This window comes from Caretta caretta, chromosome 2 (genome assembly GCF_965140235.1).
Source record: "Caretta caretta isolate rCarCar2 chromosome 2, rCarCar1.hap1, whole genome shotgun sequence".
Lineage (NCBI taxonomy): Eukaryota > Metazoa > Chordata > Testudines > Cheloniidae > Caretta > Caretta caretta.
Genome location: NC_134207.1, coordinates 54,346,259 through 54,418,347, shown reverse-complemented (window position 1 = coordinate 54,418,347; position 72,089 = coordinate 54,346,259). Strand labels below are relative to the sequence as shown.

The following is a 72,089-nucleotide window of genomic DNA, read 5'->3' as shown; positions in this document are numbered from 1 at the left end:
CAGAGAATTCTTTCCCAGGTCTCTGGTTGGTAGGTCTTGCCAAAATGCTCAGGGTCTAACTGATCGCCATATTTGGGATTGGTAAGGAATTTTCCCCCAGGTCAGATTGGCATAGACCTTGGGGCTTTTTTACCTTGCTCTGCAGCATGGGGCACCGGTCACTTGCAACCAGGGCTGGCTCCAGGCACCAGCTTTCCAAGCAGGTGCTTGGGGCGGCATTCCGAATGGAGTGGCAGTTCGTGTCCCGCGGCAGCAATTCGGCAGCAGCTCTGGCGGGATTGCGGCAGCAGAAATTTGGCAGCAACTGCTTGCGGCTGCAAACTTGGTAGAGCCGCCCCTGCTTGCAACTTTAAACTAGTATAAATGGTGGATTCTCTGTAATGTGAAATCTTTAAATCATGATTTGAGGACTTCAGTAACTCAGCCAGAGGTTAGGAATCTATTTCAGGAGTGGGTGGGTCAGGTTTCTGTGGCCTGCAATGTGCAGGAGGTCAGACTAGATGATCATGATGGTCGCTTCTGGCCTTAAAGTCAATGAGTCTATATGACTATACTTTTTTTATCAGTGGACTCAGTTTCACTAGCATATACAGTACTTGCTATATGTGTACAATAATGAAAAACCATTTAGAATGTTACAAATGCAAATCTAAGACTGTAGAACATTTTATATAATATGATGCTTTGTCTGAGGAACACGCACTCACACAATCATATATTACATATATTCTTAGTATGTGACCACGTCGTTAAAGACTATCATAATACATATGCACAAGGGCAGGGTTCAGGTTGTATGTGTTTTGTCACACTTAAGTGCTTAACCATGCAACCATAATGTTCTTGTAACTTATTTTTGTTCCTCTTGCTATGTGATGATTTACTACTCTGTACCCACTTCTGCATCCCTTGAAATCAATGAATATTTACCTAATGACTTCAGAGGAACAGCCGTGTTAGTCTGTATTCGCAAAAAGAAAAGGAGTACTTGTGGCACCTTAGAGACTAACCAATTTATTTGAGCATGAGCTTTCGTGAGCTACAGCTCACTTCATCAGATGTATACCGTGGAAACTGCAGCAGACTTTATATACACACAGAGAATATGAAACAATACCTCCTCCCACCCCACTGTCCTGCTGGTAATAGCTTATCTAAAGTGATCAACAGGTGGGCCATTTCCAGCACAAATCCAGGTTTTCTCACCCTCCACCCCCCCACACAAATTCACTCTCCTGCTGGTGCTAGCCCATCCAAAGTGACAACTCTTTACATAATCAAGTCGGGCTATTTCCTGCATAGATCCAGGTTTTCTCACATCCCCCCCACCCCCATACACACACAAACTCACTCTCCTGCTGGTAATAGCTCATCTAAACTGACCACTCTCCAAGTTTAAATCCAAGTTAAACCAGAACATCGGGGGGGGGGGGGTAGGAAAAAACAAGAGGAAACAGGCTACCTTGCATAATGACTTAGCCACTCCCAGTCTCTATTTAAGCCTAAATTAATAGTATCCAATTTGCAAATGAATTCCAATTCAGCAGTTTCTCGCTGGAGTCTGGATTTGAAGTTTTTTTGTTTTAAGATAGCGACCTTCATGTCTGTGACTGCGTGACCAGAGAGATTGAAGTGTTCTCCGACTGGTTTATGAATGTTATAATTCTTGACATCTGATTTGTGTCCATTTATTCTTTTACGTAGAGACTGTCCAGTTTGACCAATGTACATGGCAGAGGGGCATTGCTGGCACATGATGGCATATATCACATTGGTGGATGTGCAGGTGAACGAGCCTCTGATAGTGTGGCTGATGGTATTAGGCCCTGTGATGGTGTCCCCTGAATAGATATGTGGGCACAATTGGCAACGGGCTTTGTTGCAAGGATAAGTTCCTGGGTTAGTGGTTCTGTTGTGTGGTATGTGGTTGTTGGTGAGTATTTGCTTCAGGTTGCGGGGCTGTCTGTAGGCAAGGACTGGCCTGTCTCCCAAGACTTGTGAGAGAGTTGGGTCATCCTTTAGGATAGGTTGTAGATCCTTAATAATGCGTTGGAGGGGTTTTAGTTGGGGGCTGAAGGTGACCGCTAGTGGCGTTCTGTTATTTTCTTTGTTAGGCCTGTCCTGTAGTAGGTAACTTCTGGGAACTCTTCTGGCTCTATCAATCTGTTTCTTTACTTCTGCAGGTGGGTATTGTAGTTGTAAGAAAGCTTGACAGAGATCTTGTAGGTGTTTGTCTCTGTCTGAGGGGTTGGAGCAAATGCGGTTGTATCGCAGAGCTTGGCTGTAGACGATGGATCGTGTGGTGTGGTCAGGGTGAAAGCTGGAGGCATGCAGGTAGGAATAGCGGTCAGTAGGTTTCCGGTATAGGGTGGTGTTTATGGTGTCTTGGGAGACAGACCAGTCCTTGCCTACAGACAGCCCCGCAACCTGAAGCAAATACTCACCAACAACCACATACCACACAACAGAACCACTAACCCAGGAACTTATCCTTGCAACAAAGCCCGTTGCCAATTGTGCCCACATATCTATTCAGGGGACACCATCACAGGGCCTAATACCATCAGCCACACTATCAGAGGCTCGTTCACCTGCACATCCACCAATGTGATATATGCCATCATGTGCCAGCAATGCCCCTCTGCCATGTACATTGGTCAAACTGGACAGTCTCTACGTAAAAGAATAAATGGACACAAATCAGATGTCAAGAATTATAACATTCATAAACCAGTCGGAGAACACTTCAATCTCTCTGGTCACGCAATCACAGACATGAAGGTCGCTATCTTAAAACAAAAAAACTTCAAATCCAGACTCCAGCGAGAAACTGCTGAATTGGAATTCATTTGCAAATTGGATACTATTAATTTAGGCTTAAATAGAGACTGGGAGTGGCTAAGTCATTATGCAAGGTAGCCTGTTTCCTCTTGTTTTTTCCTACCCCCCCCCCCCCCGATGTTCTGGTTTAACTTGGATTTAAACTTGGAGAGTGGTCAGTTTAGATGAGCTATTACCAGCAGGAGAGTGAGTTTGTGTGTGTATGGGGGTGGGGGGGATGTGAGAAAACCTGGATCTATGCAGGAAATAGCCCGACTTGATTATGTAAAGAGTTGTCACTTTGGATGGGCTAGCACCAGCAGGAGAGTGAATTTGTGTGGGGGGGTGGAGGGTGAGAAAACCTGGATTTGTGCTGGAAATGGCCCACCTGTTGATCACTTTAGATAAGCTATTACCAGCAGGACAGTGGGGTGGGAGGAGGTATTGTTTCATATTCTCTGTGTGTATATAAAGTCTGCTGCAGTTTCCACGGTATACATCTGATGAAGTGAGCTGTAGCTCACGAAAGCTCATGCTCAAATAAATTGGTTAGTCTCTAAGGTGCCACAAGTACTCCTTTTCTTTTTGCTAATGACTTCAGTGGAAGCAAGATCAGAAGTAGTTTGTCACTTCACCTGAGAAGTGTTAAATATGCCACCTTCTTTTTCATTGTTCCAAGAAGAAAATTAGTTCCTGAGAAACCAGAAATAAACTGCATGTATGTTAAGACTGATTTGTATATGACAGAAGTCCAGAGAAGTGTTAGTCTCTCAACACACAACACACACTCTTAACTGATTAGCGGCTGCTAAACTTCATAGCCAGAGAAGCCGAGAAATTAGAACAGTCCTACAAATTTGTTTCCCCGACTGAGCCAAAAATCGATATTCCTCCCACAAAAATAAAATTCAAATACGTCTCTAATGATGGAAAAACCTCACAGGAAAAATAAAAAAGTGAGGAACAGAAGATACCGCTGATGAACAAAGATGTGAGAGTAACAAACACCAGCACATATAGTAATAAACGAGTAATAAATGAGACCGTGCACATGTAGTGATAAATATAAGCAGACCAATTCCTTTCCCTCTACGTGTTCAACTGACAATTTAAAATCCAAATCCAAATCTGAATGAAAGGAATCCAAAACATATGCATCTCCTGGAATCATATGACTTGAAATAGCCAGGAAAAAAAAAGAGCTACATAACATAAAAGACAAGAGACTTGTACACCAATATAGCATCCACATTTCACTTATGGGTAAACTGAGACACTGAACATTTATTTACAAGCTAGACTGTGGCTTTCAATCCATGGCCTGGTTTATGAGGGACCCTGCTGCAACAGGATTCCCTAGAGAATTTGTGGTTCAATTCCAATTCTGCAATGCCTATTCTCCACACATCCACTGTTGCTTGCTCCGAGTAGAAGTGAAAAACTCTCTTTGACCCTGATTCACAAATGTACTTAGACACTTAATTAACATTAAAATGAATGGGAGCTAAGTGTCTAAATACTTTTGTGAATCTGGACCTTTGTTTTTTCTTACACACTCTCTCTCTCTTTCTAGTGCACCTGCAAAGGGCAAGCCATGAGTTGGTCCCAACTTGCTAACAGAGAATCAGAAGTCTTGACTCCAAGTTCCATAACTTCAGTGCTGAACAAATCTATCAAAAGAGTTTAAATTAAATATCTTAATAAATGTAAAGTACGTCTTGCTATGATACAATCCCATTCACCACAAAAGATATTTCTCTTCACAATGAGAGTTATATATTAGTTAAATTAAGTGATATGCAACCACCTCTGTAGGAGAGCATACCAATTATTTAACAGTACAGAGCAACTCTTCATAACGGTTTAGGATAAGTAATGAAGAAGAATACTATACCCAACTGAAATTGCAACAGGGAAGTAAGGGGTGATGTCATGTATTTAACCAGGCAGAATGTAATTGCCCAGTAAGAATTTGGCCAAATTTAAAATACTTGATGATTAAGTGGTAGTAGTAAACAAACATTTGTTTATATTTACAGGACCTTTGGGGTCCTTGTCCACTAAGTTAAGGTAGAATTTCACTAATATACATAGCAGTTTCAACCACAATATGCCATTTTTAATTTTATGTTTTATTAACCCCAAAAATGAAAAAGGGATTTGTAAACTCCAAAACATATGAAATTAAAAAATAGTTTAATCTAAATTGTTGCTGAGAAATTTTTACCTTTAAAATGTTAAGAATTAAGAAAATTAAAATTAAGAAACTCTAATTTTAGTTTTATTTTTTTTAAATAACTGCCATAGTCTATGTTGAAACTGTTTATAACTCTTCATCCACACCAATGCGAAGGGAAAGGGCTAGCACAGGAAACACCTGATTATAAGAGAAGTTTGGACCTGTTATACAAAGGTAAATATCCTCCTTGCGTTTTAGCTGCTTTTATCCAATCAGAGGCCAGGATTTTGTGAGCTCAAGTTATAATTATTATTTAAGTATGACAACCCCAGATTTTTTGCTTCCTTGCACTAAATTCTCCTTGGATCTTGTGATATAGCAGCTCCTGTATGTGGGTCATTATTGATTGTTATACTATATAATACCACAGAAGGATTAAGATGATATTAGCAAATGCATTACAAAGCCACAAGTAATCAAGTTTAAAGTAGAGTGAGATTTGAAAGCAGAAAGTATTCAGGCTAAGATGTGTGTTGTGGAAATGGTTTAATCTCTGGCTGTAAATAGCTAATATATGCTGAATTTTAACATCCATGTGCAACTCTGATTAGCATCTCCTAAATACATAATCCCCATAGCAATCCCACTAAAAAATGGGGACTTAATTGTCTCCTTAAAGTCTAGTACCTTTCACCTCCACATAATGCTACTATGATGGCTTTTCAATACAGCAAGAAGGAGAAGAAGAAAGAAGAGAGAAGAAAACCAACCAGAAGAATTTGTCGGCGAAACATTTTAACATTCATTTCAAAAGTCATAGATTACAATTTAAAATGGAAGTCCCCTTTTGAACAAAGAAGGAAAGGTTATGAGAAAATACAGTTTGAAATTATTGATATACAAAGCCAGCCCTGATTGCATCTGTCCAATAGCTCCCCCAAATGTACCAATTTGATATTGCTGAAACCTCATGGAAATAACAGCAAGAGATTTGACTACAGTCATTCTCATTACTGCTTACAGAATGCAGCTTGATGTGTCTCATCCAAAATCTCTGCTTTTCTATTTAACATATTTTATGGACTGCTGGTCAGATGGTCTCTATGTTCTGCTCAGATAAACTTGGGAACATGTAAGAGTCATACAAATTATAATTCTAGAAAAAAAAGGAAATAAAGTCAATTGACCACTGATTATTCTTTTTCCCTATCTCTGTGTCTTGTATAAGCATCCAAGTGTAATGATTGTGAACTCAAATTATTTCTCTTTCAATGCACTTTATCTTTAGAGGTAATGAAGTTAGTGGGTTCAGCTTTAATTCTTGTCTCCCCGCCCCCCCCCCCCTCCAGCAAAGGCTACTTGCAGGAGAAAAAAAAAAGAGTAAAATGATGCAGTAATTACCCATTTTTAGCATTTGAGCTTCTATTTCCTCAGTTGTTTACTGAGTGTTATACCTGGGAAGAAACGAGCAGAAACATGAAATAAAACTACAGCTGTAATTGGACTGGAAACAGTAGTAAGGCAAATGAGATGTTATCACTTATTTTTATAAACAGACTAACATACTGATCACTTATTGTTAATGACAGCAGTTCACCTCTATATTTTATCCCTAGATAATGAAAAAAATGGCAACTCTCCTCCCCACCCCCACAACCCCCCCCCCCCCCCACCACACACACACTTCAAGGCCTTTTTGGTAATAAACGAATCATCACTTGTATTAAGTTACCTTCTCTAGGAGAAATATTCTTTGCTTTCCTCATTCAGTATTTCAGAGCCTGGGTGCTGATGGCTCTAAACAACCCCTCTGTATCTTTACAGATTATTTCTTCCTCCCCTATTCAGTATGTCACTATTGATTCCAAAACATATTTACCTACATTTTGTTAATTGTAATTTAAAATTGTATTCTAAAGGGCATACATTTATTCTATAGTAATTTTGAAGGCGAGCAGTTATTTCACAGAGTTGTCACTCCTTCCAGAAATCAAACCCTCCCTGTCATATATAAATAGATTGCTTGATATACATGCAATATCCTGTCGGTGTCATGCACTCTTTTCTTTAATCTGACTGACATGGCACATAATAAAATGCTCACTTCAATATATGTCTGTTGCATTTTGCCTAATTCTGGTCTTAGTTTAATATTAGTCATGAATATTTCTACAAGTGGATATGAATTTGAATATATAAAAGGCACATTTTATGTTCATGCTGCTGCACTTGCTTCTCCCATATTTTTTATTGCTTTCCCTGTTTGTGATGAATTAAGTCATCACAAGAAAAGAAGAACTGGAAGCAACAGGGACTAAAGCCATTATCTTTATCCACAGCCAGGTATAATGCATGGCAGAGAAAAATACATTCTTTGCACATTATTTTCCATAAGCAACTCACAGCTGTTAGCTGAAGGGGGCCTTCCTCTGCTAGCAGTCATGGGCAGGGGGAAATATCAGGATCCCAGGATATTAAATCTGAGGATTCATTTAATAAAAAGGCAATTGGTCAGACTGTCCCAACAATTTTATTCTGTATAATTCACATGGATTGCTTTCCATGGAAGGTGAAGCTTTGGCTGACATTTCATCTCACTTCTCACCTCATACATACCCAAAGGAAAATTTCTTGAGGTAAAAAGTTGGTTAAAATCACTCCCTTGATGTGAAGGATTGTTGGTTCATTGGTTGGCTGGTTTTAAAACTGGGAATCAGTGTAGCAAATGGCCCATTTCCTGAATCTGGGCTTATACTTTTCCTTCTGAACAACTGTCTTGCAGTACAACATTTGTATAGCCCTGATCTTGAGGACCATATGGCCATCTGTTGGCCACTTGTTCAGTTTCTCCATTTGGGATCTTGATGTGGATGGGGATTGAGGAAAACTTACTTCTTCCTGGTTATTTGAAACTGCCTTATGCAGTTGTTAAATTCTTAAAGAATGGAGAATCTGAGGGGTCATGGAAACTCTCATCCGCATTTTCAGTCTCTGCAGATAAGAATCCATTCAATATGGTATCTTTAGAGCAGGGGTTATTATTCACTTGTATTTCTATTTCTCTGAAGTATCATTTGACTAGATGCCCACCCATCTACTCTTATAGATGAGAAGGAGAATATTGGATAACATTTGCAAAGCCTGATTTTTTGTGTATGATGGTTTCATCCTATCATACAATATTTGATCAGATTTTGAGAAGCTCATTGCTTTTTGCTCACCAAGGAGCTGACACAGAGGGAGCACTCAGGCAATAGCTGTTGGTCTTAGAATGAGGCTGTCCTTCCTCTATCACAATGGGACAAAAATCTTTGAGAGCTAAGACATGTCTGGCTCATCTTGTCCAAGATAGCTAAAGCCTACAGATACAGCTTTTGCTCTCAGAATATCAAATATGCCATTTGGCCATATATATTTTTTCTTTGCTATATCTTAATTGAAATATGGTACCAAATTCTCATAAAAACTGCTCATGTCCCATTTGTTTCATTTGCCATGCCTAAATACAGTATGTTTACCTAATATGTAGATTTGCCTCCCAATTGATGTAGAAGCTGGACAAAATGAATCTGTGCCTAAAACAGATTAGATGCCAACACAGTTAGTTCTTGCCTAATCCTATAAAAGTATGTCAGTTAGGCACTTACTTGACCTAGGGAAGAAACAAAAAAGATCTGAAAACACTACCCTAGCTGATTACTCATTCAGCTTGATTATGCTGCAGCCACAGCTTTATTACAGAAGACAAAGTATAGTCATTCAAAGTTAGTCCACTTTCCATAACCCAGTGTAAGACCTCCACAAAGCACGTTAAAATGCATTTTTGTTCAACAATGCACCCAACCTAGAGCAGATTAATTACCAACATAACACAGCCAAATCCAAACATAAATTACTTCCTAGTTAGGCAAGGCTTTTATAATTGTATCCCACATTGTTCTTGCTGAATGATTCTGACATGCTTGAGAAGTTTAATGGCACTATTACAATTGTTCTCAAAAAATCTGGGTTACTTTTTGCAGTTGCTTTAATACCAAGGACTTTTACTGGATAATTAGTGCCAACATGTATCTGTCAAGATAATCAAATAATTGTTAGATTTTTTTAAAGACAAATGTTAAAATGTGTGTGTAGAGGAAAAATGGCAGAACCTCTGAAGTAAGGTTCCTTTCTCTAGTACTAGAATCTATTGGACAGAGACAGTGAATTCAATGTTCTTTGGTGACTGTTGTAACAGTCAAATTAGCTAATCCAAGGGAATGAAAAAAGTGTTTAGAACTGGTGACAGTACTTCAAAAAAGGAGGCTGGGTCAAGCACTATATGAGCACTAACGAGAGTATGGAGTATAATAAAGCAACTTGTTTTTTTGAATAGCTGGGCACAGTATAGGTAAGCCTATTGTTCCCCAAAGGCTGCTTGCAGTTACTGTTAACACACTTCTGTGCTTTTACCAGAGCCTTCAGTAGCTGTGACAGCGCTTGCAAATGTGATGCTCGTGACAAGTCTGTCTGCTTCTAAAGCATGTGGAGAAAGCTGAACACTATTAATAATACTAATGGAGAGATTATCTTTAGCTTCTGATTTTTTTTCCTTTTGAAATAAAAGTGGGAGGTTTGTTTTAACACTCTGCCCTTTTCAGAAAGGTTACAAGAAGCAATTGAGACCCCTCTGCAAAAAGCCTCCCTTTTCAAGTTTTCCACTTAATTAGAACACCACATTTTACTTTGCCAGAAGTGAACTCTTCACCAGTACCTTTTAAAGAAATAAAAAATAAAAAAAAAATCATAAATAAGGGCAACAATCCTGTGTCAGTATAAAAGTGTTTTTGTTAGTTTGTATGCACAAAGGGACAATTATACACTTTTCAAGTCCCCATTAAAGAGCCAAAAACTGTTCTGGAGCTTCCTTATTAAAGATGTCTGAACATTGCAGATACCATAAAGACTGCAACAGTAGCCAATTAGACTGCATTAATGTGTAAATTTCTGCAGAAAAAATGTATGTAAAATGTTTTGAGATTATTTAAGCGTGTAAGAAAAGGACTGCACTGCCTGGTTAAAATTATGCTATTATGGCTTGAATGCACCTGTGTGTATTTCTTATTAAGCAGTAACAGTATTAATTTTTTTGTTAAATACAATGTCACCAAGATCTTTCTAATTAAATTAAAGAAAAAAGAAATTACTCAGCACAAAAATGAACTTATTATTGCAAAATGGGAAGGATTTTACATATATCCAGAAAACATATTATGGATCACATTTTCCAGGCATCTCATGTTGCTTTGGCAGACCAATATCCTGTAAAATGCATAACAGAGCTTGATTATACCCTCCCTCCTATATAATACAGGTCAATTTGCACTTGCTGTCTCCTGTATTTTGCATTTATCTGCAGTGTTGTAACCTTTGTGCATATTCTGTTTAACTAATTATTCAAATTTTCAGCAAATTTTATCCAGTCTATCAGATCTGAAAACACAATTTCCATATTACTAATGCAATGAAATCATGTTAGAACACAAAATATAGTCATGTTGAACAATTTTAATGTATCCTGACTTGATCGTGAATCCCGGGTTCTTTTTTTATTGTGTATACTGTTTCTATTTTTTGTTATGAAGTTAAAATAGTGTGTGTTCATCTTTAAAACTGTGCCCCACTGCGCTGTGCGTTATACTGTGCAACATACAGTCCAACACAACTTATCATACCGTGACAGCTAATATTTAAAAAAGAACACACACATATTTTGAGGTTTGATAACTGCTATCAATCTCGATAATGGGTATCCAATCCAGATTCTGACACATATATAGTGGATTGAACATCCACTATGAGCAGCTAATGCTGAAGAAAATGAATAAGGGAGGCAGACAGTTCAGGTATCTAATTAAAAATAAAACAAACAGAGTATAAAAAAGCAATTCTAAAATACCTCTATTGTGGTTTACAAATTTAGCAATGTCCAACTGGCAGCTTTTTAATTGGACATATGGTTTTTGAAGAGTCTGGGTCTTACCTTATAGATTTTTTTTTCCAATATGGTTACATTTTCACAAGTTCCAGTACAATTTGACACAGCACTTTGGTTTTCATAGAAACTGCCAACAAGGGATATAGTACAATGTGTAAATGCATGTCTTTGATGTTAAGCAAATGCACAAGACTTTTAAAGAGAGTTAATCAAGTTAGAGCGACCTCCAAAAGCAAAATTGCAGCACAAAGCATAATGGGTAATGATATGTAAATTGTGATGTATGCAATTGGGATGTGATTACAGCAAGACCAAAAGGTGCTAGTTAATGACCTCTACATTTGATCTCTGGTTTTCCTAGGGGCTGACAATATCTCTGGCTGAGACAATAGCTACATCACTCTGATGAGCAAGAAGGAGAGAACACCTGTCTACAACCACTGTTGCAGCCTCAGTGGACCAGATCTAGATGCTGCAAACTGAAACCTTTAAGCACTGCTACAAAAGCAATCCTTAAATCTGTACATCATTCAACAGAATGCTTTTTTATATTCAATTTTGTATTTAAAAAGTGTTTTCAAACAGCTTTAATCCTTTTTCTAACCACATGATTTATTTTTCAGGGTGAGTGTAATATTGTATACTATGTGGTTTAGTATAGAGGAAGCATATTTTATTTATCCAGCATTTTCAAATGAATTGTTTTATGTTTTTTGATGCTCAGAAATGTTGTGCTTTTAACTGCCACTTAATTAAGGACGTTCCATGATGTTATTTTACATTGTAACATCTGATCCAAAACTTTAAATGGGCTCTGTTATGCGGATTTTGTGTTATCTGCAACAATTAAAGGGAAAAATCATATTCCTTCATTGTACATTCTTCCTACTGTTCTAGATAGAACTTTCAAGATAAATCTGATCAAGAGTTGTAAGACAGTTCTGATTTATTTTCTTTCCCATGTCTTAGCAGAAAGACTGTCTGACGTGCAGCATTCATATTGAAACAAAATCAAACTAAACGCTATATACACAAATCTTGGTATCAAAAATTATCTTATAGAATGTATATCGTTACTTACCTCATAGAAAACAAAATCAAATGCTTTAATTTTATTATGAGGTGGTTTTATGCATTTATTACCGTAGGAAGCTATTTGGTTTGTCAAATCTTACCTTTAGTCAAATACTAGCTTAGAACTTTGATTTTTTTTCAAAACATTTGGTGTTTTTTATTCTTGAAACCTTATGTTGTAGTCCCATTGTACTTCTTATGTATCATCTTCAAGCTGCTCCTGTTATTTGTTTCTTTTCTCTCACTGAGGTTTTTGTTTTGTTTTTTTAATCAGTAGAATGATTTTATTATTCTTTTGCCTCATTACTTTCAATTTGGTTTGAAGGATGCAAATAATTTCTGCATTATCAAATAAATCTGAATTTTAAAAATGTAATCAACTTGTTTAGAGCTGCCAGAAATTTACCTTTTTTCTTTTCTTTTCTTTTCTTTTCTTTTCTTTTCTTTTCTTTACAAATCTCTCTAACCCAGTAAAGCACAATTACTTATGAAGTTGACTACCATGTTCCTGCACCTTGTACTCAGGTTGAACTGTGATTCTAGTACACATGCTGACCTACAACTTTCCATTTTTCCCTTTGAGGCACAATACAAGGGCCCAATTCTGCTCCCATTAAAGGCAATAGCATAAATCCTATCACCTTCAATAAGTACAGGATTAGGCCTCAGAAGGTGTAATTTTATAGGTGGGAGAATTTCCTTTTCTGTCCCTACGCTGACTTATATATATTGTGTATGCAAGCTTAGATTTATTGTATATCCCATTATTGGTTTAGTCCATGACAAAATGAATTAAACAATGAATAGGTTACAGATATTTCCCATGGGATAAGGGTACTTGATCTTTTTTCTCCCTTTTCCACATAATACTGCAATCAACATCCTCTGAAATTTATGGTAAATACATTGTCTGCTTCATCCTTTATATAAAAAAATGCAGTGTACACATAAGTAGTGTTGGTGATGAAGACTTTTTAATTAAACATATTTGCACATTACAATTACATAAGTCCAATTTTAAACACATTTTTTGTTAACATAACCAATGTGTAATCCACACACACCCTGCACATACTCAAAAAGACACTGTAACAAAGGAATAGCAATACAAAACAGAGAACAATTCTGTTTGATTTTCCATTGCAGTCATTTTATCAGGGACAGGGTATATTTTACAGTGGTGCACAGATGAAGGTTGCATGCATTCCCCAGCTTTAAATTGTGTTAGAAAATGAAAAACCTAATAGCATTTTGATGTATTCCAGTTAGGTTTTCCATTAAGAGAAAAAGGTGATATGTTCACACCATTTGTCAGGAAAAGAAGAAATGAAGAAAATGTTGACAATTTCATTACACTCTGGTTATGGGGTGATCTGAACTTACCTATTACAAGATAAAAAAAAACTATTCAAGATATTATTAGTTCAAAACATTACTGTTTATAGTTACTTTAACTTGTGCTACAACTGTACAGTTGATATAACAGTATGAGCTACAGATTTTAAAAGAGAGATTTCATATCATTTACAGCCTTGCTCAAAAAAATTTGTATTCTTTTGAATGACATAGCATCAGAAAGAGTCTCACACTGTTGAACAGTTCTCTGATAAACCCAGCCCTTAAAAAGAAGATGTAACAGATAGTATAAAAAGTGCTTGTAGGTATATCACTCTTTTCTTCACTGCTGTATTTATTCAGAAAATCTTTTTCCTGTTTTTTACTTTATTTTTTTATTTATTTTTATCGATTCCAGGATTCCCAGCTTTTCTGCTGAGAATATTTCCCCAGAGGAAACAGTGGCGAGCCATTTCATATCAAAGTCAAAGAACTAAATGTGTATTTACAGGGTGCAGGGGAGTTAAGTTGTAGCTTCAATCTGCTCAACTGGAAATGCTGTGTTGTACAGTGTAGCTTTAATTAACTTTTATTATTATTTCCACAGAGTTTCATATAACAAATATAAAATTAAGAACAGATATTTGGGGGGAGGTGATTATAACTATGCTCAGTGGGATTTCTAAAATAACATGTAATATCAGTAGTTGTTCTACCGAAAATATATCTTCAGAGACATACATTTGTCATACATGAAAGTGGAATATTAGCACAATGAAAAGAAATACTTGCTGAGTAAAACGGAATTGATTCCCTGGTGCATTATTAGTTAATTGACCACTGAATCATTCAGACCTCTGTGAAAACAAAGTTCTTACCTATGTGCCTAATTTTAAATCACGTGAATAGTTGGGAGTACTTATGTACTTAAAAGTGGGCACATGCTACCTTTCTTTGATTCCAATGCTAGTGTGGGCCTGGAAGTATTGAGCTAGCCTGCACATGGGACTTCACAATCTCCTGCATGCTATGGAACCAAGTTGGACAGTGGTTTTGATGCATGAGCATAGTCAGGAGGGTTACAGGAGAACCAGCAGAGTGGCTGAGGTGTGGCAAAAGAATCTCCTGATAGTATACCATATGGTTCCAAAACAACAGCACCACTACCACAAAAACCAAACCACCACATTTGTTACTCCTCTCAAAAGCCTGCAGATGCAGCTGGTTACTTCAAGTTGGGGCCGAGCATCCCATCATTCAGTCCTCTGTGCATTTCCTTGAGCACAAAGCCCGTTTAATGGGGCTTTCAAGGCTTTGACTGTGAGAGAAGTCTGAACTCCTCTCATGTCTTATAAGAATGACCTTGAGCCTGATCCAAAGCCCACTCACATCAAAGGTAGACTTTCCATGGACTTCAGTGGACTTTGGATCAGGCTCAGGTTGGCACTATTGACATCTGACAGCATACTGAAGATATGAAAACAGCAAAAGTCTTCACTAATAGTTTGGATTTTTTAAAAAAGGAATTTCCAATATTGCTCCATTTACAGAGGACCATTCTGCTACGCGTATTCACATGGGTGCGCAAAGTCAGGGGACAATCAGGCCCATCATATAACTCTGCCCTACTGTACCCTTTTATGTCAGTATGAAAGATACTCACAATGGACCAATATAATATAAACAGTTAAAAGCGATTTTATATTATATATGAATATTATATAAACAGTCAAAAGTGATTACACAACAAAAGAGATGAGATAGGCTCTGAAGAACAGCAGATAAGGTGAAAATGTACCTGGCTTTATGCTGATCAGTGTCTACTGTTATAGATTATTAATTAATTATTATTATTATTTTAAATCTTGAGGCTACAAACATACTATAACACAGTAGAAGTGGAATACAATTGTAATATCATATGACTAATCTACGACACACTAAATATGGGTTGTTTACCAGAAAGCAAAGCAATGGAGTTACCCTGGTATATGTGGGACCACTTGAAGTAGGCAATGCATAGCAAAAACACGAAATTAATAAAGCAAGAGTGAAATTTACAGATAACTCACCAGACTGCACATGGGCAGGTTTAGGGACTTGTGTCTACCTCTGATTAAACCGTGGATTTATGGGGCAATCCAATGTGGGTATGGTATCACCCAATCCATTTGATTCTAGTAGGTCAGGAAGGGGCCCATAATTACAGTGAGTATTTTCAAAGGTCATTATTCTAGCAAATATTACTTACATTCTAAAGAAAAATCTAAAGGAAAAGCTCTATTTATTTATTTTTAAAAAACAAAAGGAATCATAGAATATTGCAATGGTCCAGACAAATGTAAAATGATATTTAAATTTAATCAGGATTTATACTCATTTGTTCAGATTAAATCTTTCCTAAAAACATTACAGTTTTCACTTGCTATCCACAGACATGGACAAAAGGAATTGGATCACCAAGTTTGGCTCCATCTAAAATAAATTAGCGGCAAACAAGATTTTCTCCTCTGAAAAATTCCTTTACATTGGAGATCTGCTACTAAAAAACCTCATAATCAACAACAAAATGTAATGGATTCCTCAAAGGTATGGATGGTTGATACCAGGCAATCCTGAAATACAGAAGAACCCCACATCTGTAATCCACAAATTATTGATACCATTTAATCTTAAATTCTTTGTGTTCCCTTGCTGCAGAGAGTATTCTTCATCCTCCGTGTACTGTATGTATACAACGGTGAAGAGGAAGTGAAATGAAATGGACATCTTAAATCGGCTCAGAATTTCCAAGTGCTTAAAACAAATGGGATATATTTGTGAAATTAGTTGCAGGTTTGTTGTAGGGTTTTAACATTATAAATGAGGAATAGGAAAAGAAATGTGTAACAAAATACAACAGATTCGGAGGCAGTAGACTATTTTGAGGAATGCTGAATCTGGCTAGAGTTCAAGTAACACTGTACAGACACTTTTATTAAGACTGCTACACATTAAAGGGCAATTCCTACGCTCTCTTATCTGGGTTTGACGGGCTCCCTGGCAGTGCAAAATAATGTGGTTCTGTTGGGCAAGGTAGAGGAAGGATTTAGGGAAGCCATAGGGGGTGCCATGTACTCTGTGTGTGGCACCAAACCATGCTCTACTGGGGCTCTCTGTGAAGTTGCCATATACAGGGGGGATTTGGAGTGGGGCAGATGCCAGTTAGGGAGGAGCCCAAGTATCCACTTCTATACAGATCTTCAGGCCCTTCACCCTGTGGAGGGGTTCAGGGTGATAAAGCAGCAAATGCCAATCATTAGAGCAGCTCTGTTTCCATTCCAAGGCACTGGGTGGGGAGAAGGAATCCTTCTCTACTTCCTGTCACAGAGTTCCTGAATCACTGATAATCTTGAGTATTTCCTAAGGATCTTCATATAATTAGGTTTCATTGCATTTTTAGCAACAAAATGTAGTTCACTTTAAATTCAACAGCCTACTGTAAAACAACAGTGAAAGGAAACCTGGATGGACTAAAAGACCGGAAATTTCCAGCTGAGGTTCCAACTACAACATGGATTCACCAAGGGCAAGTCATGCCTGACCAACCTGATTGCCTTCTATGATGAGATAACTGGCTCTGTGGATATGGTGAAAGCAAAGGACGTGATATATCTTGACTTTAGCAAAGCTTTTGATACGGTCTCCCACAGTATTCTTGCCAGCAAGTTAAAAAGTATGGATTGGATGAATGGACTATAAAGTGGATAGAAAGCTGGCTAGATTGTCAGGCTTAATAGGTAGTGATCAACAGCTCAATGTCAATGTCTCAGTATCAAGTGGAGTGCCCCATGGGTAGGTCCTGGGGCTGGTTTTGTTCAACATCTTCATTAATAATCCGGATGATGGGACTTTTAATGGCCCAGTGAGCAATGCTGACTGGAGCCACCAGGGTCCCTTTTTGACCGGGTATTCCGGTCAAAAACTGGACACCTAGCAACCCTGTGCTCACTAAATGAGCAGCTATTAAATATTTTGTCATATTCTCAATGTTCCATATCTGGCCACGTGATTTAGTTACTGCACACTATTCAAACCCTGCTCTGAAGACAGAATTATTTATTTTCTCGTGGGTTTTTCTACAGTGCTCATTGTTATAATTTCTAAGCACTTTGTAAATATTAATTTATTTTCACCCCTATGAAGTGAGGTGCTGATGTCCCCATTTTATAGATGTGGAGCTGAGACACAGAGAGACTAAAATAAAAGGGCCCACTAATTTAGTGTGCCCAATTTGAGACATTTAGGTCTTTTCAGAGTACTCAGCATTATACAGCACTTTATATGTTCAAAGCACAGTCCCCATTGACTTCAGTTGCAGGTGTGAGTACTCAGCCCCTGTGCAAATCACACATCAGGATCTCAAGTCAGACACCCAGAAAATGAGGAACATGCAATTAAGTAACCATCTGTGAAAAGTTTTATTTAAGTGACTTACCTAGAACCATGCAGAACTCTGTGTTTCATTTGCTTGTTTACATTTCCCTTCCTTCCTTCTCTTCTCTCTCACATTCTTTTTCTCCCTTTTCTTTCATTATTGTTTTTTCATCCATCAAAAACAACAAAGTCAAGAAGTGGGTTTTGCATTTTATTCTAAAGGAATGGAGGTTTGTAGGTGTTCTGCTGGTAGTGAAATGTCACTAGTGCCATTTGACTAGTACTTGTGAGGACAGATGAAGAAGATTCAGCCTTCTTCCTGCTTCTGAATTTTGGGTCCAATCTCTGCTTGCAGGAGGCAGTGGTCTGACCAGGGCAGGGGTGTGCTGCTTATATTTCCTATGTCCACTTCTAGACCAAGGAACCAGTTTGGGGTGTCATCAGTTGTGTGAATCAGTCCAGAAACTACTTGTGTGAGACCTGTGGTAGACAGGAGATTTTGCGTCACTGTCTGTGGATGCTGAAGACCATGAGCTTTGGGGACCCCAACACGACATCAGTCAGCATTTCTATCAGCTCTTCTTTGAAGCTTTCCCCATGTGGAGTTTTGTTCATGAGCATTGTCTATTAATACACATAGGAGGTGAATATACTAGCAGAATTTTGTCTTCCAGGGAACTGTCCTCTGCATTTGAGGCTGGACTGAAGCAAGATGCTACTCCATCCTTCATTGTCCACACCACACTCTATTTACCATTCTCCTTTTACACATGCACAATGAACAGCATTATGGCCAGACTTTCACAAGTAGAGGGGGAGAAGAGTTACAGTAAGACAGAATTTAGGACCCAACATGGAGGTTGGAAAGACGTTCACCCACTTAATTTTTATTTATGGAAAATGACTGAGTGGTATCTTGATGTTTATTTGTATGAAACCTCTTGGATTATTAGCTCACATTTAGTGTTCTATTTGCCATGTACGCCCCAACTTCAACTAATCAGGCTTTATTCGTGAACATTCTGAATTGCCTGGAGCACTTAATTTCAGCAGGCAAGCTGACTCACACTGACAGGAAACAACATGAGGCTTCCCCCTAAGGGATCATCCCATAATATCAATACGAATATATAGTCATTAGCTAGTCAGGGAACATCTAACAATTACATTAGTCAAAGCACTTTACAACACTTAGTATTGTGGGAAATCTGAGATTCTGAGCTCGGAAGTTATATTGAACACAAATACTAAGCACCTCTGTTCTCTCTTTTATTATAGCAAAATTAATTTCAGTAAAACTGGATCATCGCACAAGTTAAAAAAAGTCTAAAAATTTCTATGATATCTCTCTCTTCAAAGTCAGCTCCAGATGTTTTTGTTTTAATTTTAAAGGACAAAATGAATTCCTAGTGACAGAGAAATAAAATCTGATTGAGGAACAGATGAAGCCATTTGCATAAAAAATAGGCTCTAACAGATACAAGAATATATGGGACTTCACAGTGATAGATAAGAATTCTTTTCTTCTGCTCCAAAAGCCCAGGCTTCTAGCCAATGAGATAATAAAGAAGAATCTCCTTTCAGAAAACAATATTATGGTTTATATATTCAGATATGCCAACACCAGGAAAACTTTCTACCATCTCACTCTGGCTAGAAGATACCATCCCAGTCTGGTAGGCAGCAGCCTGGCCTCAGTTACTCACACCTTTGTCACCTTCCGTCTGGACTGTGGTAATGCAATTTACCTGGTCATGAAGCCATCAACTCTTTGGAAACTCCAACTAGTACAGAATGCTGCGGTGCACCTCCTCAGCAACATAAGCTACCGTGAGCAGCTGTCTTCCACTGCCGGCACTGGATTCCCACAGAATATGGAGTCAAATTCAGTGTCTCAGTCCTCCAAGGTGCTCAATGGCCTGGGCCCAGGATATCTAAAAGACCACCTAAGGCTCCAGGATGAGAACCATAGTCAACAACTCTGCTTCTCAGGCACAATCAGACTTTCTACACTAAAGGTAAAGTTTGTCTGTTCATTCAGGAAACACAGCTTTCTTTGGGGGCTGGTCATAGGCTGTGGAACCAACTCCCACAGGAACTAAGGACCATCCCAAACCTCACCATCTTCACCATCAAATGCAAGATGCATTTTTTGACTTAGCCTTCTCTAACCAAAACATATAGCAGCTCCTCCATTTAAAAAAATCCCCCAAAACAAAACCCTACCAAAACAAAACACTGCACTGCAAATACAATTCTTCCCCAGGGGAGAGAAGGAGAGAAAAGAATGAACTGCACATGACAGATCTTAGTCATGTTGCTTAACACACTCCTGGAAGGTGCTTAGCTACTTCTGACGAAGGTGGTATAAGAACCTGTATAGAATAGAATGAATAGAATGTCATCCAACTGAGAGCAGTGATTCACATACACGCAAGCCATTACAAAGCAAGACCTAAACATTCACTTACAACTTCAATCAAACCCACTGCAGCACTCCGCCAAATACCCTCTCCCAGTACATATACACCCCTCCAGCATCCCCCAATATCCCTTGCCAGTAAATACACCCCTCCAGCACCCCCAAATGCTCCCTCCCAGTATACACACATCCCTGCAATACCCCCTTATACTCCCTCACAGTACACACACACCCCTCTGACACCCCCCATATTCCCCCTCGCAGTACACACACACCCTCCAGCACCCCCCAAATACCCTCTCCCAGTACACACACACACCCCTCCAGCACTCCACAAAATACCCTCTCCCAGTGCACACACACCCCTCCAGCACCTCGCCAAATACCCACACCAGCACCCCCCAAATACCACTTCCTACATACACCCCTGCACTACCCCCATATACTCCTCACAGTACACACACACCTCTCCGGCACCCCCATTTACCCCCTCCCAGTACACACACACACACCCCTCCAGCACCCCTCAAATATCCCCTCCCAGTACACACACACCCCTCCAGTATCCCCATGTACCCCCTCACAGTGCACACACACACACCCCTTCCAGCTTCCCCCCTCTCCCCAGGACTCCCCCCTCCAACCATGTCCTCTTTTTGGGACCCTGAAATATGGTAACCCTATCTTGATGTGAAGAATTTACTATAAGTGCAACTGCAAACAAGAGTGCGGAGCAAGTCACTAGCCAGCTCCATGCCAGGCTGACATCTCCCACAACAAGAATAAATTCCCTTGAACTGTTCCATAATTGGACATGGTTGCAATGAGTGGTGTTGTAGCAGTGTCAGTCTCAGGATATTAGAGAGACAAGGTGGGTGAGGTAATATCTTTTATTGGACTAACTTCTGCTTGTGAGAAAGACAAGCTTTCGAGTTTGCACAGAGCTCTGTGTAAGCTTGATCTGAAGAAGAGCTCTGTGTACACTTGAAAGCGGGTCTCCCTCACCAACTGAAGTTGGTCCAATAAAAGATATTACCTCACCCACCTTGTCTCTCATGGTTGCAATGAGTCATTCAAGTTCTGCCAGGAACAAGCTGCTGCTGAGGTGTGCAACTGTGCTAATACCCATCAGCCCACTAATCATGTTGTTAGTTCCTGCCCACTTTGAGCCTGCGCAGGCAGTCAAACAACGCTCCATCAAGCTGGTGAGGAAGCCCTGGCCTGGTTGAATAAGCTTCATATAGAAGTTAGTGATGGGTGAATCTCAGAAGGTTCATCAGTTTGATTCAAAGTTTAGATGCTTATCCAAGCCATATAAATAACTCTTTTGTCCAGACATTGGATTGTAAATCTAACAAGGGAGCCTGAACTTCATGTACTTCCTGCTTCATGCCACTTGTATGGTTTATACCAGGGGGCTGAGAGTTCAATGAGGTGAGTTATATTCTCATTCTATTACAAGTTTCCTTTGTGACCTTGAGCAATTTGCTTATAGTAACATATAGATATACACAGCTTTATTGCCTCCATCTGTACAATGAGGAGAATAGTAATCAACAACACAAAGGTCCGTGAGGTTTAATTAATTAATTTGTCCAGAATTTTGGGATCCTCAGACAAAAGGCATTCTAAAAATTATTGGTATTGTAAAGTAGCCTTTCTTGCGGTATTTCATAATTTGCTTCCAATCCTGCCTGCAACCAAGCAATGAAAACTCATGAAAGAAATGAAAAAAAACAACCTTTTTTTAACTTTAGAAATTGTTCAGTTTGCATTAGTTTTGGATCAGATGCTATTTCATACACACTGGCTGTTTACCGTAATGAAATCGTTAACACTACTTATATAGGATATTTCATCTGAAGATGTCAGAGCACTTTGCAAAGGTGAATATTATTCCCATTTTATAGATTGGGAAACTGAGGCACAGAGACATCAAAACTAACCTTTTCAAAAGCACTTACTAATTTTGAGTGCCTCAATGTATCTCAGGTTGGACTTCCAAAAACTGAAGTACTCAGAATGAGTGGACACTTGAAACTTTTTACATAAGTGACTTGCCTAAGGTCACACATCAAGACAACTGCAAAATTAGGGCTAGAATCCAAGTCTCCTGACTCCAAGTCCCTAGATGCACACACACTCCTATTCAACTGATTTACCAACCACAGTAAAAATCAGATTTTGCTTGTTAAGTTTATTTCTGCTTGTACTATGCAATACATTAATAACAAGTTTCAGAGTAGCAGTCGTGTTAGTCTGTATTCGCAAAAAGAAAAGGAGTACTTGTGGCACCTTAGAGACTAACAAATTTATTTGAGCATAAGGTTTCGTGAGCTACAGCTCACTTCATCGAATGCATCCAATGAAGTGAGCTGTAGCTCACGAAAGCTCATGCTCAAATAAATTTGTTAGCCTTAAGGTGCCACAAGTCCTCCTTTTCTTTTTATTAATAACAATGTGATTTAACTATATAGAACTTTAACTTTTTAGGGGACTAGAAGGCTCAGAGGACTTAGTAGGTACCTGTGGGGGTATTAGACATTCATGAAAGGTTTAACTTCTAAAAACAGGCAACTTTCAGAGACCACTAGAAACCATCAGGTCAGATCGCTAAATGAGAGTTGGGTTATAATAGACTGGCTTCCAGTACCCTCTGTAGTTCCCTTATGCCACTCCAATACCAAAAAGAAGTGGCAGCAGCCCCTCGGGAAATATTCCCAATGCAGGAACAGCATAAGGCCAGCATACTTGTTCCTACACTGCCCCCTCTTCCTCTCATGCCAACTTTTGCTAGCTACCTTCAGGGTATACCAGAAGTTTCCTTTATTTCACTTGGCCAATCTTTGACCATATTTGTGCTTCCTTCTCTATTTTGTATCTGTTACCTGTCTTGTTTTCCCCATTCTTCTTACTTGTTGGGAATGGATCTTTTTGTTGGTAGGTGTGTTATTTACTGGCCCCTAGCTGTATTTTCCCCTACAGGTGTTTAACATGATGCACTTGGGCTTGTACCACCCAGATGCCTTGCAATAGGTGCTTATAAAAGAGATTAAATCATATACTTATTAATGATAGTAAGCCCTTTTTACTCAAAATATAACAGTATGGGACATCTCATATTAGGTCACCTGTTCAAAGATGGCCTGGTCTATAGGTGATTGAATGCCTTTTACATTTGATGTTTATTTCATGGCTTATATGAAATGTATCCACCTCATAAAACAATCATAATCATCATCATTAGCATTTACCAACACTCACCAAAGGGTTTTAAAAATTTAAAATTACTTAGGCAATATTTTAGGCTCCTAATGATGCAGATAGGCACCAAAGGGAGGGGCAGGGAAGGGAGAGATGTTCAACAGGACCTAGGCACCGAATCACCTGCTCTCTCCAGAATATGGCTATAACACTTTTTCAGGAAAACGCATGAGAAGGCTGAATTGCTGTGGCCTACCTCTCTCTGTCCTGTGCACAGATTTCATTCTCCAGGGCTGTCAATCCAGCACTTTTCAAAAGCACTACATTAATTTAATTTTTAAAAGTGTTTTAATTAACTGATTGTAAAATAGCTGTGTAAAACCCCATTCCATTTGAGGGAATATTTTCTCCAGAGTTTTGTTTTACTTTATGAGATTACAGATATTTAATACATCAGAAGTAGCTGTGCCCTTTCTCATTTTCTAGGTATGAGCCCATGTTTGGGATTTTGATTTTCATTATCTGGGTCGGAGAGAAAGGACCACTTGCACTCAGGGGAGGAAGGGGATAATGAATTGCATAAAGTATCCAAATACTATGCAAAAGGGGGAAAAGTGCACTCTGTGGATTAAAGAGAAACATGCAAGAATACCCTGAAAATGATGTGTTCAGTCTTTATGTATGAATTAAAGTCTTCGTTCTCTATTTTCCCTGTGTGGTTGATACTGTAGACCTTAAGCCCAAGAAATGATTAAGAAAAAAAATCTCTTTTGTGTTAGCATGTAATCCTTCCATTGTAGATATCAATATCTTAGCCAGGTGGTGAAGACTATAGAAACCGCACATTTTCTAAACAGAATATGTGCTGGGGGGAGGTGGTGGCTTCCTCACCAGCTTGTAATTTCGTAACTGAATTCTGAATTGTGTATGTTTTCATTACTCCATGCCTGGAACAAATTAAAATGCCCACTTCTAAACAGGCGAGTACTTTGCCAGGAGGCTGGCCATGTGTCAGTGCAGCTGAAACCTGCGCTGTGATAGCCGTGGTCATCAGCATCAGGGACAGGAGGGCACGGCCTAATTCATTCCTTGCTGGATCTCTAAAGATGTGTAAACGTGCACAGCTTTCCGTCAACCATCAGCTGGAATATCATGGCAATCACTAGACACATTTTAAGGCAAGATCTTTGTTTGGTCACAAGACGAGTAGATAGCACTGTTCCATATGTAACCATTAAACATAAACTGTAATAAAGATGCTGAATGAAATGAGGAGAAAAATGAGTCTGAGCTACAGCATTTTTCTCCTTTGCCCCATTCAGCACCCTTATGATGGTTTACGTATATATATATATAATGTGTGATGTTCGATGAATTGAATTAAAAGCCAAGGGTTTTAAAGAAGTCCTTAGGTTACTGCCAGTTCAAGTTTTTAAACAAGTTCACGAAAACATTCCTAGATGCCTCTCCTTTACATTCTTGTTCTCTTTACTTGTTCTAGGGAAGGAGGGTGCCTCCAAAAATACAGAGAAGGTGCTTTATTAAGCAAACGCACTAGATGGGGTTGGTGCTTGCTGCTGAGGTGTAACTAGTGGAAGACACAGTGGCATAACTCTCTTAGGGCTTGTCTTCATGGCATTGTCGCTCCAGCTGCTGCTCGAGTTTTGCCCTTCAGCTGACCCCGACCACACATAAAAGGGGATGGACTGAATCTCTGGCTGATGATGATGCTTGAGCTAAGTAGAGTGGAGATGCAGCAGCCCAAGTTACAACTCACCAGATGCTAATCCTATGATGCCTCTGTTAGTCAAATCATGCTATGCAGCTGGAGTGTTGTGTTTCCCACAGCAGTCTCTCTCACGCGAGCGAGGCTAGTTCAAATGGAAAAACATGAGCTCACTCAGTCAAGCTAACGGTTGCAGTGAAGACAAGCTCGTAAACAATACTGAAGTAACAAACTGAAGGACACATTAGCCCATCACCTGCACATATGAGTCTTGGTTTCATGCATCATTTACGTTACGAAAGCCAATAACTAGAGCCCTACCAGATTCACGGCCATGACAAACGAGTCACAGACTGTGAAATCTGGTCTCCCACCGTGAAATCTGGTCTTGTGTGTGCTTTAACCCAATACTATACAGATTTCACGGGGGGGAGACCAGCGTTTCTCAAATTGGGGGGTCCTGACCCAAAAGGGAGTTGCAGGGGGGTCACAAGGTTATTTTAGGGGGGGCCACTATATTGCCACCCTTACTTCTGTGCTGCCTTCCGAGCTGGGTGGCCAGAGAGCGGTGACTGTCAGCCAGGCACCCAGCTCTGAAAGTGGCACCCTGCCAGCAGCAGCGCAGAAGTGAGGGTGGCAATGCTGCAAACCCCCTACAATAATCTTTCGACCCACCCCCACCCCCAACTCCTTTTTGGATCAGGACCCCTACGATTACAACACTGTGAAATTTCAGATTTAAATAGCTGAAATTATGAACTTTATGAATTTTAAAATCCTATGACCATGAAACTGACCAAAATGGACCATGAATTTGGTAGGGCTCTACCAATAACACTGGCTGTCATGAATTCTAATTAAAGTTTTCTATGCTTTGTGGCTGATATGAGGTTGCTCTTTAAAAAAATTACTTCTATATAGTTTTGGTTAAGGTATCCTGGATGACAGCCTGTGTGCTGCTCTGCTCTGTTCCTGCCAAACTACAGCATTCTGGAAGTCAGCCCTAAAGCTTGGAGTTTAGTTAGAAAGCTTCCCATAGACAGATAATTGTTATAACACATTGTCTATAGTCATTTGGACAGCTGTATCTTTAAGTGGCTTGAGTTTCAGAAATAGGAAATGATGTAATAGTGAGGGCTCAGGGTGGTGTGATGAATTGCATAGTGTGTTTTTTGCTGTGCTGTTCATTAAATTAAGACACAATGGAGATTCATAGCTTTTAACGCTAGATCATCTAATCTGACCTCATACATAACACAGGGCAAAGAACCTCACCCAATAATTTCTAAATCAAGCCCATAACTTCTGTTTGAACTACAGCATATCTTTTAGACAGATATCCAGTTTTGATTTAAAGACTTCAAGTGATGGATAATGACCACATCCCTAGTAAGTTGTTCCAATGGTTCATTACTCTCCGTTAAAAATTTTCACCTTATTTCTAGTCTCAATTTGTCTAGCTTCAGCTTCCAAGCACTAGACCTTATTATGCCTTTTGCTGCTAGATTAAAGCACTGTATACTTTCAGAAGTCTCTTCCCCATGTAGATACATGGAGACCATGATTAAATCACCCGTTAACCTTCTCTTGAATAAACTAAATGGATTCAAAATCTTTAGTCTCACCAGATAAAGGCACGTTTTCCAATCATTCTTGTAGCTTTTTTCTGAACCTTTTCCAATTTGTCAACATCCTTTTTGAAATGTGGACACCATAAGTGGACATTCCAGGGATGTCCAGTATACCAGTAATAGTCTCACTAATGCTATATACAGAGGTAATATCACCTCCCTAGTCCTACTTGATATTCCCCTGCTTATGCGTCCAAGGACTGTATTCACATACTGAAAGTGCATGTTTAATTGGTTATCTACTATTGCCCCTGAATCCTTTTCAGTGTCATTGCGTTCCCAAGATGCAGCTCCCCCTTCTTGTAAGTGTGACCTACCTTCTTCGTTCCTAGAAGTATGACCTTGCATTTGGCTATGTTAAAGGGCATATAGTTCAAATGAGCCATTACTAGGCAATCCAGGTCAGTATATGTGACGATTTGGGGAATCTATGTACAACTTATGAATCTATCTTATAAAACTGCTGTATCATTGAATGCCTCAGTGTACATTGAATGAGCCATATGCATCAGGGCTGCATCAAGTATCTCCCAGACAAGGGCCAACAGAGGGTTGTTAAACCTTGAGGTCTCACATTCAAATGAGAGTTCTTTAGCATAATGTATGCGGAAGCCTAGGGAAACCAACCCAATCAAGTTTGTCTGGGCAAGGGTTTAGAGTAGTGGAATTGATCAGCATAAAGAGATCAGTATGCATGCTGGTTTTTAATACCACAGAGCCTGAGAGACTCGGGTATGGGGGAACTCAGAGGTATTAACAGAGACACAATAAGCTCGGGCAGAGAGATGTGCAACATAGAAGCATGCTTTCATAGCAGAGAGGGCCTTTTGAACTGAGATATTATCAGAGAAAGAAGGAAACTGGCTGCAGAGGAGGCAGAGAGACTCCGTGATTTGGAGAGAAGCCAGGGGATTCTGGACTCCTTACAGAACTCTGACCTTATCCCAAAGCATGCTCAAGAGAGGTGAGGAAAACTCAGGCATGGAAATGTGCATAGGTGCATCGGTTTTGTCTAGATCTGTGTAATTCTTGTGCTAGCTAAAGTAAAGAGTAAGTGATTTTTGGAACCCTTACAAAGCCAGTGTGTCTGTTTGCTTCCACTATCACATGTCCCTGACTAGGTTAACTGTAAATCCAGAGTGCCCACAAGGTTGGAGCTTAAGCTACTAGGAAATCAGGGGAGTCAGTATAACTCCTAGGGGCCTAGGTCAGCTGGGCCATGAGATGTCATGTCCATGAAGAGATGAGACAGAGAACCTGTGTGCAGAAAGTGTGCCAGAGAGCACAAAGAGACAGTGCTGGAGCCTACCCAGACCGAGAGACGCTTAAGAGAACATGGGTCTAATGTGCTGGGACCCAAACACTGCAGCCTGGTGAGAGCTGGGGGACCTCTACCAGGTCTGTGTCACAGTATGTCCAACTGACCTGTCTCCATCATCATTTACCACTCAACCAATTTTTGAGTTATCTGCAAATTTGACCAGTAATAATTTTGTATTTTCTTCCAGATCATTGATAATGAATAGCACTGGCCCCAGAACAGATCACTCCATGAGACCACTAGCAACACCTCATTAGACGATGATTCCCCATCTACAATTATTTGTGTGATCTGGCAGATAACCAGTTTTTAATCCATTCAATAACAGCTGCATTAAATTTTGTATAGTGCTGACTTTTTACTCTCAATGTCATGCAGAAATACATTGAATGCCTTACTGAAGTCTAAGAATATGTCGTGACAGTTACTTTTACCAACCAAACTTGTTGATCTTAGAAAAAAACAATATCAAGTTTGTTTGACGAGATTTATTTTCCATAAAATCATGTTGATTGGCATTAATTATGCTACCATCTTTTAATTCTTCACTGATTGCTGTAATAATATGCAGGGCACAGACACAGAAAAAAGTCATCATAGGGGACTCCACTAATGGATTTGCCTTCTCCAGTAATAGCTGGACACCAGATCACAAACATCTCAAGTCATCGTCAGAGAAAGAGTAATACTGTCTAGTGTCCGATATTGGGCAGAATGTACTTTGTATTTTAAACTTAGCATCCAGTACTCATTTAATAATGCATTTTATCTTTCTATTGCCTGTTCACTTTGACATTCGAATGCCTTACCTAAAACCACAACTATGTTTGGTCCAGACTGATCATTTTTGAATGGACGACTTCCAGTCTGAGAGCTAAGTCTTCCACCTAAATCTCAACCCTATATTGTGCCCTTGATATGTCTAAAAAGTAGCCACCAGCATCACTTGTATTTCTGTTAGCAGCTTGAGGGCACAACATGGCCCCTGGTGGATAAGTTAAAATATGAAATAGAGCCTTCTTTTGTAAAGACCAATCTAATAATTATGACTATAACAAACCAGAACTGATGGTATGGGTTTGTATTTATGGGTCTGCAATGTTATTTTAAAACGATATGGTATAGTCAGGAAAGTGATCAGGAAAAGTTTGATAATTATTCCAGAGTGAATTATATCTTTATTACTACTGACACAATCACAGGTTGCTGTATCCTTGTTTAATTTATTTATAAGTATATACACTTTGCCTTCTGAGGGCTGTATTCAAGAACAAAGTGCAGCTTTAACTGACAATTGTAACACTCAACTCTGTGTTCAAATCAGAAATCCCAACATATTGGGTGAAATGTTCTTCACATAGAAAAGATCCCAAGACAGGGACCCATCTCACAAGAGGATCTACCACAGTGATTAGACATGATACAGTTCAAGTCAACCCTGCACCCTAGTATACTGTGGCTGTGTAGTTCATTGTGCATGTGACATGTTCAGAGATGCTTATGAACTAATATCACCATGCTCATGAGATGTAAATAAAGATTAAATCACCTGGCCTACTCAATGGCAACATACTATAGTTTGAGGTACTTCGGTACATTTAAATGGTATTAGCCTACCTGGAGACATACAGTCTGTGAGCCATTTATCTTTATGTGAAGATAATGTTTTCCCATATGATCAGTGTCTGAATTAGATGGTGTAGAATTTAGAAGAAGCCACCTACCTGCTAAATAAGCTCTCTTTTTGTCACATTCTTCCAAATTAAACAATACCATGAGTGTGGCATGAGTAAAGACAATAGAGAAAAAAGTAGTAAAATGTGCTATTCCAGGGGTTCATAAAATTAAAGAATTCAAAACATTCAATTACTGTATTGACATATAGTGTGTGTTTATGTACTTTTGTTTAAATGGAAATTTAATCATTCAATTCATATTTCCTTTTCTCTTTCCCTAAGTCTTTGTGATGGGCTGTGAAAAAGAAAGCAATAGTTAAAGTTCTGGATTGAGGTACTTAACCCCTGATCCTGTTCCTCTTCCCATCACTTTTGCTGGACTGCTGCTGTACCCATCCTGTTTAAAATACAGATTGCTCGCAGCACCATATTCAGAAAAATATCACATTTCAGATATTTCAATCATAACATATTTCATTTCATCTGTCCCAATGACTCCTGCACTTGGAGCAGTTTAAATATTCCAGTAACTTAGACAGAGCTGGGGTCTGAGCATAAAGGTGGAAGACAGGAACTCTTCAATTCTAGTCCTGGTTCTGAAGCTGAGTACTTCTGTGCATTTCAGCAAGGTATTGCATCTCTCTGCTTCAATCTGTCAAATCAGGATAACAATCTTTACTTCATTTGTTGAAGTATTGTTATAACTTGAACATAAATATTATTAGGGAATGTTTTGGCCTTGTTTTCAGGCCCGCTTTCAAAAGAGCTGATTCACAAAAGATCACAACCCTGGTCAACTGTTTGCTTTAGGTTTAATGTGATTACAACTAATAGTTTAGATTATGTGGGTCAAAGGAGACTCAGAAATCTGACCAGCCATCTGTTTCATTGTTTCTTTGAGTTTCCCAGTCTGTCTGTAGCCAATTGATGTCCCTTGCTTATATTTAGATTGTTTTTTTCTGTGTTCGTACAGCACCCAACACAATGTGGTCCTGGTCCAGGTCTGGGAATCATAATCACCAAACAAATAATGAAAATAGTTAGATGAACTGCAAACAATTCTAGTAACTTAGATCAATCCTCTACAATAAATAGTGTTGGTGACAAAAAAGCTTTCCCCAACAGGGCAAAGAATATTGATGATCTTGAGTAGATACAGTTCTTATCTCTAATGCTGTGTCTACAGTACACCCTGATTTCAAACAGTTCAGCTGCTGCACATGTGGTACTCAATGTACTCTAAGACACTTATCAGAAGAGAAGCCTCAGAGTGTACAAGATTGAATAGAATCATATATATGTAGGGCTGGAAGGGACCAAGAGAGGTTATCTGGTTCATCCTTCCAGACTGAGGCAGGACCAAGTATACCTAGACCATCCCTGACAGGTGTTTGTACAGCCTGTTCTTCAAAACCTCCAGTGATGGGGACTCCACAACCTCCCTTAGCTATCTATTCCAGAATTTTCCCTAATAACTAACCTAAATTTCCCTTGCAGCAGATTAAGCTGACTAATTCTTGTTCTATCTTCAGTGGACATGGAGAATCATAGATCACCATCCTCTTTATAACAGCCCTTAACATATTTGAAGACTGTTAAAAGGTTCCCATCTTAGTCTTCTTTTCTCAAGCTTAACATGATCAGGATTTCCTCATAAGTCAGGTTTTCTAACCTTTCATTTTTGTTCTTCTCCTCTGAACTGTCTCCAGTTTGTTCACGTCTGTCTTAAAGTGTTACACCCAAAACTGGACACAGAGGCCTCACCAGCACCAAGTTAAGTGGAACAATAACCTCCCATGTCTTATATACAACACTTCCACTAATACATCCCAGAATTATATTAGTCTTTTTTGTCACTGTATCACACTGTTTGCTTATGTTCACTTTGTGATCCACTACAACCCCCAGATTTTTTTCTAAAGTTCTATTGTCTAGCCAGTTATTCCTCATTTTGTAGTTGTACATTTGATTTTTCCTTGCTATGTGTACTACTTTGAACTTGTCTTTACTGTATTTCATCATGTTGAAATTCTCCAATTTATCAAGGTTATTTTGAATTCTAATCCTGTCCTCCAAAGTGCTTGCAACCCCTCCCAGTCGGTCATCTGCAAATTTTATAAACATAGTCTTCACTCCATCATCCAAGCCATTAATGGAAATATTGAATAGTACTGGACTCAGGTCAGACCACTGCGGGACCCCACTAGCTACAGACCTCCCAGTCTGACACCTAACCTTTTGTAATTACCTTTGATAATTACCCTTTGGGGGAAAAAATATGAGCCAGTTGTGAACTCACCTTATAGTAATTTCATCTAGACCACATTTTCCTAATTTGCTTGTAGAATGTCAAAAGCCTTACTAAAATCAGCATACTGCTTCCCCCTATCCACTGTGCCAGTAACTCTGTCAAAGAAGGAAATCACATTAGTTTAGCATGATTTGTTCTTGATAAATCTATGTTGGCTATTATCACCCTATTACCTTCTAGAAGCTGACAAACTGATAGGGTGGTGCCAGGGGCCACTCACTATCAAGCTGCAGACACACTGCCAGATAGGATATTCCTTTTCCTTCACATGGAAGTAAAAGAGACTTCAGAAATCATGTGTGGCAGTACAGTAGGTCATAAATGTCTAAAGGAAGGATACCGAGGGTGGAAGGTTGCTGCAAGACTATGAGTAGTAACAAGGAAGGAAAAGGAAGCTGGGAACCTCAGAAAAGTTTATAGGAGGCCAAAGAGAGTGGATTAATATGAATAGCTGAATTCTTAGTAATACATTGGGCATGCAATTTGATACATATTTTTTGGTACCTATTTGTACTTCATCCTTAACACTGATGGCACTTCACCTATGATCTTGTACATATAACACATTAAGCATGATTAAATATCCCCTGGTTTGTGGCCTAGTGTATCTTTATTGCTTAATTTCATTAGTGCAATTTGACAGGAAAATGCATTGAACCTTTTCCTTCATTTCTGTTGTTTTACTGCCAGAGACAGAAATTTGCTTTGTAAATTAAGGCATTGCTGCATGGACTTCCTCCTTTCCATTTTAAAAAGTGAACAGTATAGATTACTAACCTTGATCACAATTTGGATTGCAAGAATCCTAGTTCTCTTTAGTCTGCTTCCAATCTTCTGCCTCCAAGGCCAACCACGTTGCTTCTCAATTTATGAGACTTCTTACATGTTTCCTTCTTTGATAGTACAACATCCCTGAGTCAATCCAATCTGCTTTTTTCTTTAAAGATATAATGTTAGGACTAAATTCCTTTGCTGAGGTAATAATGAAGCAACAACAGTGGCAAAAGACATGTGCTTTCAGACAAGTGTTACGTTAACTTTCTCACACCTCTCTACTAGTGTATCACACCCTACTAGCATTAGTCACACTGTTCTAGTCAAGGGCCTTATCTCCAAAAAGGTTGCCAATCATAATAATTTAGGGGATAGCTTTAGTGGTGATGTGCAGGAACATGCCTCAGGATCAAAAAATGGGTTTCAGAGGAACAGCCGTGTTAGTCTGTATTCGCAAAAAGAAAAGGAGTACTTGTGGCACCTTAGAGACTAACCAATTTATTTGAGCATGAAGTGAGCTGTAGCTCACGAAAGCTCATGCTCAAATAAATTGGTTAGTCTCTAAGGTGCCACAAGTACTCCTTTTCTTTTTGAGGATCAAAAAACTAATTTTTACTGATAACCCAAGACATGGACTCAAGTCTCGATGGAGGAAAGTATACCAATACACTCAGCCACCTAGCCACCCAATTAAAATATTCTGACCCTAAATACATCATAGAAAGCTATTATGCAAACATCAAGGGAGTGTTTTCAATGGTAAGAAAAAAATAAACAGAAAACAAACCCTGACTCAGCCACCTCCTCCTAACTACGGCAGCTTGCATCCCATGACCCCTAGAGGGTATTTTAATAACATTATCATTTGATTCCCATTTCAGACACTTTGCATTTTTATGTATGTTAAAGAATTCAGCAAGTCATTCAGCTGGCTTGGATGACAGGAGAACTTCCCTTGGAGCACAGGTGTATAAGCAAACAAATCCTTTCCATGCTTGGAAATGGATCTTTCACTGAGGCTAAATAATCAGGAGAATACTTAACCAGTGGGAGAATATGAATGATATCACATCATCTAAAAGGTACAGGGGAGCAGATGAAAATAATTCCCTTACACGTGCTACAGAGTGAGCTGGGAGATAGTCTCAACTGGAAGGATTCTCATATTGTCTCCTTCTTCCTCCCTGCCCATAACAACCTGGCATTATTAAAACAGGGAAAGCATTACAGAAAATTAGCTATTCAAAGCCTAAGATGAGCTCAGATTCTAAAAGTCTTCTACATGGGGGGGGACGAGCAAGTGCGACAAGCCAGCCCTGGATTAAAACAAGAGATAATCAAATTTCACTGAGGCAGACTGTGAAACAAATCATTGTCATGGTCTTCAAAGGCTAAGCAATGCCTGCAAAGGCTGTAGAGAAGCAGCGTTTTCCACTGAGGTAACATTACGAAAAATTAAAAATGCAGACAATAGACAACTTAAGGAGGAAAGCCTTTTGTGAAAGGGCACAGTTAGAGATCAGAGACAAAAACACTCTTACACTCCTAGTGCTACAGAGCAAAGTCAGGATATATGCTCCTTTGCCTGAATTGCCACAAAAACTATGAAATGATAAAATTCCATAATCAGCTATTAAATTATTGCCCATCTCAAAGAGACCCATATTTATATTCTAGGCTGTCAAAACTTGAAGGAATTTGGAGTTCCTGTGAATAGGGGTTAATAACATCATTTGATTTAAATGGGTCAGAATGTTTAGCAACTACACCAACTGAACCTGCTGCTCTCTCTAGTGTTTCTCTGCCTCTTATACAGTACAGCTCAGAAAAAAATCCCATGGAAGGTGAACATTTTGAAACATCAGTCATTTTGAACCCTTAATGCCAACCCTTCAGCCAACTGTCAGGGCTATAAAATTGTAACTGGATGTAATATGGCTATTTTGCTTTCCTTACAAATATTGAGATTGTTTAGTTTATACTGCACAAATAACTTAATAGGTTCCTTCAGCTTATGTGTTTTTGAGGCTCCCTATGACCTGTTCTGTTGTCTTTTCTATATACTATATGTCCCTACTATGTGAACAGTCAAATGAGCCATCCCTGTTCCTTCTAGCTAAGACTATCATTAGGATTTTGTGGTGATATATTTAAGATGTCCCAAGCTTTAATCAACATTCCATTTTTAATCCCTTCAACTAAATACCCCAAGCATTAAACACTGTTTCAAACCGTCATGTTCTAGCCACTAAACTGCTTGAATGTTGAATTACAGTATTTACTTTTCCAAATGCAACCAAATTGCATTTTATGGTGACAATAGCTAACATTTAATCTTTTTTTAAAAGGCTGTTCCCAGCCATTCCTATCAAAAGTTTTGCTTCTGAAAATGCTTGTAAAAGATTGCAAAGCACAGATTAACCTAATAGCACCCTCAACAAAATACAGATTTTATTTTATCAATATGAAGTATTTTCCACTTTTTTTATGTTAAGAGATGCAAGCAAATGTTTTAAAGTACATTTTTGCTAAGCAACATTTGAAGGTGTAAATATAAATTTTCTTTAAGCCCCATTGTATATTAATGTAAATTCTACTGCATTTGAAAAAAACTTCAGCTTTATTTTGTACTGGTATTCAGAATCATCTCTTTTTGACCAATATTATATAAAGTTCCTCTGGGAAGATAATGTGTATGATTGCAGCCTTGCCTTGTTAAAATCTGTGGCTTTTTATGCAGTCATGTTTTCATCCATGAATTATGCATGAAAGAGTATCTCATTACATTTCATTTTCTTTACAGCAGCATCCCCTCTTCTCACTATACTCACATTCCCATCAGCAGAGCTCCACTCACCCTGCAACTTGGCTCCATCTTGATGCCTTCATAGCATTTTAGACAAAATGGGCGTGTTTAACTTGTCACCCTAAGCCTGGTATAAATTATTCACCAGAGCTTTGCACAGATTTGTGAGATAACCTGTCTGAACTCAGAAACTCCACAGGTCTTTGTGTGTGTACATATATATACACACACACACACACACGTATTTGACAGGGACATTGATGGCTATTTCCCTGGAGTAGCACCAAGAAGAAGGATTTAAAGATATATACCCCTTTCCAAAATTCATCTTTATTGTAAATTACTCTATGATTTCAGACAGATATTTACTTGCACTTTTAGCACACAAGGTAGGTGGCGAAGCTATGGTATTTATGATGATTCAAAGGTCAAATCAGCAAAGAATCTTTAAAAAGTATTCTGATGTTTTTTAGTTTATAAGAAGGCACCAGAAAAAGCCTCCAAGGGCATATACCATACATATATAAAAGACAACTAGGTCTGCATTCCTGTAACTGAATCCATGCAGGTGGCTCCTTATGCTCACACATAGTGCAGTAGAGGGCTTCCCTGCTTTGAGCTGCTTGCAAGAGCAGAGCCTAGATGTCTTTTGTGGACCATGTATGTTTTCATTACTTTGTATGCTGCACACAGTGCTAGATGCATTAGAAATCCAGATTAAATAAAGGAACTAAATTGCCCAAGAGGTGGGTTTGTTTGGGGTTTCTTTTTTAGGAAAAAAAGCTAGCTCCAACACAACTAACCTTATCTCCCCAAAGAAAAATTGAGTCCCCAAACCCATAGCAACTCCACAGACATGTACATTTTTCCTAGAGCTAAGCGCACGCATAAATTGATAGGCCTTATTACCGGTGATGCAAACATATTTTTAAAAAATGGAGGACAAAGAGAAACTAACCTGAAGGGTGGGAAGGGCAAAGAAATTTGCAATAGAAGATGCAGTTTCCTTAATTTTAAAATATTTTAAGACACGTGAAAACAAATGTTTGCTGCACTAACAATCAGTCTCTGATAAGCAATCTCTACAGTAGGCATTCAAGTGTTGTTAGCCTATACAAGCAATGTGCAGTTTAACCACAGACCCCCAAACACATCTTCTCCACAGCAGACCAGCAAGCCCCTCCCCGCTGACCTGCCTCTTCTGCGCTGTCTGTTCAGATGATGCAGAAAGGCCAGGTCTTGCTGCAGGCCTGCAGTAAGCTTCCTTGCCCACAGCTGGAAGAAGTCCTGGAATCCTGCAGAGCTGGCTTGCAACTCTTTCAACAGTTGCTGTTCCTGCTGGGCTCAGCTCCCTGGCCCCCTGCTGGCCAGATGCTGCAACTTCATGGGATCAAAGCAAGAGAAGCACCTGCTCCTGCAGTAGCAGCAGCCATCCAAAAGGAGGGGGGAGGGGGAAGAGGGATAACGGGCCTTCCCCCTCCCTTGCGGCCCCACATAGGTGCTAGGCACAAATAGTCTTTCCACTCTCCTGAGAAAGGGTTTCTCCAGGTTAGCCTCTCCAACATGGGCGAGCAGGGTGCCCTGGGCTGCCCACCCCATGTGCAATATGCAGGCCAGTGGAATGCACCCAATGCAAATGGGAGGCTTTGCCTGGGCTTTCCCCACACTCCAGGACACCTAGTGCAGCGTGGCAGTGTGCAGATAGCTGTACTTTCCCCTACCTGATTGTGCTTTAAAGACCCCATACTGCCCATTATGAATAGTAGTATATTTTATTCTCTGCATCCTACTAAAACTATTGCATTGAGAGGTGCTTCTGTTACAGTCAGGGCACATAAAATTCCACAAGAGGGCTGAATCAGAGCCAACTAGTGCTCCATTAAGGGTTATTTTTTTACTTTAAAGGTGTATAACTGTCCTGATGGAAAGTGGACTGAGCTGACAGCCAAATTCCAAAACCAAACAGAACTGAAATCAATATTTCTGGAAGACAGAGAGGTGCATCCATCTAAACACCGTGGCCAAATCCTGTTTGCCTCTCTTGTGAGTAGTCTCACTAGTCAATTGTCTACTTATGTGAGTAATACACAAAGGATTTGGAGAAACATTTAGTGGGCTGTCTGAAAATATTACCTAGTTCTGTTTCTAATTAATGACCTTTCATGATCACTATAGGTTATGCCAATTGTGAGCTATACAGTCATCAATAACTTGTGAAAATGATGGAGTCTCCCGTCGAGTTCGACAGATGAGCTACAGTCACTTATTGCAGGTCCTGAAATGAGACCAAAGACCAATTTCAGACCTGCAGACCCATCCGCAAGTGCCAGAGGTAAAAACAAGTGTAGATGGATATGTGCTGCTTTTAGTTTTACTCCTCACATGTCTGTCCTTGATTGCAGCAATTCACAAGCTCTCAAAATCTTTCAGTCTGAGGTGGCAAAGCTGCTGCCATCAGATCTTGTCATGGGCTAAGAGCTCCAGGTGCTGAGGTCAACATTGTAAGATTGGAGGTTGGCCTTGCGTGTGTCTTTGTAACTTTTTTTGGTCTGACCCTAAAATGAGTTCCAGTCTGCAATTCTGTGTAAAACACGGCCTTAAGGATTTTACAGTCAGACATACAGGCCACATGGCCGCAGAATCTCAGCTGTGCTCTCACTATAAAAGCTTCAATGCCTGTGATGTTACAGCACTCCAGGACTTTGGTGTTTGGAACAACCCATCGTAGACATCATAGGTGGAACTGGTCCAAGCGTTTTATGTGGCATTGATAAGTAGTCCACATATTGTAGATGCAAAGGACTGTGGTAATGATGGTGCAGTAAACATCAATTTTTGTTTGCAGTCAGATGCCGTGTTCATTCCGGAGACTATACTGAAGGCATCACTTTCCAAAGGCATCACTGGCTGCACCAATGCATTTCATCATCGATCACTGTATCTCATAGAATGACACTACCTAGGTAGCAAAATGTGTCAACGACCTTGAGTGGTACACTGTTGATGGACACAACTGGAGTCGTTGCCGTACTTCCTGGTTGAGGCTGGACCATGATCTCAGTCTTCTTTAGGCCGATCATAAAGCTAAAACGTTTTGCTGCATGTGCAAAGCAGTCAGTGAGCAACTGAATGTCCCTGAGAAAAGGGGCCAATAAAGCACAATCATCAGCAAACAGTAATTTGCAAATAAAAGTCTTCATATCTTCTCTCTGCACACAGGCAATGTAGATACAAGAGACCTCCATCCATATGCTACAGCATATAAATGCCACAATCAATATCTCTGAATGCATCTATTAGCACAGCTGTAAACATGATGCTAAATAATGTCAGAGCGAGAACAGAGCCTTGTTTTATTCCATGGGTGACAACAAAGGGAACTGAGAAACAGCCTTGGTCAAGGACACAAACCTGTATTCCTACATGAAAAGGTTTAATAATGTTGACAAACTTATTGAGGCAGCCGAATTTGTGGAGGACTGTCCACAGACTATCTTGATTTAGAGAGTCAAAGGCCATAGTAAGATTAACAAAATCTACATAAAAAAAGAAAAGGAGTACTTGTGGCACCTTAGAGACTAACCAATTTATTTGAGCATAAGCTTTTGTGAACTACAGCTCACTTCATCGGATGAGCTGTAGCTCACGAAAGCTTATGCTCAAATAAATTGGTTAGTCTCTAAGGTACCACAAGTACTCCTTTTCTTTTCACGAATACAGACTAACACGGCTGTTACTCTGAAAAAAGTTTACATATTGGTCTTATATCTGCTCACAACATTTCTCATGAATTTGTCAAAGTGCAAAAGTCATATCTGAAGTACCATTGCCAGAATGAATGCCACATAGTGCTTGAATGCCAGTCTTCGCTGCAGTTCATAAATTAGCCAGTTTAGCCTGATTTGGGCAAGTATATTGTGAAAATACATATAAATATATACAAGTATATAAATACACACAAAACCACAGCCATTTAAAACCAGAAATAGAAACAAAAGTTGTGATATTTCATGTATAAACCAAATACACTTCAGCAGGTAAAGAGTTATGACAGACAGATATAAAGTGCATTAGGAGCTTGACATAAAGAGGTCACATTAATCTCCATTTCTCTTTCATTGCACTATTTTAGACTTATTTAGTACAGCATGGTTTTATTTTTTCATGTGTGACAACAATACACAGAGCTCTGGCAACATCTTGCATGTGTTCTGTGGCAGAAGGCCTAGAAGAAGTTTATAGCAGACACTGCTGTTTGTAATGCAAGGCACCAGATACATTCTTCTTTTTAGTTTGTATTTTTTTAAAAGCATCTTTTTTAAACAACCTGCCCCGCATTTCCTAATTAATTTTTCATATTTTTATGTATGCATTCATTTCAGTTCAGGACTGTTTGAAGAAGGCTTCAGGCCCCTGTAGAGTCAAATTCAAGAGTTGTTTTTTTGCAGACCAGTAGTTTCAACTGCAGGTGGTTTTGACTGTGGTGACCAAATTGTTTCAAACACAATCAGTAACTAAGTGGATTTGAAGATTTTTCAAAAATTGGTTTTCTATTACAAACAAAACAAGAAACCTTCTTCCCATCTGAAAGTTTTCATTTAATTACAGAAAAACAACCATTTTTGGTTTCACAGTCCTCATTAAATGCTATGTTCCCATCATAATACATAGGAGATTTGTCTGGTTAATTCCCTTTGCTCTAACTAGTGCTGGGGCCTGTTGGAAGCCTAGGATTCAGAAAGAGCAATGAAGAGAAAAGCTAACCTATCTCAAAGAAAAAATCCCTGGCATTTTGAGATTGCCAGTACACCAATAATTAATTAATTAATAATCCCTTCCCTAGGGTAAAAGGACATTATATAAGGACATGATATATATACACATGATATATATGTTTGTGGGACACCTAGAGGAGCTAAGATCAAGTCCAACCAGAACCAGCAAAGTCATGCTGTTTTCTTCCATGCCAATAAACTAAAGACCAGCCAATCAGGACCAACTCAGCCACATCTGGGCCAGCTGTGTCCCCTCAACCCAATCTCTGTGACACACACAAGGGCAGGCAATAGCTTCAGAAACGTCAGCATCAAGCGTGAGGCCTAAAAGACCCAATACAAAGGAAAAATGTGCATTTTAGATCATTCTCACCAACTGCATTGGGAGCCATTTCAGTTGATCAAGCAGCTGGAAGCAAGATGAGGTCTTTCTTTCTGGAGCAATATCTAGTATCCAATACAACTGAAATAAATAGCAGAAAAAACACAACTAGAATGGAGAGAGTGTTGAAAAGTGAAGTCCCTGGAGAGACAGAAGACAGATAGGCATTCTGAGATTCAATGAGAAATCTTCACTGTTTCCCTGCAGGGTGATTTCAAAGAACACAGAAAAAAAACAGCAGTTTTTAGCTGGTAATGTTTTGTACATTGTTTTGTGTTGCCAAACACAAATTCCATCTGAGACACTTTGAATATTTCATGGTATTGAGTCCTCCCTGTGTCTGACTGTCACCCTAAGTCTAAACAGTCAGATGAGGTCTTGCTCAAGTTCCTTGTAAGGTAAACTTGACTGCTGCATTGTACAAGACAACTTATAGACTCTTTCACACACACAAAATGCTTCACAGCCAGTACATGCAAATACTGATGAAGTATTTAGGTTATAATGTATCCTACAGATAGTAGCTGTGTGTATGATAGGTCAGGAGTGAAAACTACAAAGGGACTTCAACAGTCCAATTACAAGTCAGATCCTATTTTGTCTACAAATGTGCTTTTCCGTTCCTTATGTGTGATCTGGGAGTCTTTCTAATTTTGCTCATGATGTTAATATCATTATGAACAGGTTGTTTGTGTGCAGCAGATAAATCATCATTTAAATTCTCTGTAGTTAAGATGCAATATTTACTTAATTATCCTTTTAAAATGTTTTTCTTGTTCATTCCCGTTACCCCAAAAAACAGACAGAGGTGTTGAATAAAACTGAGCCGGCTAGCGAGATATCATTGTTTCCAAAACTGTTTCTGAATCTAAATTTCAAGGATAAGTTGTTTGTTAAATAAAAATACTATTGTATGATATATAGCTATCTATATAGATTAGATATAGATATATTCCATTCCAGTTGTTTTACCATTATTTTAAATTTAACATTTTTCATCTTTTCACTTCCTCGTTTGGGGCTGTTATAGTTAGTCACATATTGAACTAAGGCCTTCTTCATTCACCAGGCTAGTTTTATGACTCTGTCAAATGTATGAAAAATCTGCAGTGTGCTAATCCAGTAGCATTGATACTCTCACACCACAACCTTCATCCATCTCAGAAGAGTCCTAAGCCTATTGGTCCTGATTCTCATTTACACTAAAGTTTCGTTTGCTGCAAGCTGGGGTGTGAATACATTGTGCACTACTAGCCTGCCATGGACTATCTGGCCACATGGACCCTGCTGACACACATTAATAGTTTGCTAATGTACTTTGATCTAGTCCTCTTTGAAATAGGACTAACCAAAGTGCATTTACCGACTGTTAACACACGTCAGCAGGGTTCACATGGACATTTAGTCCAAGGCAGGCTAGTTCAGCATAATTTACACCGAGCTTGCAGTGACCTAACTGGTCATGTGGACTAGCCCTCCATGACACTGCTTTGGCTGTATAAAGAAACTTTAGTATAAATTAGAATCAGGCTAGAATGAGTCTAATTCTTTGGGATTTGATAATCCAAGTGATTCTTCAAGGCCAGAAGTTGATCGGATCTGGACAAATGGTGAAAGCATTGACTCACCTGGAGCCGTATGTTGTCAAATATTAATCACTGTTAAGGACTGTCAGTCACACTGTATGGCATGTCTCACAACCATGAGTGCCAACCTCAGGGCAGACTGTCATGAAGCAGGTCAGAGACCCCAACCTGGTTTTATGCTCTATAATTAGATTTCACCAATACAGTAACAAGTGTGAATTCCTAAAGCACTGTAACAGTCTTGCCACGGAGTCACTGACAGTCCCCTTGGGCATTCCAGTCTATCTTGCAATCCAAGTGGACTTTGTGATAGTTGGAGTAACCTAAATATTTTGAGATCCTTGGCGTATAGCAACCCAGTCCAAGAGACCAGTCACTTACCCTAGGTGCATTTGTACCTTAGATCTGACCCCAAAGACAACGCTTGTAGCCAATCAGATAATAAACTATCTAAGGCTTTATTAACTAAGAAAAGAAAGGAGAGCATTATTACAAGGTTAAAGCAGGCAAACATACAGACACAAATGAGTTATAGTGTATAGTTTCAAAAGGTGACAGAGCTGTAGTAATCTGAATACCTTTTAGGGCTAACCCAGGTTGACCCTGGGAATCTCTACTTCTGTTTCATAGCTCTGGCCTTGTGAAAGTCCAAACAGCAATAGTTATTTTTATTTCCTCCTTCCAGAATTCAAGCTGATGGGACGAGCCTTTTTGCAGGTAGCATCTTTTGGATGTTAGGGGCAATTAACAAAGTCTTTGTATTGTGATGTCCCACAATGGCCCATTTAGTTTTGATAGGCCTTCTTGATGGGCAGGAGATGATCCCTCCTGACTAGGTTCACAGTTTCAGAGCAAACATTTTTAGTTATAAAGCAAAAACTTAAATATTACCTTATAACATGTGATAAAGATAAGTGAGATTAATACATTTAGCAACTCACAAACATTTCATAAATTCTAAATACTAAACACATTGTTATACATCCAATACACATTTTAATCATTGTTGTGGGGCAAGGACACCATGTCTCCTTTTGGGAGGGGGAGAGTTGGTATATTCCCAAGGCTAAGTCTGTTCAACCACCCTTTGACTCAGGGTACTGTGGCCTAAGGGCAAAAGTCAATATGGCTGCCCTCTCCCTGAGGGCTGTGTGGCCCAATGACCAGGGTCAAATGGGGCTGCCCTGTATCTCAAGGCTGTGTGGCCCACTGGCCAGAGTCAATGTGACTGCCCTCTTCAGCAAGGCAGTGTGTCCTAGTGGCCAGTGAGGCTATGGGCCACCACCTGGGGGTGAGTAGCAGCCAGGGTAGCAGGACCTGGGGCCTCCCTGCTCCACCAGCTCCCAGACCAGGACCCTGGCAATGGCAAGTATGCCCTCCACTGTGTCACCAGGGATCCAACTGAAACAAACTGACACCACCCAGCACAATGGCTAGTCCCCCTGGGCTACCTCCTACCCTATCCTGGTACAGTGGTCCAAGCATCTGCAGGGTCTCTGGGCTTCTCAGCCTATGCAGCTCTCGGCAGCTCCGACAATCATTGGGTGTCCGCAAATGCTTGGGTGTTCACCTGGGTCTCGGTGCCTCTGGCTTCTGCCACCTGAGGCCTCTGCCATTTCTGGGCTGGAGCCACCAGCAGCATGCATCCTCCCTCCTCAGTGGCCAGCCCCAAATGAGCTGGGCTGCTCCATTTTATACCTGGTCTCCAGCCGGAGCATGCCCAACAGGGCCAAGGGGCGTGGCCTCCTCAGCCCAAAGGGTGGAGTTAACCCCTGCTGTATCAGTGCAGGGCAAACTCGCCCCATCACAATCATACTAACACAGAGGTGAAATAGACTGGATTGCAGCAATGAATTTGTCAGTGCTCAGCTGGGGCCTAAAGTTTTGGCAAGAGCTGGCACCTGGTCTGCCAACATCATATTTTCAACAGGAAAAAGCAGGGGTGGGGGGCTGGAATGTGAGGGTATGCGCACCCTTTCTTTAACTCTGTAGAGGGAGCCATGCAGAGGTTGGGAATGTTCTAAGAAGAAATTCTATATTGAAGCAGAGAGAGACCGAGTAGCTTTTGGAATAATAGAATTTCCCTTATTTTTAATACAGTTTCTCTTTCAGTGTTAGGAGAAAGTGACATTTTCTGTGAGTCTTTACCATTGTCACATGATAACAGTCTTTCTGGATTTTTGGTGGTTTCATTAAACTTTTTCTTCCATAAAGAACTTGCTTGTTGCCTTTTCAGGTGTCTCTGCATGACCCTGAATGGAAGGCAAGATCGATTTGTCTTCCTAGTTCTGCCTTTTTTCTGTTGTAATGCCACTGCACATTCAGAGTTCTTCCAAAGCTGTTTTATTTTGTTCTTTGTCTGTCTGCCACTAGATCATCACTTGCAGTCTTGGTCGCTGCATGTTTTAAACACTTTTTTTTATTTTTCTCTTTTGTAAATCCATCAGTTTTTTTCTTGCCTTCAAGTTCTTTTTCAAACGATTCTTTTTCAGTCTGCAACTGCTTAAAGTCTTGATTCTTCTTTGTTGCAGCCTCTTCACATTGTCTTCCAATTTCTCCTTCGCAGCATAACTAGTTTTGCATTCTCCTATCATGCCACACATTCCATGTAGTGCTGATGGGATAATTTGAGAGAGTTTCTCTCTCTTCCATTTCTGCTTTTGTGGTGTACTGCAGTTTTGACAAGCCATAAGATATCTTCCAAGGCAGATATGATTAGCTTCCTCTGAGTTTGTAACATTATTTCCTGTAGTCAATGCTTAATCAATCTGGGGTTCTTGAATCTTGTCTGTGCATCATTCCCGTCCATTGCAGATGGATTCCCTCCTTCCCGCTTGCTGGGTTTGAATTCTGTCATCTGGGACAGACATCGTGCCCTGATTTTTATTTTTTTCCTTTCTTTATATATGGCACTCCTTTAAGAAAGACTTTGCAAGCTTAGAATGCTACAGGGGGAAGATAGAACTGATTACCCTTTCTACAAGAGTTTTGAGACGCATACTTACTTTGTAAGACTTAGCCTGCTTAGACTTCAGATGGGAGTACCTTTAGCATATATTCAAATTGTACTTGATTTTCCTTTGCTAAGGCATGTCACTTGGCCACTTCCATGAAACAATGGAAGTTTAAATGTCTATCCACCATATGCTCTGGCTCACTAAGAGTTCTTCTTGGAGCTTGGTCAGTGAACAATGCCGCACAATTTGCATTTTGGTTTTATGCTCCAAAACAGGAAATTAAGAATGAATGCTAGCATCTCTAATCTGGAATAGAAATTGGTCAATGTCTCATCTGGCTCTTGTTCTGTTTTCATGAAGAAATAAAGTTTCATATCCCACATTCTTTTTTCAGAGAAAAAGGTAAGTCAGAAATAACACTGAGAGTTTTCTCAAGGGGATCTTCAGCTCTCCCAGGCGTTGTGTTGGTCAGTGACTTGAATGTCATTTTGTTTCTGTATCACTTTTGCCATAGCAATGCTGCTCTAGGTATGTCATGCAGATTTCTAATATGCTAATGAAAAGGGGTGGAATAGTACATAGATGGTTTTTGACTGAAAATTAGCCCCAGAATCACTCTGTTTCAAAATATATAGGTAATGACTTTGTCAACTATCATTGCTCAGATAACCGCTTATTATTTGGTGCTCAGACTATTTTGGTTTGATCCTGAAGAGAGGGGACTTTCCTTTTCAAATGACACTTGTGGTGCAACCCAGTTTGTTGTGATGAATTATATTAAGAAGAACGCACTAATTGAATGTACTGTGACATTAGAAAATCTCAGACATTATTGGGTCACAAAATCTCCAAAACCACAGTAGACAAGAAAGAAAACATGTTACAAACCTTGCATAAGACAAATGAACATTAAAAGTATCATTCTCCCAGGGATTCTAGTAATTGAATACATTTAATATTTTCAGAGGCAGTTAAAGCTGATACCTGCTGTTTTATAGACTGACGTGGTTTGAAGCTATCTAACTCTTTTGAGTAAGCTGAAAAAGCAAAACGTCTAATTAAAACCAAAGCTGTAAAGGCATTTAGTCAAATTGTTTAAAATCTTCTTTTTCTAACATGTAAAACTGGCTGGTTGTTTTTTGTTTTGTTTTTTTGTTGGGTTTTTTTTTTTGGCACAGATAGTTTATCAAAGCTAACAAGTACAATACTGGAAGCCCAACAATACTTGAATGTTTGAATAAACAAAGACTATGTGGATCTTAACAGTTTGAAAAACCTAGATTATCCTCCAAAGAGAAACAGTTATATCTGATCTACGGGTACAAGATTTAGGCCTCAGGCTCAGATAGAGCCTTATGCTGGAAATGTGCCAAACATTAATAAATCCAGCAATCTTATCATTCTTTTCTGAAAAAATATATTATTTTTTCACTTTCTAGTATACAAGTCCAGTACCTCTAAGAAGCCAATAAACATAATACAGAAAAACAGTAATAATGATATATTGGAATCCTCCATTTGATCTGTAACACTGGAAATAAGTGACATTTTTCTTGAGTTCTGTCATTGTTTGCTTGATACAGATGCTTAATTTATTATTATTGCTTTATTATATTAACGTCCTCAGTATAAATGGTACTGTACAGTAGGTAAAGTGTGCAAGACAAATAGCAGATTCCTCTTCCAAGGAGTTTATCATTTAAGGGTCCTTATTCAGTACTCCTTACTGAGGAATAGATCACACTGGCTTCAGAAAGGATTTTGCCCAAGGAGGGAGTAAAAAAGGAGAGCTGAATAGGACTCTACAAAGGCACAGCAGGTTCAGCTGGTGCAATTCCATGCAGACAAAGCATTGTACAATACAATTTAGACTGTTAAGACACTATAATATATATCATTATGAAAACCATTTTACATCCATTTTACAAATAATTTATAATATGAAAGGAGTAATCCTCCCTCCAAGTTTTGCTTCGTTTTTTGACACTTTTGCAAACTATTGTTGAGAGTGACAGTGTTATCTTAGCTCAGAGATACCATGACAAAACTTAAAATTCTGTTGAAGAAGCAAACACATGAAAAAAATCGACTTCCCTTTTGAGGAACTTAAGTGATATTTTCTCTAATTGTGTTGACATTGACAGAGAAATTATTATGTGACCAAATATACAAGGAAAATGTTTTTATCATTTCCTGTCAAGCTACAAGATTTTCCCTTCATGGATATCAAAATTCCTTACCCACACTGATGAATGAAGATTTACAACATCTCCATGAGGATGGGCATTAGTTCCTTGTTAACTAAGGAGAAACACAGAGAGGTGAAGTTACTTACTAAAGCTGGGAATATACCCCTGATACCCTGATTGCTGGGCTTGTATTTTAACAAGACCAGATGTGAAGGGTGGTCTTGTAAAGGAATATGTTAAAATACATGTAAGCTCATCTAATGTCTTTGTTAAATGTATAGGACTTTGGAGTCTATGTGATACACAGTCACAGTTCCAATACTAAGTCTACTACCATAAGGAGTCACGGCATGTAAAAAAGAGCATGTATGTCTGAGTATGGTGGTGAGAGGAGGCTTGATGGCCATGCCCGCTTGCAGCCCAAGAACCAGCAGCAAGTGGGTAGTGGAATTCTTAAAATTCCTAGACCAAGTGAGTTTCTCGTCCTCAGAGGTGTCTCCATAAATACAAAAACGTGGACATAAGCCTGCACTCCCTTCACTCACATAGTGTTTGGCTGATGGCTAATGAGGATCTTTACATTACTGTAATTCTTCATGTTGTAAGGGACTCTATTAAATATGAAAAACAAATTAAGTGTTCCAATGAGAAAAAGATCAGAAAGCTTCTGATCTTATATGTTACTGCCATAAACCTTATTCTGACCTTCTACGTGCATGAGACAATCTTGGTATAAGAATTACTGTGTAGGATATCGTAATGCAATACATCCCATATAACTGTGGAGTATCAATGAAATTAATCAGAACATAGCTGCAGAAAATAAATTTAGAGTCTGTGCTTGACTTCAGATTCCTCAGACTAATGTGGTAAATAATATCATGGAGTTAATGGGGGAATTGAGAACCATCTGAAGAAAGAGAGCACAGAATGGATTCATGTCACCATGGAGAGGAGTGCTGCAACAGTCCACTGGATTATGTCAAGAGGTCTGTGACAGAAATTCTGGCACCTCATAAAAAAAGAGTCGCTGTTGGGGATATTTACTGCATCTCGGCTGACCTATTATAGTTATATATGGAATTGTCAATGGTACATTAGTCATTAGACTTGAATATATCTTCTCAATCCTAAAGCTACACTATGCAAACAAGCATAATTTACACAAATGTACCACAGGAAACTGCATCTCCCCCATTTTCTGTATAAACAGTGTGTGAAACTGAGGAAAACGAGCCAAAGACTTTATGCATTTTTCGATCAGATGGCCCTCCGTCTTCCCACATAAGAGTCAGATGTTTTGCATAACCACAAAATAATTGTCACTGCTATGATGCCTCTTGGTGGAATTCTGGAAGGAAACCTCACTTAAAACATTTGTTTGTCCTTAGTGGTTTATTTGCTAAATATATCTTCTATAGTTAAAAAAAACCTGAAATTCACAGAAGCCTCTGCTTTCTAAAACAGTGCACTAAATCTTTCACCTATAGTTAACGGTGATTTTTTTTATTATTATTATTTTGTATCAATTTTTTTTCGAAAGCAATTTACCTGATTAAAATGCACTGGGCTGGATTCTCAACTCTGTCCTGCCAGGATTGGCAGTGGGGAGGGGAGGTGACATAGAAGCTAGCAAAGCCAGGACTCTATCCATTAGGAATCCTCTCATTCCAGGGGAGTCTTAGTGGGGATATAAGACTGTTTTCTTCTCCGTTTGCATCATACAACCAATGCAAAAGGAGCAAGGTAGGGCTGAGAGTCTGGCTCGTCATGTGAAAAAAAACTACAAAGTTCTACATGATTATCTGTGCAAGAGTAGCATAAGATTTCCCACAATCTCATACCTCTGTTCTAGGGACACCTCTGTGGGGGTAAAAGGTGTGTTCACTCACCAAAGTCTACCAAATCTTATCCATACTAAGGCCACCAGGAAGTTAGCCAATTAGTGCCATTGGTGTGGAGGGCATTGTGATGTAGATACCCATCCCGAGAAACTAGATTGAGACCACACAAGCCAACATAAAGCTTTCACATGGTATTGACTGGCTGGATTTGAACCTGGAGCCGAATGACTACAGCCCATTGCCCATTGAGCAATTTGCCCTGGAACTTCACTCCTTTCTTCACATTAAAGGCACTCAGATGATGGACAAACCGTGTTTGGGTTTTTTTGGTTGATCGGGGGCGGGGGAGGAGGGAACAATATTTAATTCCTAATTCCTTTTTTAGATGGTTAAAAGCAATTTCTGCAAGTGCTACTCACACAACAGCTAGTTCAGAAGCAAGTGTGTTTCAAAGTAAATACCCACTCCAAAGTGTGATGTGCACAGAGAAGCATTAAAAACACGAACATTAACAAGCAATGTTTGTACACATTGCTGGTTTCTAAATTAACAGTAAAAACTCAGGCAAAAAAGACCTGAGTGTTATTGTGAACAGCTCAGTGGAAACCTGAGCTGAGTTTCTACAGCTGTCAATCCAATCCGGCACTTTCCATTTCACACACAAATTAAAATTATATACACATATACACATATGTATATATCTTTGAAATTTCCACTCAAATAAATATTTAGGAGGAGATATGGATTCACAACCTCCAAGGTGTAAATAAACTGATAGTTGCCATTCAGATGGCTGCACATGTTGCATATTACTGCAGCTGGGACATGAAACAGAACTCTCCTGATCTGAATACAGGTAAACTGGAAAGAAGTAGCTGAAGTAGCCTCAGCTGGAAGCTTCTTGTTTACATAGGAGTGGCAATGGAAGGCCCAGAAAGACAGTAACTTATCTACATAGAATTTTACATTTTGCAATAAGGGAAATATCCACTCCCTATATTTTGTCTTATTTATAACATAAATCAAACTTTCTAATTGAATAAAGCTTTTTCAGTTAGATTTGTAAAATGATAACTATTTCCTGTTTTAGTAGTAAAATCCTAAAGAAAAATTAGGGCTATTTCTTAGTGCCCAGTGCCTGGGGAAATTTCAAGGGAATAGTGTGAGGACTCCTGGGTTTATGCCATGGACTGAGGTGAAAATCATAATTTATTAAGCATTGATCAAAATACATTTCAGTAAGTGCCATCACATTTAGTGAAAGATAGCTGACAATGTGGTACACAATTTTCTTGGGATTTTGAGTTTTAAATGGTTAGAGTATATAAGAAAAGACTATAAAATATAATAATCTCTAAACCAATGCTTAAAACAAAAAATCCTTAAAGCCCATTAAATTTTAAACTTGACATTGCTAAATTGCTTTAATACCTTAAACAGAACACAGTTAGGGGCGTAATGATGTATTTGGTGAGCGTTTCTTACTTTTTGACATAAATTACTTTGTTTTATTTGATTTTTTTAAAGCTGCTTGTAATAGGAGATGTGTTATGCATGGTAAAACACCATTACACAGGGTGAGTCAAAAGTACCTGAACATGAATTTGAGCAAATGTGCTTAATCTAAGAGAATTTAATCAGATTTTGATCAACACTCCACATGTCAGGATTGTTGGGCAGCATGTTAATATGATCTCATTAAACTGTTACTCTACTGTAGGATGAAAATGACCGTTGAATGCCACAGTAAATAATACATCATTTTGTGCTCTTGGTCACTGCTGCATCAGGCATCTGGGGAAATTAACACAGGTTACTCGTGTCAGTCAGGCAAACCAGAAATTAAAAAAAGGAATCCTCAATTAATCACATCATTTTACAGCCACCTTCAAAAAATAAAATGTATTGTGGGAAATAATGCCTCTGCTTCAATTGACAATGACGAACTTTTCAGGGAAGTTTTTGTGCGAAATATTTCTAATGATGTTTTCCCAGTACATCTCCCTAAAAATGTTCCTAGGGTAAAATTCTTGGGGATTTAAAGAAACATAATACTCAAAAGACTCCTTACTTCAGTAGATTTTCCACTTGGCATTCACTAAATGAGACTTAGGCTTTATCTACATTAGCACTTTTGTCGGTAAAACGACATCCCTGACAGACATAAGTTTCACCTACAAAAGCGCCATTGTGCACAGCGCTATGTCGGTGGGAGACGCTCTCCTGCCGACACAGCTGCCGCTGCTTGTTGGGGGTGGTTTAATTATGCCAATGGGAGAGCTCTCTCCCGTTGGCATAGACCGGCTACATGTGGTACAGCTGTGCCACTGTAAGATCTGTAGTGCAGACAGAGCTGCAGCACACTCTGAGGTCAATCCTACAACCTTACTCGTATGAGTAAAATTTAGGGTTGATATAAGGTGCTGTAAGGTGGTGTAAGTTAGTCTCCCTTAAACCACACTTCCACTCATCTGATGATGTGTACTTGAATGTAAAGGAGTCTAATACCTGGTCTACACTACAGGGTTAGGTTGATGTAAGCTGCCTGGTGTGGAACTAGCTGTGGAAGTGTCTTCGTTTAAATTTGGCTCCTGCTGACATAAGTCCCTTTCTGTGTCAATTTAGTAATACCACCTTCCCGAGCGGCGTAGTCACAGTGGATGTAATGAGGTCAATGCAGCGTCAGTGTAGTAGACACTGCATTGCTTATGTCAACTGTTCCTGGATTTCAGGAGCTGTCCCACAATGCCCCACACTGACAATACATAGATACAAGTGCTCCTGGTGTGGACGGGTACCACCCACACAAGGAGCCAAGTGTGCACACACACAAGTGATTTAATAACTGTGGTGGGATATATATTCAGATATAAGTCGACATAATTTTGTAGTGCAGACATGGTCTAAGTTAGTGTAACCTACACACTGAAGAGCTGGAATGAATTATCATTTAAAGTAAGAGATAGTCCATAGTGCAACCACTGTCTGAGGTGAAGAGGGGGCTCATTTTTCCCCAACTGTCCCCTGTCCCCAGTGGATTTTCCCCTTCCTTATTGAACTTTCTGGATGGCTGTAGTTCTATCTTCAACTGACTCTGATCTGCTAGCTACCATTGAGGCATCTAGCTCTGGTGTGGACAGGCAGCAGAGCATAGCAGGGACAGCAGCTACAGAAATGCAGCCACCTTACAAGACAGCAGGACTCCCACCATTGCCTGCCTTCCCTGGCCATTGAAGTGGGGCAGCAAGAGGCCATTGTCAGATACAGAAAGATCTCTGCTATTTCACAGCATCCACACAAACAGCTCCAGTAGAGGCAGAAGATAAATGATGGAAGGAGTATAAAAAGCTTTCAGTGGCAGACAAAGGCCAAGGTGGTATAAAGAAGAATGTGTGATTTGGGAACTCTTAGGGCCAATGCAGGGATAAAGTTGGGTGTTTGAGCTAAGGTGGAAGTGATTTAGGAGTTAGGGTTCCTGGGGAAAAAAGATAAAGAGATGAGGGAGGGAGTGGAAGAGGAAAAGTGGAACTTTAAACTTCCTCTGTTTTGCTGACCCCTTATGACTGTCCTTTCAGCAGCAGTTTCTGGTTCAACAAGTCCTTTCCAGTCTTGGTTTGCAATGAAAAGACTAAATTAAAGTCTAAACTGCTGCTGAAAGGGCAGCTGAACTTATAAGGGTCAGGACTCTCAGGGCTTGCCTCCACTTACCGGGGGATCAAGGCGTGGCGATCAATCCACTGGGGGTTGGTTTAGTGGATCTAGTGAAGACCTGCTAAATCGACCGCTGATAGCTCAACTCTCGACTCTGGTACTCCACATAAGGTAAGTCGATAGGAGAGTTTCTCCCGTCGACCCAGTGTGCAATAGGTCGACCTAAGGTACATTGGCTCCAGCTACATTATTTACATAGCTGGAGTTGGGTAACTTAGGTCGACTTAGCCCTGTAGTGTAGAACTGCCCTCAGGGTAGGTCTACACTAGAAATGCTAAGCAGCACAATTGCAGCTGTGCCGCTGTAGTATAGACACTTGCTATAGCAACAGAATGGGTTCTTCCACCACTGTAGTAAATCCACCTCTCTGAGAGGATTCGTTCACTGACCTAGTGATGTCTACATTGGGATGCAGGTCAATTTTTCACACACCTGAGCGCTGCAGTTAGGTCGATCTAGCTTTCTAGTGCAGACCCGCCTTAAGTCCACTGGGTTTTTTCTTAAATATTTAAAAACAAATGCTGTAACAGTAAATGAATTCAAAAGAACAGAGAAAAGGTATTTGTTTATATAATCTTTTCTTTACTCTTCCTGCTAGGAACTACTTTTCATGGTGGAAGGGTACTTTGCATAAAAAACTCCAAAAATTAGAGTGCATAATGGTCAACAACTGGCACACTTCTTGGGGGACTGAGAGCACGTGACCTTTGGCCTCATGCCTCCCAATGCATCTGAAGCAGGCTCCAATAGCTTGGTATTGTAAACCCTGCTCTGGTTCCTTCCTCTATTTCCACTTACTTCTGATAGCAAATACAGCAGTGTGTCTGGGGCCCTCTGGATGAGAGGCACATTTGTCCCTCATCTACTAGAATGTAATAGACCCCATTGTGAGGTGGGACTGTGAGTGCTGTTGTACACCAGTCATCTCTGATGTCTGATAGTGTGCTCTAAATACCACGAGCACAGAGGCAAGCACTGGAGGTGATCCGAACACTAGGCTCTAACCCTCAGTAGGTTCCCACACACATTCACATGCTGCGTGTACCGGAGGATTCCTTTACTAAGACTTCCAGAAACTATAAGGTACAAACACCCTTGTCACAATTGCTTTTAACAGTTACAACAAAGATTAACCCATCCATTCCTAAAGCAGCCCCTCGGAGCAGTCCAGTACAGAGGTGTAAAGGTAAGAATCACATAACCCCTTCCTCACCATCCTCCTGCCTGTTGTTCTGTATCCTCCTGCTGTGGCTATTGCTGACCCCCTGTCAACAACAGGGTGAGCCCTACTTGGCTATCACACTTCCAGTTCCAGACCCCAGGCTGCCCGTTGTCCAGCATTCCCTCTTGCAGCCATCTCCCAGCCTGCAGTTCTTTCTAGAACACAGCCTCTGGCTCCCTCCTGAGCAAGGTCATCTTCAACCTCAGGATACTATTACTCTTTTCCTGTACTCTATGGAGGCCTTTACTGGCTGGGCATTGAACTGGGGGTGGGGGAAAATAACACTGTGCCCAGTAATGACCAGCAGGTTCATCCCAAGAATGTAACTTGCCATTGGCAAGTTGTTCTTGTAAATGAAATCCACTCCACCCTGATATAGCCACAATATTTGGGCTCCCTACAGAAGAATTATGCATCAGTTAGAGAGGAGAACTCATGCAATGCCCAACCTCAGGCCAGAGCACATGCAATCCCATCGCAGGCACTACTCTAGCCCATGTTGCATCATGTAGTGGGGCTGTTGGAGCTACCTAAACATGAATCGGTAGCCCTTTCCCTGGCCTGTCCAGAATGAGGCATTCTAAACAGGAAGATGTCCCTGATTCAAGAAAGCAAATTCTTAAATCCATCCCTAGTTAGCAAGGCACTTAAATACATATGGAACTTTAAGTGCATACTTCAGACCCATGGCTCCCAAAATTAAGCATGTTAAGCAAGTTAAATAGTCCCATTGGTTCTTAAAGTTAAGCACATACTTAAGTGCTTTGCTGAATTGGGGCCTATGGAGGACAGATGCAAAAGATCCTCGCTGCTGTGTAGAGAATGAATAGGGAGTATGCAAGGCTTAATACTAGAGCAACTTGCATTGGGCATCTGTCCCACAGGAGAATTTTACTCATAGAAAGACAGACTTTTATTACATAATGTATCTGTTTTAAAATGTCTTAAAATAGTCTAAAATTAAGGAAAGTACATCTTTTATTTCAATTTTTTTCAATGAGCGAGGACTCCTCATCTTCCCAATCCTATCCACTCATTAATCTTGTTTTACATTCACAGATTCCTGTTGTGGTTTCCAAACACAATTAAATGTGCATCCTAAAAAGGGTTCTAAATTATTTAGAAGAAAATGTCATGATCTAAAAAGTAGATAACAGGAGAAGCCATCTTACATTTGCTTCTCACCAACACAGAGAAACCATATTAGAATGTATGAACAATAAGTAAGCTTGAAGAATTGATTATGAGCTAGTTATATTCAGCAGTGAATTCCTACAACTTTGCAGTGCAATAGTATTAGATTTCAGGAAGACCATTTTTTTCTGTGGGTGGATAGGGAATGAATGACTGAAGTATGTTGGAAAGAATTGTTAAAACCCACAAGGCTGGGGAATCCTAAAAAAACCCCACCATAAATAAGGCATAGCACATTACAATTCCTCTGAAAAAGAAGAATGCAAGAGGCAAGAAGTATGCAGTGTGGCTAACCAAGGAACTGGCTATAGATCTGTAGGTTAAGAAAAGTTAGAAAAGGGTTGAAAGGTCAATGGAACTGAACAGTCATGAATTTGGCCCACTGATGTAAAAGGAACTATTAGCATGAGCAAGGTGATCAAGATTTGTTCCTTCATGAGTTACAGGATGTAAGGTGTTTTATATGTAGTGTCTGCCCCAGATGATTTAGAGAAGAAGTAACCCTTGAAGTTTGGGTGCATCAGGTAGGAAGTTCTGAGGTGAACTGAAGGCTCAGTCAGAAATCTTGGCTTATCCTTTGCAAGCTACAGTGCTTGCTGCTGGCACAAGAGACATAAGACCCTGCATACTGCCTATGAGAATGTTATCAAAATGCTAGGCCAAAGACCAAGAGGAGAGACCATTAGTAGGGCAGAAGGACTGCCTGTGCCTGCCCTCCTCAGAAGCACCTGGGTCCTTGCTCCCTGGCAGGGGAATGGGCACTGGCTAACTTGCTGCTACAGTTTAGAATAACCTCACTCTTACACAGAGATTCACCATATCACCGTTTTGCTTGATTTCAGAAAGTGAGTTTATGGAAAGAATATTGCACAAGCTCTAGTTTGGCTGAAGAACTCCATGTTGCTTTATTTTCAGAAGAGAAATTGTGAACAATGGGACATTGTTTACTCACTCATGTTTAGATTAAAGCTGAAATGCTGCACTTGATGTGTGACAAATTATGTTGTTTTAAATGTATGTTTTAAGCTTTAAAAATTGTTATTGATAACATTAAACATGAAAGACATGCTAAAACTCTGTCTGGTAGAGAGAGATTCAGCATTATTGCTTGCTATTTGGAAATGAACACTTCGTCTTTAAGAATGCCATTGAACTACAATACTTACGAGAGATTCTGCTGTTTTTATTGGAATGGCTTACAATGGAAGGCAAGATGTTTGATCCCTTCTACAGAGGGTCATTCATTGCTAGAACTGTGGTCTTATCAAACATGACTGAAAACACACTTGATTTTAATATAATCATATTTATTAATATTTTTCACTTATGGAGCAATCTGCAAGCAAGAATTTCAAAAAATTCTGTAAACATTAATTCAATCTCACACATCAGCATTCTCCATTATACAGATGGGCTACGGAGGCACAGATAAATGAAGGATCTTATCCAATGCCCACTGAAGTCCATGGGTATGTTACCATTGACTTCAATGGACTTTTGATCAGGCCCTGAGGCTACACTGCAATTAGACACCTGTAGCTTCCCTGTGTCAGGTGACTTGGGCTTGCAGGGCTCAGGCTAAAGGCCTGTTTATTGCAGTGTAGACATTTGGGCTTGGGCTGGAGCTTGAGCCCAAGCCTCAATGTCATTTACTCAGAAATTTTTAGCCCCACACCCTGAGCCTGGTGAGCCTGAGTCAGCTGACCCAGGCCAGTCACAGCCTGCCATGGGTCTTTTATTCCAATGTAGACATATCTTAAGTGGTCCGACTGAGCTAATGTGGAGAGCCAGCAGCAGAGCTGAGACCAGAGCTCAGGACTCCTTGTACTTTATCCACTACACCACAATGCAAGGCAGCTTAGAATCAGACCCCAGGTCACTATGTCAAAGGTGTATGTTCCTAGGAAACAAAGTATCTAAAATGAAGATTAGTTGAGAACCCCTTTTGGAATTTTGAAGACTGAAACACTCAACTCAGCCTAAAATGATCAGCATCCTAATGGGCCTAAACATAGCTAGAAAAAATTAAAGTCTGGTGTCTGTGAGCCAAAACATAGGCCAAGCCACAAGAGCTGATGTTCTTTATACATATATATTTATTGAAAAGAAAGCACATACAATTATTAGCTCCCACTGTGATAATCAGGAAGCAGTGCTCGCACAGTCTCACTGGCCTGACTCTTCCTTGGTACACAGACACAGAGCTGGAGACAGTGCCTCAGCAGGAGTCTTCATGTTTCCCTACCACTACATCCTAGCTACTGTGCAGAGGGATTATGTTAGAGTCAGAAAATACGAGCTTAATGGAGTCAGGACCAGTCCATCTTTGGTGCGTGTGATAAGCTTGAAAAAAATACTCCTGAACTTCAAAGACAAGCAAGTCACCACCCTGGGAAAGTTTGCATGTACTGATTAATTGATTTAAAGTGTTGTATCTAGTTCACCCGGGCTGTCCCAAGGAGGCATTTAAATTTAAAGAATGAAGAGCACCGCTAAAAGTCAGATGATAAAAACAATGCAAAGAAGTTATTAGGACAAACCAGAGCTGCCAAGAGCACATTGAATGGTGTAGCATTAATGATGTTATGCTTTTAACCAGAAGCTAATGTGCAATTTTATTTTATTTTTTAAATTACCTAGAGACAGATTCTTTCTGGACTATTAACTTTTTTTTAGTATTTGGATCACAACTCCTAAAGACTTAGCTATATTTTGACAGGTACTGACAAAGAGTGCCATGGAATTGTGACTCTATTGTCACCTCCAGCATGTTCAAGCTGAAAAACTCAGGATGAGTGCTAGGTACTAATTAGAACTGTTATATTAGGAAAGCAAATACAATGGTGTCTAACATTAAACAAAGCACAGTTCTCATCACAAATGGGTTCTTTTGTGTGCGGGTTAGACTATAAAACCATTTTGCATGCTAATGAGGCACAAACAATTATTCGCAAAGTAACTAGTTTCATGCAATTACAAAAATCACATAAAAAGCCCTATTGTTTGTTGTCGTATGATTTTTAATGCTAATTTTGCAGTTGATAATTTGGGGATTTCATTTGTACCACAGTGTGCAATTAGGTTTTTATATCTGTGAAGGTGAAGGCTTCTAATGGCAGAGTGAGGTTAGGAGGAAATAACTCCAAGGATAAAGAAAGGAAAAGAAACAGTCACCTTCAGAAAGAAGAGGCTGGACAGCCTGAAAAGATGGAGAAAAGAGATGTGCTGAATTCCCATTGGATGAAAAGGGAGCATTTTCTCTGTAGAAAAAAGAGAAAATCTGAAATGAGAGAGGGAAAGAAAATTGGGACCCTAGAAGCAGAGCAGCTTCCAGACAAACTAATGAATATCACTAAGCTGACACATCCTGTGGCTTGGAATGCGTGACAAACTGGAGACTTTCACAAAAACCTTAAAGAGTACAGAAAATTAGAGTAAAAGTCAGATGGATAAGTAGTTAAAATAAAAAGTTCTGGGGCCCTGTTCTCTCTCTGAAAGATATGAGTAACTACTATTTAAAGCCTGTGCAAGTGATTTATAACCTTGTGGCAGGAAGATCAGGCCCCTCTACTCTCCTGGGGACAGTGACTACTTTGGCTAAAATTTTGCCCACATAGCTGTGAGTGGGCCTTTCACCTTGCAATCAGGTGATTGCACATTAAATACAGTAAACATGCCACATGGCATCCCCTTTCCCTCCAACTGACATCAGCCTTTAAACGTTCATTATTATTTTCTAATCGAATACAAAGATTGTATATGTAAGCTGTGATTTTGCATTGGCTTGAAAAAAAAATATTCCATGTGATGCAATTTAAGTATTTAAAGCTAAATAATGGCTACTGGTGGATGTAAAAGTTCTGTTGTAAGGTCAGGATTCAACACTTTTAACTCCATCATATGCTATGTTATTGGGTAATACTGAATATCATAGTTTTTGACTCTATTAAGAAAATATGATTACTGTAAGGTCCACATTATGCTGAAACTGAAATCTTACCTGCAGCAACGACTGCTGTAGAGAAAGCTAGCGTGATGGTCAGAATTCATTTTCCTTTTGTGACTCTCTCCTTCCATTTACCATAATATTAAGCATTTTTGCAGATCTCTCTCTCTCTCTCTGCCTCTCTGTGTTATGCTGCTACTGTTGGTACAGGAAATAAATTTGAAATCAATACATGTTGGCATTGTTAGATATTGTAATGTGGGTTTTTTTTTTTTTTTTAAATCACATCTATCTCACCATAACTAGCTGAGCTCACCATTTTCCCCCTTTCATCCTGTATACTCTTTCTCTTTCCATCGCCAGCTTTCTGAATGTATTTTCCATAATAATGTATCCTTCTACTATTGTTGATTTCTTCAGAATATTCCTCCCCCTTCACACCATTCAGTTTTGTTTATGGTTTTTATTTGGAAAAAATCACTAAATCTTAGGAAAATGCTTTTTACATTTTCCTGCCACTGTGCAGCATTTTAGAAATATTACCAATTGCTACGTGAATAATTGATTCATGGCTGTCACAGCATGGAGGTGACATTGTACCTTCTTATTCCTCTTCCCCCACCCCCTGCCGCTCGCTTAACCTTTCTTCTTTTTGTATCCTTTGTTGAAAAAAGGCCATGTAGATTTCATCAGGAGTAGGTTCCACATGTGCAAAGTTACCAGTAAATAAGGAGAGAAAGCATTCCTTTAAGGAAACTTTACCTTAGGTATTGTTGGTATTGTTGCTTAATTTAGTATAAATACTGTAATAATTCAGAAATGTGTAATCAAAATTGTATTTAATTGGCACTGCAGATTTCCTTTATAAAGACTATTTAATTCTCTAGACAATTAACTAACTCTGTTTATATGCAAAGAAGTTTGAGGCAGAAACAAGAACTTTATGTAATAGCTGTGCAAAACTACACTCCATTTAGATCTAATTTGAAAACCATATTTAATTTAACATTAAAACTCTAATTGGCCCTCTGTATTGTAGCATTAAATACTAACTATAATTTGGATTTCCTCTGCTGTTTTATGATGACATTAAAATATACTTTTTTTAAAAACTGGCTTACCCATACATGCATCCTGGTTATAGCCTTCTCCAGCAAAAGGATAGGTTAGCCGATTCTAATATTTCATGTTTGTGTAAGAGGCATATGTAGATAAGAATTAGACTGCTTACTTAACAGTAGTTCTGGCAAAAATGCTTCTTAAAATTAGGATAATATTTTGGAAAACTCAAGGACATTGAGTATAATGACTTACTAAACTGGACATTTATATGCAATCATGATCAATCTTAATAAATGTACATGACATAGGGAACTCATCTGGCTTTTGAGAAACAAACTATAAGAACAAATTAAAATAGATTTAATGCATTCTTTCTATCAGATTTCAAAATCAGCCCTTATAATGAAAAGAGTGTATGCTAAAGCATTCTCAGGGAACTATTCACAGGAATTGTGTAGGAAAGGCAGATTTAAACAAACATGCACATTTTAAATAGAACGTTGTATTAATTATAAAAAAAATCTGAAGATGTGTTAATATAAATCTATTATAGATATGTTCATATAAGGGGTAAAATACATCAGTAAGCTGGCGGTCACCTATTTCTGGCTCTGCTACTGACTTACTGGGTGATCATGAGCAAGTCACTTAAGCCCCTTATGCCTCAGTTTGCCCATCTATAAGAGAGGTACAATCACACATACACATGGATGTTGTGAGTTAAAATTAATTGTGCATTTAAGGCAGAGTCCTGTATTGGGAAGTTCCACAGGATTTCTGGGAAGTATTGGATCTCAGAAAGGTACAATGCCTCTCAGGATTCTGGGGAGACCATGGCAAACACAACAATTGTGCCCCTTGTCAGGTTCATTATGTGCTTCGTCCAGCTTCTGCCAGCTCTTGTGGAGGTGGGGGCAGGGCAAGGACACTATTCCTTTTCATCTCCTTTGGAGTGGCTAGCATTACTGTGGGCACTATTCTTTGCACTCATGAGCACAGAGACTGCAATTGTGCCTGGCTCCCCCCAGAGCCAAAGCCTCCTTGAACTTTCTCCCCAGTTGCACAACTGTGCAGAGTCATGCAAAATCTGGGCCTTGGGGTTTTCAAACTGCTTTGAGATCCTCTTCTGAAAAGTACTATAAGTGCAAATAAAGTGATTTTATATATTTACAGGGACAAATTCTGATCCATGCACCAGGCCTAACTGGGCTGTGAAGAGGAGAACTACATGGGGGGAAATCCCAAAGCCTACACCTGGTAGCAAGACTTGAGCACTTGCATAAGGCCTATGCAGCAATGGTTGCCTACAGTCCACTACATAGCCTTGATGTGTAGACTTATGCCAATGGATCTGTGTAGTTATGGCTGTGCCCTGATTTTCCCCTTGACTCATTTCTACATCTCACCTCCACCAATCTGCTGCAAAGGACATCCTGGAACTTTGGTCTGCATCAAGCAGGGATGTGAAGGAGCTGTGTATTGCACCTTCTTACTCTGGCTCTCTCTGTGCTGCAGTGGAATCATGCTACCTTAGTTAGAGGATTTAGACATTTGCCACTAAAGTTCATGAGGCTATTCTTATACTGCAATACCATGCTTCATTCCCTTTTGTCCCTTTTGCTCCAACCCTAGCTGGCCTGGTTGAATAGGACAAGGAGCTTTTCTGAAACAGACACAGTTGCTGTAGAACACATTGACCGGAAGATGCTATAAAACTGCTACACATCTTTTCTTCCCCCCTTCAGTGATTGAGCATATCACTTCATTCTGTGTCCGGGTTTCACCAGCCTAGTGGCTTGGCATCATAACTCTCTCTTCTCAGCTGATATCTCATACTTTGTTCATCTGGGATGACTTGCACTACTGTTTTATTTACAACACAATCAGCTGCCGTAGAAAAGGGAGCAGTAACTGCTTTTCCATAAACCTTTTTTCTAGCCCTATATTATAAAGTCTTATTTTCTTTTCACCTCTTTCAGAAAGAAAGCAGTAGGGGGTAAACTGAGCAAACTTTATGTATGTCTCTAATTCATCTACATTTATAGTATGTTTTTCAGGCTCTATTAGCAGAAAGTATATATTAGTCTTACCTGATAAAATATTTTAGTTTAAATCTCTCTCTTTCTTGGCAGTGCTGGCAGCAAGACCAACTCCTGGTGGCATGCTGAGACATCCATCAGCACCTTGCACTTTTGTAGAAAGTGACAGATGTTGGTCATTATTTCAGCACTGTCACTGAGTCCCAATGGTCCCAAGAATGTTTCCTCTTTACGAGAGAAAGGATTGCTTCAGAGGGCAACATTGTGGCTTCAAATGTCATAATTTTAGACCATCAGCGCAATAGTATATTTTAGGCCCGAACCACCATTTTGGACTCCACTATTGTTATTGTTTAGTATTTGCTTCTGGTAGATCCCACAGTGTGCTTGGTTCTTTCCAAACATTCAGGTCCTGCTCCAAGAAGCTCACAATCCCAGGACAGAGAAGTAAACAAAGATTAGGGAAAAAAGAAACAATAGGCAATCCACCATTAACTGTAAGGAGGATGGCAGAAGTGGGTCTTTAAAAGAGATTTAAATCTGCAAAGAGTAGAGGTCTTGAAGATGAGCACTTCCATTGCTGGAAATATTTTAAACTGGGATCATACATTTGGTATTTTATTGCACCAAAAACAATGGCAGGAAAGCAGATTCAGCATGAAAATGCTAGAAATACATCTTCCAGCATGCAGTGTGTTAGCTCATTTTATCCTGTAATTATAATGAATTTCTTATTGGACCCTTTCTTCCCTGGACATTGCCATAGTGTGAGGACTAAATACATCATCAGTGAGCCTCATTCTCATGTATTACACTAATATATCATTGGAATGACAACTGCTTCTGATGATGTATTAATGTAATACATCAGAGTGTGGTGCTCCTATGGGGTATTACTTAGGAACTGGGGCCATCTAAGAAAAACAGATCCAGAATCTGATACAGTTTAATTACAGAATGAAAAGGTATATCAGTACTAAGGTGATACGTAATGCTCAAGTTCTTACATCATGCGGAAGATTAATTTGCGTGCTCATTATATACAGCCTTTGCAACTTTATATGGTAATTGCAGAATTTGGATTTGTCAGCTGATGTCAGTGATTCACAAACCATAATCTCCCCCATTATTTTACAATCACCCATGAATAATTCAGATATCTCATTTTTATTCACATTCCATGATAGTTACAGAGCACATCAAATGTAGCTATAAAAAAGGATTCAGGAAAAACAACAACAACAACAATACTGCATCTGATACTCTTTGTTTGTAGTCACTGGGTACCATATAAACATTTTCACTTACATAGTGCTTACAGAAGCAAGAGGCAACTGGTATTTGCTTTTGCAGTCAATTGTGTAGCACACTTCGTGCATGTCCTTTGTCTTAAAGCTATCATAAAGCATACATAATTCCTCTGGTTTTTTTTTATTTTGCGTGAGACATATTTTTTTTTCAGAATCCCCCAGAGATTCCAGTTGTGTATTCTACTGTACTTTGATTTAAGTTATGAGCTGGATTCTGAAATGCTTTTTAACAATAGGATTTTCATAACACTATTGCAGTGTCCATTAACATGAAATATACCCAAAGCATTCTTCCGCTTCATGCCAAACACACCTGGTGTTTTTCTGCATTTTCAGTCACAGTATTTTATAAGTTACCCAGAAGAATCCACCTAGGTATTATGAATCAAATCGGCACTAAAGGTGATAGCATTTAAACTAAGACTTTTGGTGGTCTTTCATTTCATGTTTATTAAAATTATAACCAAATGATGAAGATTATCGTAGAACAGTATACAGCAGCCATCCAAAAAGACACAATTTAAATTCAATTTTGTAAACATCTTACTGCCTCTACTATAGATACTATACTTATTCTTAAATGGACTGTTTTGTTTAATAAGCATTTATCTATTGTTAATGTCTTTGGAGAATGCATCTTGGGGTTTACACTGAAGATAAATGCAGGCGAGTGAGGGTTTATGAAAAATATCTCAGCAAGTGACAGGAAGCCTGATATGAGTTACCACAGTCCGCTTCACATGTGGGGCAATCCACTACTTGCCTTGCATTTATTATATTTTCTGGCTATGTATTTTCTCTTTCTCTTCCTGAGACCCTTTGATATTATATACTTTTAAATACCAAACATCTGAAAAGAATGGGTGATATACAGAAAACTAGAAAAGAGACAAAACTAGTAGCTAGGACAAAATACAGGGGAAACCACAAAGATATTTGTTTAAATGGTGCATGCATGAGGGAAAGGAATTGGAATTTTAAAGGAATTAACTGAACATCAGCTGCGTATCCCAATGATACATGTCATTGTAGCTCAGTAGGGATGTACATATTATTTAGAAAATCATTCAGAGCTACTTTTAGACATTCTCTGAAGAATGAATGGAATTCTCACAAAAAGTGTCATGGTCTTTTGAGGAAAGAAAATTGTGTGTATGTTCATCTATTTCTAAACTGATATAATCTTTGTATCCCTTGTATTTGGAAAGATATTAAATAATGCATTTTTGTGGAGAGAGTTGTAAAAGAAATGTAAATTAGTGATAAAGCTCCATGTGAACTATTAGCCATTTCCCAAAGATTTTTTATTTTATTCTTTAATTAGCAATAACTGCTCTCTCTCATATTCCCCTTCTCCCACAGCATCAGTTGAAGGGGAGATCTGCTATGAACTCTATTGTTGAATCTTTGGACTGTCAATCATAAACAAAATTAAGTTTAATTTGCAAGAGTTGAAATCTAAAAGAAACTGTGAGATGTCTAAATGTATTTCATACGTCAATAATGTAATGTGCAACAGAAAAGGGTGAACTTCGCTTGTATACTATGTGAAGTCTTTATACCATAAGTTTTATATGGTGTGTTATTTACCAATTATGTAATTAATCAGGCAAATTTTACTTTTTGGCTCTTGTAAAATCAGATATTTAAAATCTGTGTATGGGTTTAATTGACTGGATGTAATATGCAAATCTGTTTCTCAATGTACAAATCCCATATTTTTAATATAGGGATTATAAAGTAAAATAAAATTAATTCCCCACAATATAGACACCCTCTGTGCAACTGAAGACTGTCAGAAAGAAGAAAGAAGGTGGACTGGATTGCATCAGTCTGACTGTACTCAAGGGCTGAATGAATTTGAAACATGACCAAGTCTGAATGGAATAGTGGTCAGAAAGCCAGGAACAATTACTTCAGATTACAAAATTCTTGAATGATTTACTTCACAAGACAACTGCATAGTCTCCATGTGCTGGAAGCCTATCAATACTATATTTGGACAACATTTGTTGAGATTCTTTTCATGGAGTTGTTGAAGAAAAAAATGATTCACATTGTTTAAGATAATAAAGGCAAGGCATTTAAATAAAAATGTATTCCAGTAACCAAAATCCCTGCCCAACATCATCCTTGTTTCAGAAAGTCTGATTAGTTAACATATTCCATCACCTTGGGAAGAAAGCTGAGGTAAGCGGCTTAATTTATAGATGGATGGAACAAACTTATTTAAAAATTCTCACTATGTTATTATGAATCATGTAGGCCCATTAAACTAATTGCTAAGTAAATTTAAGCAGTATTACAGTAGAATTCAGTGAATTTATCATCAATCTAAAGAGATCTTTGGTGGTCTCATGCTGCCCCCCACAGATATGTCTCAGAACATTCATTATGCCATAATTACAAAGTCTCTTTGAAGAAGCTAAAAATCCCAAGACTCCTCTCATCAATTATTTTCACCTGTTAATTCATTTTGTGTGAGGTAATAACCTCAGCATAATAACAAATGTGCAAGTACTCCGATTTTGCAATTAAAAGCAGCAGGGCTCCTATTTTGATCATACAGACTGTGACATCCATCATAGAAAACAATTTGGGCCTAGCGGGATGACAGATGCCACACTGATGGCTCTACTAACTAACTGCCTGTCCTGAAAAAAAATGGTCCAGTTTCAGCCTGCAGCTGCAAGCTATCTGATAGCTTCTGACCAGTCAGCAGGGGAAAGCCTGCAGTGACTAAATTACTGAAAGGTAATTTTACTTCACAAAATGAGGATTTTTGAGCCATATACGTATGCATTCCAGTGGCCAGTGTAATTTGGAAACAAATAGTCCTTTTCATTTGAAAATTACTGGAATCACTGCCAGTGTTCAGAGAACATTGTTTCTCAGCCTTTTACATGAAAAATACAGTGTAATACTCATTATTTCTCCCCTTTCACATCTTATTAGACACAGAGGCAAGGTGGTTATCTCTGCTTTCTTTAGCTAAATCCGCACAAGTAGGATTTCTTCCAACCTCTGGACAGGTGCCTAAATAATAGAAGAGTGCTCATTTTAGCCTTTCAGTTTGTATTAAGGCTGAGTGAGCTCTGTCTTGGGAATGATACCACCACCACCAAGCCTTAAAGTGATATGCCCTCATCTCCCACTCCACTAAAAACAATGAAGAAAAAATGCACACATAGACTGGTTATTAGCTTAAGAACTGATTAATCAAGGAAATAATTTGATGTTTTATTTAATGACAGAAAAGATGTTGTCCTGACTGGGGACAGAAATGCATGTATTTTAAAAGAATCTCAGCAAATTTATTGTAGTCAATAAAATATGATGCGATGCTTTTCTGTTGGACCAATTAGTTTAAAACAATTAATATTGAAATACTGCATATCCTGAGTAAATAAGTCAAGTGACTGAGGGTGTTACTTGATGACAATGACATCAAACATGTTTCCAGTTATCTAAAATGTAATATTCCAATAAGGCCTGACCATTTTTTATCCAGTAGATCTGCAGTCTGGTGGCTAGATTGTGGAAGATTGGCCCTGAGGTATACTAACAACTTCAGATGCAAACTACAAAGAAAAACAATCCTATTGAAAATTACAATGTATTGTAAGGATTTTGTTTTCAGATTTCATCCCTGTGATGCAGAGCAACAAAACATCAGCAGAGGGCAAAAGGCTAAGTATAGCATGAACTTTCTTGACTGTTGTGCACCTTAGGATAAGATAGCCCTGTTTATGACATCCACAGATTACAGTGCTTACCATTTTATATTTCCCTCCATCTCTGCAGACAAAGAGCTGTGCCTTGTTTCCTGGGCGGGGGGGAGGGGGGGGATCTACTGTTTCTTACACCATCATATTACGCTGTCAGAAAAAAAGGATATATGGATAGAGAGAGGCAAGGATGTGCAACTAGTAAAATACATTATAATACCACAAAAGATACCGGCTTTTCATTCTCTCTTCCACTTGTATTCAGGTATCTGTAGTGCTCTAAAACATATTGGAGGTTAGTCTAATATCTGTCTGACCCCTGGGTAAGGAAGGGCCTTCCAGTTTGTTCAGGTAATCTGAACTGATCTGTTGCGATTTCAGTGCTGTGTTTCAAGATATGGAAAGCAGTCTATGCTGAGCAGCTCTAGAATCACAACACCACATAAGATCTTTTTATAGGGTTATAGAGTGATAAAAAAAAAGATTAATCAAAACAACTAAATTAGAATTACCCATCTTAGATCTTCTTTAATGCAATGCCAATAGTACTTGCCCTTTATGCACATATTCCTACAGTAACTAATGTTCAGTGGCCATCAACAAATTATGACTCATGACACTTTTGCTGCAGCAGTATTAAGCCCAAAGTCCTATGGAGAAAATATATGGTTTTTATTACAAAATTGTTCTTGTTTACAATTCTAATATCCTCTTCATTATCTACTTTTCCAGACATTTTAGGCAGTTCTGAAGACCTGGGGCAGCACTAGTCCTGTCATAAAGAGAAATTAATGTTGTTAAAGATGGCCCAGCTGCCCTCTGGGACAGCTGAAGATGTGAAAATATAAGGTTCTGTTTTAAAGATGAAAATGATTAAAGGCACAGGCACCTTGCTTTTAGTGCAGCCACTAAAACTTTTAATAAAATACTTCAGCACAAAAAAGCGGCTTTACTTGTTCCTACTGTAAGTCTTTAAAAAAAAAAAAGACAACTTTGTTCTATAAGAAGAGGCTTGCTTTAAGGACTAATAAGCGTAAAAAGGACCTCATCATTATAAAGAACCTATTCGTCTCAGCAACAGCTCACTTAATAAAGACTGGATGATAGAAAAACCAGTAGAGCTGTCTCCAAATAGCCAGTAAGCTAATTAGGTGCATTGTAACAGGTAACCCTTACAAAAACTGACAGGCTTAAGGCAGCATGCCGTAAATACTTAAGAACATTGTAGCAGATGTACGGTACTTATTGTAGCCTCTTCAAGGCTGTTGCTGCTGCTGCAATTTTATAAGCTTATGCACCTGAAGCCTTTAAAGAAGCTGAGAATAGGTTTTGGTAGGAAAAAAATTATAAACCAGCTGAAGACTTTGTGAGCTTTTAGGGGCCCGAGACCAAAGAGACCTTTCAGAAGAAATGGTTCAGCTATCTGGGAGAAAATGGCAGGAAACACAAAACAGGAGAGCATAACCTTTGTCCTAGCAGGGATGGAAGAATATCAGTCAGAACTTCACCTGCATAATCTTGCCCACCTCAGTCATTTTTTACTGGTTAAATGAAGGTTACAGAATTTGCTCTGAAGACAAAAAGTCCCTTTCCCCTCAAAAAATATTGTTGAAGTTAAAAAGCAAGTTTGTATTTGCCCCAATGAGTTGTATTCAGGTGCTTCTCTGTCTGAGGTTTTTATATTGGAGGGCGGTCAGATCTTATAACTGTGACTTTCTCCTGGATTTTCTAGCAATAATCACATATAATTAATGATATAAAGGAGCCATGGCGAGAACATCTACATCCCTTCAATATCATGGTAGTGCTGCAGGGGGAGCCCCTAGTAATCCATCCTTACAGAGAGGCTTAGGTCCCACTGTATGCTGTAGTGCATATAGGCTGGTACACTGTATGGCAACGGGGAGGGTCTGGAGGTGAGCCAAAAGACCAACTCTCTCCTCTGCCAGTGGTGCAGAGGGGTAGTAGCCATTATTCAAGCCTGTAGGCTGAAGCAGCAGCTAGGAGAGTGGGTACTGGAGACAGTGTTAAAGCCCCATGCCCTGGCACTGAACCCCTCTGTGCACTCAGAGGGAAATGTTAATTTGTCCCTCAGTCAAACGTTTTCATTCAAAATGCCATGGATAGATCCACAAAGATTATTTGAACTTGTCACCAAATTGAATTAGTAACTGCTAGTTTGTAGGTGGGCCAGGTATTTTTCATCCCACAATACTTCAGGCAGGCAGCTTTAAAATTCCACCTATCTGGTAGGGTGAATTTTATTGAATAACACCAAGTTCCTGAGGGATTATATTTAATATTTGAGAGTGACGTTGTGGGCTTTGCAAATCCATAGCATCATTCCCAGAGGTACTGACTCATGAGGACAGTGCTTTGGAGCCAGAAAGCATGATTTAGAAGCTCTAGAACATTATATCTAGTTGTAACACTTCCAAAGATATTACCTTACATTGGGGATGATACAAAAATATTGAAAATGTGTCCACAGCAACGTGCAATTAATGGGTATTTTAAAACTTAATACCTGGTTCTAATTTGTAATTATCAGTTCCCATTCACAGATTGGTAGATATAATTGTGCCAAGTAAAATAGCATAATCATTAGGATGAATCTGCTCAACATTACACACAAAAATGCATTAAAAGAACAGTATTAAGGCTGCAAAGTCAACCACTCAAAAGTTAGGAAATGTCAATATTTAGGTTATATGTGCAACCTTAATTCAGCTCCGTTGTGTGTATGCCTTAGGATCCAGTCTTTGATACATGATCACATACCAGTTGTTCCACAGGACCTCGCCTCATTCAGTGCACAGGAAGGATGGCACTCAATTATTGAGCACCTAAGCCTTATTTAGTGCACACTATTCTAACTATGCTATGAAGACAGAATTATTAATGTCCTTATATGTTTTTCTGTAGCACTCATCAGTATAGTATCCGAGTGCTTCATAAACATTAATTAATCTACCATCACAAAGCCTTTGGGAGGTGAATCGGTGGTATTATCCCCATTTTACAGATGGAGATCTGAAATACAGAGACATTAAGATCAGAACTGTGTGCTAACTTTGCGTGACCAATTTGAAATGCCTAGGACCTGATTTTTCAGAGCACTTAGTACTGAATAGCTCTTTATATATTAACACACAGCTCTCATTGACTAGAGATGCATTTGTGAGTTCTCAGCATTTCTTCAAAGTAGGCCCCAAGATCTCAAGTCAGCCTCCCAGAAAATGAGGAACACAAAAATAGTGACCACCTCTGAACAGTTTGTTTAAACAACTTGCATGGCATCACTGCGGCAGAGATAGGGATAGAGTCTAATTCTCCAGGACAGCATTCAACTGCTTTAACCAGGGGACCCTCTATTTTCTTCCTGGAATTCCCTGCCTCATTCAGTACAAACACTAGCCTCTTTTAATGACACAGCCTTGATTCATCCCCAGAGCAGGTCCCTCCTGTTTACTGAATGAGGCAGTGGATCTGTGGAAAAAGTAATATGTATTTATGTTATTAAAGACTGTATACATACACACAAGGGGGAAATTAAGGTTACACATGCAAGAATGCTAACAGCATATTGGGTTGCATTAGTAGGAGCATTGCCAGCATATAGAAGGAAGTGATTATTCCCCTCTATTCGGCACTGGTGAGGCCACATCTGGAGTATTGCATCCAGTTTTGGGCCCCCCACTACAGAAAGGATGTGGACAAATTGGAGAGAGTCCAGTGGAGGGCAACAGAAATGATTAGGGGTCTGGGGCATATGATTTATGAGGAGAGGCTGAGAGAACTGGGCTTATTTAGTCTGCAGAAGAAAAGAGTGAGGGGGGATTTGATAGCAGCCTTCAACTACCTGAAGGGGGGTTCCAAAGAGGATGGAGCTCGGCTGTTCTCAGTGGTGGCAGATGACAGAACGAGGAGTAATGGTCTCAAGTTACAGTGGGAGAGGTCTAGATTAGATATTAGGAAACACTATTTCACTAGAAGGGTGGTGAAGCACTGGAATGGGTTACCTAGGGAGGTGGTGGAATCTCCATCCTTAGAGGTTTTTAAGGCCCAGCTTGACAAAGCCCTGACTGGGATGATTTAGATGGTGTCGGTCCTGCTTTGAACAGGGGGTTGGACTAGATGACCTCCTGAGGTCTCTTCCAACCCTAATCTTCTAAGATTCATGATTCTATGATTCTATGAATGGTGAGACAGACATTTTGGGTTCAATTCCGGGTTCTGGAGGGGAATTTTCTTTAGTGGGCACAGATTGTCTGTCCATTTTCCCTAAGCTTGACTCCTTTTCTCCTTCAACCAGTCCCTAACCCAGGCCTATTTCTTCCCCATCCCTGCTTCTTGTCTCATTCCCATTCTCCTCATCTACTTATCCCACTCTCCATTCCTCAGTCTTCTCATGCCAAGTCCTCTTTTGCAACCAGTTCTAGTCTCCCCCTCTTGACTCAGTGTCTGGGTCC

General features: G+C 39.3%; 1 long non-coding RNA gene across 1 annotated transcript; it reads right to left on the bottom strand.

Moving 5' to 3' along the window:
• Positions 1 to 29,363: 29,363 nt before the first annotated feature.
• Positions 29,364 to 59,553, bottom strand: LOC125630995 (uncharacterized). The gene is made up of 6 exons (XR_007354857.2): positions 59,533 to 59,553; positions 47,613 to 47,673; positions 40,821 to 40,910; positions 32,870 to 33,029; positions 32,081 to 32,187; positions 29,364 to 30,433 (listed from the first exon to the last, which is right to left on the bottom strand). It is a non-coding gene; the product is annotated as an uncharacterized LOC125630995 (long non-coding RNA).
• Between the last annotated feature and the right edge of the window lie 12,536 nt (positions 59,554 to 72,089).